We start from the raw sequence: 72089 nt of genomic DNA on the forward strand, positions 1-72089 counted from the left end.
GCCTGCACAGCAATGAGCACATCTCAGACTTAGTTAAAATGGTGAGAGCAAGCACTGAAAGCTGTCCTCTGGCTTGCACACACGCACCAGCATTCACACCTGCAAAATAGTGTGCACAGACACTCACACAGACTCACCCCCCTCACACACCACCTCTGCACAGACACACACACCACTCCTACCAGATGTCCTAGAGGGAGGCTGAATCTTTGCTCATATAGATCGTTCTCCCTGAATCGATGCTGCTAGCAGTGGGTGTGGCTGGAGAAGCAAAGGGAATGGGGTGTCCACACTTCTAGAGCCATTTCTACATGGACTGGACCCACTCATAGTCTCAGCCACAGGGCTCTCTGCCTCCCATACTGCAGCTCTGAGCATGACTATTTTCTGGAAGTCCTCCATAATCTGGCAGAGTGGGGGAGTCTTTACCTGTCCCCTCTGACTCATCCTCTGAGGTGCAACAGGTGCATAGCCAGCACCAAGGGATGTCCCCATCACCCTTGGGCAAGCGGGCCATGTAACCAAGGAGCCACCTCTCTCCTGGTGGCAGTGGGTGTGGAGGGGAAGAACCAGCTTATGGTGTCAAGCTCCAGCTCTGCTGATCTCCTCCAGTTTTTCTGAGAGGTTTTCTGAAGGATAACAAGATAGGATTTGGTTCTTAGATAACATGCTGATGTGAACTGCCTGGAAATTAACTCTAGAGCTGCTGGCTAAAAGATAACAGCAGCTAGATGCTGATGACTAAGACGTGTGTAGAAAGAAGACTATAGTCACCCAGGGTCCTGGGTGTCACCAGTAGTGGGTAGGGACTACTCTTGCTCTAGCTGCCCGTTTGTGGGAATGTACATGAATTTCTTGTATAAAAACATTAAATAGGGTCACCATGAAGTGCTAGGTCTTTAATGTTCAGATACCAGTGGGATGTGAACTTGGGGCACAACCATGAATGGATTTCTAGGGATGTCTTTTGCATCATCAGTATCCAGTGATATGTGAGAGAATAAGAAAGTGGGAGGAGAGGAGGCCACAGAGGCAGAGGATGAGGCATGGCTGCTAGGTAGAGCTTGTGGTAGAAACAATCCACCACCTGGGCCAGCATCACACTTCTGGGACCATGGGACTACCTGGAAGGCTCCCATGATAAGTCTCGGGAGGAAAGAGAGAACAGTAGGACCTGCCTGAGCTGAGGTCTTCATGGGAATGATTTGCTCAAGGACACAGAGCTGACTACAGCAGCACGTTAATGGTGGCAGGTGCCTTGAGCCAAACTATGCCCTGACCTCCAACCACAGTGTTCAGGACTGTGCAAGATAGAAAAGGCTAGATTTCTGTGTATGGAACAATGAGTCATCACAACATCCTGGCTCAAACATATCGTGTTTGGAGCAGCTCCTCCTGGAAGCACCCCTAACTTCTAGGTTTACACATTGATTTTTCTATTTCTGGAGCAGGATCACATGTAATCCCAGACTGGCCTTTAACTGTGTACAGTTGAGAGTGACCTTGAAATTGCTGCTTCTCATCCACCTCCCCAGAGCTGTGATGGCAGGTTTACGTGGTACTCTAGGATATAAATCCAGGGCCTCCTGCATACTAGACAGGCACTCCTCAGACTGAGCCACACCCCCAGCTTTTCACATTGACTTTGTAGATTTGGATTTGGAGTGGCAGATTCACTTCTCAGTCACAGAGGCACTGACAGTCTCTTAGGGTTCAGGGTCATTTCTATGTTGGGAAGAAGGCAAACAGAAATGAGACTTCTGGAGAATGAGACTCAACTTGGCTGAGGGAGTCAGAACTCAGAATTATTCCCTGAAGATGTTGGGTTGGGGGGTCAGTTCTGTGTGAACAAGGGAGGCCAGCTGAGCGGCAGCCAGCCAGCCCTGCTGTATGCCCAGTGGAAGAGTCATTTGAACTATAGACGTTTCTGCCCAACCAGAAGAATTATCTACTGAACTGGTTATTGGCATTCATTTCCAACTCTCTCTCTCTCTCTGCTGGTTCTAACAATAATACACACACTAGACAAATCTTTGAAATAGAAACCATGTTTATAACTCCAAAAATTGTGAAATGTACATATTTGGGCATCATTATCACATTAGAAACTGCCAAGCTGATAAGAAATAAAGAAGTATTTAAAAGGTTGAAACTTGGTTCGCCAGAGTCTGTAGTGTGAACTCATGTACTTACATCAACCATGCAGGTGCTCCCAAAAAATGGGAGGCCAACCAAGTCAGTAAGGAGGAATGACCCTGCTTTCACAGGAAGCCTCCTCTGGACATTTTGAAGTCTGAGGCACTAGCCTGGGAAGATACGAACTCTTCTGCGACTGGGCTGGGGCAGAGGTAGGGTGAGGTAGTGGCCCTCCTCAGATCCACACTCTGTGTAGTGTGAACTCCAGCATAGAACACCTTGCTGAGAAGTCCCAGGAGAAATGGGCATGGCTGATCTAAGGAACTGCATTCATCACTGGTCCCTGAACAGACACCTCGGGTGCCTGGAGGCTTTCCTGAAGTTGCAGAGTGCTCCTGAAGATGCAGAAGATGTTTTAGCAATTTGTGGCATGTGAAGTTGCACAGGAAGCAGCTAAGCTTTGCAAGCTTTGCATCACTTGTCACTTGCCCCTTTTTCGTCTTTGTGTTGGCATCTAGAGAGGAGAGGAAAAGGGTCACCTGAGAACCCAAACATCATTTACAGGAACAGAAAAGCTTGGCTAGGAGCTTGGATACTGAGAGGTAACAGTGGTGTTTCCTTGGAGATCCCCCCAACTTGGCCATCTCATCTTGAGATAAAACCAGTTGACTATGAAGATATTCTCCCTCCGATGTCTACTGCAAAAGAATGTTTAAAATGCAATATTCTTATCACTAGTGGAATCGATACCACCACTGTGGGAAAAGAAATGGAAACACAAGAAATGCAGGTAAACATGACTCCAAGATGAGCAATTCCTAAGTGACTTCAGTTTTGCTTTTCTTTTTTTTCTTTTTTTTTATTAATTTTTTTTTATTTTCCATTTTAAATTTAGATAAGAAACAAGGTTGCTTCACAAGTCAGTTCCAGGTCCCTCTCCCTTTCCCTCCCCTCCTCCCGTGCCCTCCCCCCATCCCCCCCCCCCGTTATCCCCTCATTCCCCCAGGGAGGGTGAGGCCCTCCATGGGGGTGTCCATAGTCTGTCATTTCATATAGGGCAGGGCCTAGACCCTTCCCCAAGAGTTCAGGGTGAGAGTGCACCTCACATTGTTCTATGGGAGTCCAGAGACCGTGTGTATACTTGGGATGGGTACTGATCTGCTGTCCAAGGCTCAATAGATTACCTAGGCCTCCTCACTGACACCCAGATTCAGGGGGTCTTGATCAGTCCCATGCTGGATATCCAGGCTGATGCCTGGGATTCAAGAGTTAACCTTTGTCTGGTCAGCTGTTTCTGGGGGTTCAACCAGCCCAGTCTTAATCCCTTTGATCATCAGTCCTCCCTCTCTGATACTGGCTTTCTTGAGTTCAGCTCAGTTTTGCTTTTCTTAACCCCTTTTCCCTTAAAACAAGTGTTTCTTAAGCATGAACCTTACACACACCTGGCTGTCTAGCAAAATAGACAGACATAGACTTGCAGGGAACAGTAGCAGTCACTAATATTCCTGAAGAATATAACTTGCATGTGTAATGGCTGTAAACTAGCATCTTACTGAGTATAAGAGTACCAAGACTTGATCTTGAAGCTATGTTACACATGACCCCGTTGACAAAATCTGATTTCCATTCCCCAATGTGGATATGGCATAAAGGTAGCAAGGTCTTCCTTCACTTCTCCTCTCTTCAGAACTCTGTCCTGTCCTCACTGGGGTTTTTCATAGTCCCCCACCACCTGATAGGTTATTTTCCTGCCCACTCTGAGATGGAAATGTCCCTGGGGCAATTTGTTGTTGTTTTTATGTTTGTTTGTTCTTTTGTTTTTGTCTGCCACACTGTCAGCTTCATATCTGGTACCTAGAACCATGTTTGACACACAATAGGCACTCAAACACGTCCTTAAGGAGTAAGAGAATCTAAGTTTGTTTCTAGTTTACTTTGCAAAAACTATCAATACTCTTTTGATTTTATATGCACAGTAGGAAGATAACTTTAATGTCTATGAAGAGCTCTGTCTGATTCATCGGTAATCTCACTTAATGCCTTCTGCCCTTTCCTTTTGATTAACAAAATAACACTTCTTAACAAAGTACAGTAAATCCTAGAAAGCTGACAGTTGAGTACATCTGCTACACAAAAACTTTATAGTCCAGCTTGGGGCTGTTGAGGACAAACGGACTTGTCAAACTTATTAAGGACAAAACCAGAAGATAAAGCAGAATATGTTTACTTTTTCCTTTCTTATTTTCTATTATTACAAATTTGTAGCTTCATTATAAAAACTACTTTAAAATAAATGGCTATTGTGTAGTTATTCCTCTGAACGGAAACATGTCTGTTGTATGATATCTTATATGTGTCCTAACCAATAAAGCTTGCCTGGAGATCAGAGGGCAGAGCTAGTCACTAGTTAACCATAGAGCCAGGCAGTAGTGGCACACATCTTTGATCCCAGCACTTGGGAGGCTCATACCTTTAATCCCAGTACCAGGGAGGTGGGGACAGGAATATAAATCTGTTAGAGACAGGATCTCCCACTCAGTTTGAGGATTCATAGAGGTAAGAACTCACTAGTGGCTGCTGTGCTGCTTCTCTGATCTTTCAGTTTTCAACCTCGATATCTGAGTCCAGGTTTCTATTATTCAGATGAATTAGAAGCTCCCTTCATATGTCTTTCTGGAAGAAAAGCTTATTAAGACTCAGAAGGCAAACAAAACTCACAAATCTCAGGAAGCTCCTAAAATTTAGAAGATTCACAAGGCAACGGGAAATGTTATAGAAGCTGTAGCAACTGCTGGGGTGAGGAGCCTGCATTTTTCCAGGCAGCTGTTTTGAGTGGTCACTCATGTTGGGTGGGCTGTTTCAGGATGTAGTTGCCTTTGGTTCCATAAGGACTTCCCCACTCACAGTTCTGTAAGCCCTAAAACTCACTGCTTTACAGGGTTATCCATAAGTGGTGTCATCTTTAGCTTGGTGGTGGAGTCCTGTCTAGAGTGAACAGATGTTCGCGCTCTCACATCTCCTCAGGGAAAGCCACACAACAATGGCTGTGCTGGGTTATTTTATTTGTTTGTTTTTCTGTCAGCTTTCCACAAGCTAGATGGGAAGAAGAAACCTCAATTGAGAAAATGCCTTCATCAGACTGGTCAGTAGGCAAGCCTGTGGGGAATTGTTTTTGATTAATGATTGATGTGGGAAAACCCAGCCCACTGAGACTTGTGCTGCTCTGGGAAAGTGGTCCTGGGTTATATAAGGAAGCAGACTGAGCAAGTCATGGAGTGAAAGCCAGTAAGCACTTGTAGTCTTTGCTTCAGTTCCAATCTTGAGTTCCTGCCCTGACTTCTTTTTATGATGACTGTAAGCTGTACGATGAGATAAACTTTCCTCAAGTTATTCTTGGTCATGCTGTTCATCACAGTAACAGAAAACGAGTGGCACAATGGCTATACACTATACAGAGAATGGTGTCAGAACCTCGAGGAAGCCAGAAGAAAAAGCTTGCATTCCAAAAAAGAAGGATGCTATATTAGTGCTGCTACAGACAGTCTGTATTGCCTCACTTTGGACACCTGTAAAACAGGGGCAGTATCTCTCTTTGAATGTTGTAAAGATTAACTAAAAAATGGTATGTAATTGCTATGGAAACTGTAGAGTCCTACTAAACATAGTTAGGAAACCTCTGGTCCAGTCTGATACCTCAAAGAGTACACAAATCTGAGGAGTGTGTAAATCTCAGTACATGAGAAGGTGTAAAAATGGGATCCTTCCCATTACTCAGACAAATCAGGTCTTCCAAGTGCCGAGGGGATGTCCTTCTGCTGTCTCCCCAGAGCTGCACTCTGCTGTCAGAAAAGGCTCTGTAACAGGCTGTGTTCACAATGCATTTTTAGGCTAGTGCTGGGGATGGAAGGTTTTGGAGAAAACATGATATAAGAAGTCTAATCAAGCTGGGCCATCTTTACAAACAGAGGAAGACAGTCAATCCCTAAGCTGCAAGAAGGGCTATCTTTTGTGCTGGGGGAGCGGACAGCATCTGAGATGCAGCTGTAGGCTGAGGAAGGGATGTTGAGTGGAATGGAGAGTCTGGAGTCAGAGGCACTAAGGTCACATTCTGCTGTTATTTATTAGCTATGTGACCCTGCCCCTTTCAGCTGTAAAATGGGAGAAATGATGGTGATTCCCAGGATGCACTGCAGCAAACTGCACAAAGGAGGTTGATGGAAAAGATCAGTTCCCCTGGACATTAGCCTTATACCTATGGAGAACTGCCTTGTGCGTTTAGGGCCAGAGTGTAAACCCCAACAGATGAATGAATGTCGTCATGGCACGCACCTATAATCCCGGCAACCAGAAAGGGGAGGCAGGAGAATGAGGAGTTCAAGGCTAGTCTTGGCTACATGGTCAGTTTGAGGACAGCCTGGGCTACATAAGACCCTGTCTCAAACAACAAAGACAAACAAGATGAAAGAGCTGGGGAAAATTTGATTTGGGATAAGACTGGACATAAAAGGAAAGAGTCTTGGTTAGCTATCAAGTTCCACTCCTTTAACAGTCTCTCGTTGATGTGTCGAACATCTCACGACTGCATGCACTCTGCCTAGGACTGTACAGTGCACAGCTCCTGCTGCTGAGAGATGGCTTCCACAGGGCAAAGCAGTGAGCATCACTGAGGCAAGACAGAACAGGGAACTTAGAGCAACCGGAACAAGAAAGGGAAAGAGCCATCACTCTCTGGATCCTGTTTGAGCCTCTCATGGGCTGCAAGTCAAGAATTTAACACGGCTAGCACAAACCCAACAAAAACACATGAAGACTACCTACATAGAGGCAACAGTCCCTTTTCGGAGGGATTTCTCGAACAAGAATTTTTTTTTTTTTGGTTTTTACGAGACAGGGTTTCTCTGTATTGTTTTGGAGGCTATCGGTCCAGCCTGGCCTCGAACTCACAGAGATCCGCCTGCCTCTGCCTCCCGAGTGCTGGGATTAAAGGCGTGCGCTACCACCGCCCGGCCTCGAACAAGAATGTTAAGGTGGCCAATACACCATGACAAAGGCCTTTGCTCTGATGGTATTTGTAAAGTGTTAAGTTCTTATAGGTGTTGTTTTAAAAAGAAAATCATGAACCATATTTACAGGCAAAAGAGGTGCCAGGGCTCCTCTGTGACCCACACATGGTAAGAGTTCTTTTGGCTTTTCTTGGAAGTTTTTATTTTCCCAGCACTAACTTCTCTGTAAACCTGTACAATGTACCCCATAAACTTACAGTTTATGAGTTTGATTCCCAGCACCCACACAGAAATCTGGGTGTGGTGACCAAAAATCTTAGAGTCTCCTTCCCCAAAGGAAAAACATTTCTAACTTAAGAATGAGCATAACAAAACATTTTACTAAATCTTTTGAAACATATACATCATTTGATCAATGCAACTCAAGACAACACACACACACACACACACACACACACACACACACACACACACACACACACACACTGCTGTGGTCCTTAAGTCTTTCATGCTGTCAACACCTACGCTTAAATATAAGCAAGCCTGTAGTTTGTAATTTGTTCTGCAACTCTTTTCATCAGTCCACGTTTCTACCCTGGCTACATCTGAGCAAAGGCTTCTGGAAACAACTCCCTGGGCTTCCAGACTGAGCTATTCCTCCTGCTGCAGCTAACATCATCTACCTAGCTCCTATGGCACCTGTTCTGCAACTCTAATTGCAATAGGGATTAAAGGAGTTATTACATGCCCATACTTAGGCCAGTGCCAAACGCAAAAGCTATCCAGCATCTGCTAAGACTGCTAGAGCTACTGTAAGTAGTTCTAGGAATGACCACAGGAGAGATGGAAGAGTAGGACAGTCTTGGGGCATCTAAAAAAGCGAGGAGCATTCTGCAAATAACCAACCACTGTCCTCAAATGGTTCAGTGCCAAAGGCCTTGAAAGATAAAAGAAACACTAAGGCAATCCTGCAAATTAGAAAATGCCAAGACAGGGAACCTCGCACAATACAAGAATCATGAAATAGATTCTGGAACAGAAAATATTAGAAAGGTAAAACTCCCATAAGGTTACAGATTAACAGACCAATATCCAATATCATTATAAACACCCTGGTTTTGATCCCTGCAGCATGACTTTGCAAAGGGTTATCATTGGGAAACACAGGCCAAGGGTGCACATGAACTCTCCTTACTATTTTTGCATTTTTCCTAAAAATCAAAAAACATTCCAAAAGAAAAAGGGCTGGCATGTATAACAGTGATAGAACACTTGCCTAGCATTCTCAAGGACCCAGGGTTAATTCCTACCACCGTGAAAAATAAGTTAGGACAAGCACAACATGATTACAAACTAAAAAGAAAGAGAAAAGAAACCAGCCCAGAAATGACAAAGGCAGTGGAGCTGGCAGAGAAGCATGTTTGAAGCATTGGGACTAAACATAAACACAACAGGGATGGGAAGACAGAACCAAAGGACGCCTAGAGATGACAATTACAGAATTTGAAAAATACCACTAGTGTCAATGAAATGCTACAAACCAGAGTACAACTGAAACCACAGAGGAGCTATCAAAATAGAAAAGGAATGACAAGAAACCGGAAACTCAGTGTCAAGGTGACAGTCAAGTGGCCTAGCACACATGGAGTCCCAAAGTCTGAAGGCATGTCGAGCAAAGAAGGAAACAGCAGAGGAATAAAAAAAAAAAAAAAAAAACAAAACAAAACAAAAAACAACCAAAAAAAAATGATTGCCCAGGGATCTCTAAACTTATGGACAATTATAAACCAAAATTCAAGGTGCTTAAGCAAGTAAGTCAACACCCAGAAGCCATGTGAACAGTCAGCTTGCTGCAACCACACGGAAACAAACTAACAGGAAGGAGAGCCGCCGGGTGTCCTCTCAGGCTGCCAAGACCTGTGGCAACGGTTCTGAAGGGATAAAAGGAACTGACAAACGACCTGGGCTAATGACGAAAGGAAAAATGATGCAAATGATCAATGTCAGACATGCAAAAGGGCAAATCAGAGCAGATGCACAAGAGGAAGGCGGCTTGAAAGGAGAGACATCCACAGGAATGGAGGGAAGCAAGAGAGGACGATGGGTAGACACAACCAAAACACATTATTTACATGCATGGAAACCTAGTAATGTTTATAATTAAAACACTCTAAAAAACTTGAAAAAATGGACAAGTTACTAAAACTGGCACAAGAAAAAGGAGAAAGCTGGAATAGTACTATGAAAATTAAAACAAAAGACTTTTCCAGAAATTCCTGGTCCAACAGTCACTGGTGAATTCTAATACAAAAGGAAGAAATAAACATCTCCCCAAATTCCTTCTGAAGACAAGTTATTCAAAGGTGTTTCTTGGGCTCTTCCAGAGAACTGGGGCTTGATTCCCAACACCCATAGGGTTAACTCGCAACCATCTGTAACTCCAGTTCCAGGGAATCAAGATGCCTTCTTCTGACCTCTACAGGTATCGCATACAATTGGTACACAGACATACATGCAGGCAACACTCATACACACACCAATAATACATGAATATTTAAAAAATTGTAAAGATGTTTTTCAGTTCCTTTTAAGGCCACATGTTGTGTAGCTGATTTTTGTTTGTTTTTCTATTTCTTGTTGTTTCAACTTGACACAAGCTACAGTCATCTGAGAAGAGGGAACTTGATTTGAGAAAATGCCTGTATCAGATTGACCTACAGGCAAGTCTATGGGCACTGTCTTGATTAATGATTGATGTGGAAGGGTTCAGCTTGCTGTGGGTGGTGCCATCCTTGGGCAGTGGTCCTGGGTTCTATAAAAAAGCAAATTGAGCAAGCCAGGAGGAACAAGCCAGTGAGCAGCACCGCTCCAGCCTCTGTTTTAAGTTCCTGCATCCAAATTCATGCCCTAGCATCCCTGGATGCCTGGAAATGTAGGCCAGGTAAAACCTTCCCTCCCTTAAGTTGCTCTTGGCCATGGTGTCTTTATTTATTACAGCGATAGAAGGCAAACTAAGACTGGTCAGTTTTATGCTGTTACCCAAATCAGACAAAAGCAGTATATGGAAGGAAAACTACTGGTTGGTATCCCTCATGAACAGTGCTATAAAAATCTGTAACAATACATTAGAAAGATCCAGTACTGTATTTGAAAATAAATACAATCAAATCAGCCTTATCCTAGGAATGCAAGAGGCTTTAACCTATTCAATCGTCATAACTCTGATATTGAGATATTTTTGTTAAAACAATTTTTATGATCCTCTCAATAGACACAAAAAGTTATTGGTAAAAGTTAGCATCTTAACACATGTTAAAAGCTTGAAGCACTAGCAATTGAAGAAAGCTGCTTCAGCCTAATGAAGGACTCTAAAGACCAATGCACATCATCAGGTACTGACTTAAGACTGACACGAGTATGCTTGGGAGTGTGTACACAAGCACTGCACAGACTGAATCATTTCCTAGATGTGGACACTGAACAGCAACATAGCATAAGAGTGAGTTCACCTGCTATCTAGACTGTGCTCTCTAATTCCTTTGGGGAAAGGCTGATTCAGATTATGCAGACAAAGTACAAGAACCTGTCCTTCCTATCCGACTGCAGGAAGAAGAAACAATGATAGCAGCATACTTAATAGATGGAAAGGCGAAGCCAGAAGCAGCCAGCAAGGTACCCACAGTGTAAGCATGAGGACCCAAGCTCAGATTCCCAGAGTCCATGAAAAAGCCACATGTGAATGCAAACATCTGTAATTCTAGCACTGGAGGTGGGAAGGGGGCATCAGGTAGGCCCTGGAGCTCAGTGTTCAGTCAGCCCTACTGTATCAGTGAATTCCAAGTTTAGCAGGAGTCCTTGTTTGAAAGGGTAAGGAAGGGATGGACAGAGGAGAGTATGTGATACCAACTTCTCTCTCTCTCTCTCTCTCTCTCTCTCTCTCTCTCTCTCTCTCTCTCTCTCTCTCTCTCTCTCTCTCACACACACACACACACACACACACGATATTAGAGCAAGCTTGATGGGTCTCCCACTGGCTCTTGTGGAACAAATGAGCATCAGAATTAACAGCATAACTCATTGGATAGAAAATTCATAGATGAACAAATGGGAAGGATAAAATTCTTTAAAGAGCCTAAAACTAGTATTTGTGACATTATATGTGAAGTAGATGTGTATTAAATTCCAGGGATATTCTTATTAATCATGATAGTTGACAATAATTTACAGTGGAAAGCTTTTGGATATCACCCCAAGTGACTGAAGAAAAAGAACAATTCTCTATGTGATGACAATTGATTAATAAATGTGAAAATATTCAACATCATTATTAATCAAGATACTGTTAGGGGGCTGGAGAGATGGCTCAGTGGTTAACAGCACTAGCGTCTCTTCCAGATGACCCAAGTTCAATTCCCAGTATCCACATGGCAGCTCACAACTCTCTGTAACTCCAAGATCAGATATCCTCACACAGACATACATGCAGGCACAGCACCAATGGAAAATAAATTAATAAATAAATAAACTCATAGAAAAGATGTTTAGTTAAAACCATTCCAAGAGCTGGAAAGATGGCTTAGTGAGTAAAGAACTTGAGTTTAAATCCAGAACTGATGTGGGGCCAGGAATAGTACCAAACACCTGTAACCCTGTGCTTTGTTGACCAGATGGGATAACAGAGACAGGAGGTCCCCAGAAGCTCACAAGCCAGCTAGCCTGATGCACCCAGAATGAACAACAAAGACCTTGTCTCAAATAGGGGAAAACTGAGGTTTCCTCTGACTGACATATGTGTGCTGTGGTACATTTGTGCTTGAACTCACATACACACACATCATATACACAAATCCAACCTCCCCGGCCCACACACACGTGCGCATACCCATCAACCCACACCCCCATACACAAAATTTAAAAACCATAGTAAGATGCCTTTTACTTACCCTAAGAAGCCATACACACTGCTTGTTAACCTTTTTGTGAAGTGTTTCCACAAACATATACATATATTTCCACAAAATACATATATTTTCACATACATATGAAAACTTATTTTAAACCAGTAAGCCTACATTTAAAAAACTATTTCCAAAAAGTAATAAAATATGTGTGTTGGGGGGAAGTCCTGTGCATTTATCAATAAAGCACTGCTGGCCAATAGGTGGGACTAGGAGTCCAGGAGAACTCTGGGAAGGAGAAACACAGGGAGTCGAGATGTAACGCCATGGAGTAGGAAGCCCGGAACTATTCTCTGGTAAGAGACATAGATTAACAATTATGGGATAAATACTTAAGTCAGAGCTAGCCAGTAAGAAACAAGCAAGGCCAACAGCTTCATAATTAATATAGCCTCCTATGTGTTTATTTGGGACTGATGAGGCTCTAGAACCAGGCTGGCGGGAAGGCTTCTCTCAAGAAAAAGCTTCCCTTTACATATGTGGAAAAATATTTACATCTACTATGACGCTTCAAATACCAAAGATTTAGAAAATAAGAGGGGTTATAAAGTATCTTTTAAAATTAAATTATAATTTCTCCTGTCCCTTTCCTCTCTCCAACCACTTCCATATATCCCTCCTGTTCTCTCTCAAATTCACAATCACCTTTTAATCTTCTTTAATATGTACACACAAACACATTCCTAAATATATAAATGCAATGAGCTCAAACTTTATGATGTTACTTGCATGCCTGTTTTCAGGGCTGACCACTTAGTATTTAATAATCAATTGGCATGCTCTTCCTTGGAGAAGATTATTTCTCCAGCTCTCAGCATTCCTTGGTTGGCTGTGCTTCCTTGTTTAGGGCTGAGTGCCCCTTTACTCCTTTCCCAGTATCACGGCTATTGGTGTTGCCCCGTGAGGAGCCTGTTTAGGCATCCATGCTGGTGGGACTTCACAGGTAAAGCTCCCCCGTCATTTCTAGGAGACACTGTCACAGCAGAATCCTGCTCTTCTGGCTCTTAAAATCTTTCTGCCCTTTTCCTGGGATGACCCCTAGCCTTAGGTGCAGGAGTTTTATAGGAAAATGGTTATTAAATGATTAAATATCCAAATAGTTGAAAATTACACTGTAATTTAAAATAAGCATCCACGGATTTATTTTTGGCAGTACTGGATCCTGAACCCAGGTCCTCGAGCATGAAAGGCAAGTGCCCCACATCCCCTACCACCCCTGAGCTCCACATCAGGGTTTAACAGCCTGTTTATGAATACCCAGGAGGCTGGGGTAATGTTCACAAAATGACAGTGTATAAAAAGCAACAAAATTACTATTAGAGTTCTTGAAAATATTTTTTATTCTAAGAAAAGTATAAGCTGTGTCTGATAACAGAAAGGTGAGAGACTGCAATTTTGTTTTATTTCTATACTTTTTTTTTTTTTACAAATAACATGAATTCATACAAACAAAAATACGGACAATTATAAGATTTACCAAAATGTACAGTTTTCTTGTCCAGCTCATTTCAGTTGAAGCCAGCACGAGGGAGCAGAGACTAGCTGGGCACCAATCAAACCTTCCTGAGCAAGGTTTGTTCACTTGATGACTTTTCATTATGGCAAACATTCCAGAGGCCCTAGTCGATAGCTCACACAATCACTTTCCCACAGATTGTCAGACACAAAGTCAAACCGCAGCGACTTACAGGCAGGATCTGAAAACCATGTCTCCTGTTTTTCAGCGGAGTGACTCAGGGTGGGGATGGCAGTGGCAAGAAGAGGGGAGACAGAACAAGCAAGAGGCAAACTTCTCTTTCTGCTTCATTAGATTTTATTCTCAACGTTTCAGATCTTTCCAGCTTTTTTATTTTTTGCACCAAAGAAAGCATCAATACTTTTCATTCCACTCTTGTCAACTTTAGCCAAAGCCTTCTGAGCTGCAGTCATTTTGCTATTCTTCTGTTAATAAAAATAAGAGATTTGCAATATTTGTAAATCACCATACATGTAAATCACACAAGCCCGAGTCTGGGTTCTCTGGGTTCACTGGGTTCAGTAGGGACATGAGTGGTGGAGTGAAAACAAGCCTGCTACCTCCTCAGGATCCAGACTTCTAAAGGAAACCTGCCCCACTCTAAGGAATTGGAGTGTTCCAAGGATGGTTCCTCCGGGATCATTTTGAGGGTGTATTAAATGTAATAGAAGCAATGGGGGCAACTGTTGGGGAATTACAGCCTGTGTTCTTCACCCAATGATGAATAATCCACAATCTGATTTTGTTTGTGCTCTACAGAAAACCAAGGGCAGTGCTGTCATATTCAAAAGATGGCCTGCAAGGAACCTAGCTGTCCCACTGTGGGGGCAAAAAGGAAATGCTTTCCAAGGAGCTGACCCCACATCACTCTGCCATGGAAATTTCTATCTGGTCCTACTCACTGATTCTCTTCAGTGCCATGGTGGTGTGTGACCACCAAGAAGTAGATGGCCTTTCCTTGGAGCACCAGGCAGAAAGATTTCCACCAGACAGATTCACAATGTCCCCATGTACACGGAACAGCAAGAGAATGAGCTATCTGGACAAAACTTGAAATTGGAACTTCTGTTACCAAAGCCCAAGAAATAAAATTGAAAAAACTTAAAGGATATAAGAGCTATACAGTGTTAAACTCTAAGTGGGAGACAACTTGTCTTGGGATCAGTGATTACAAAGAATAAAAAGGGAAAAAATATATGCTAGTTATATACCTAGCCTCAGGAAACATAACTGCTTAAATCAAGCAAAAAGGCTACAAATACCCTGGGAATTTTCTCATGCCTTTCATGTGTCATAAAAAGAGTTACCAGCCTTAATTCAGAGAAAATTCTCATAGATCAACAGAAAAGCATTACTGTCACAACACAGAAACAGACAAGGGTCACAACTGATAGTCTTTGCAAACACAAAGAACCTGGAAAACAGACCTTTCTAGTTAAGAAAATGTTTCCTCTGACAAGCAAAAATGTTAAAAGCAAAAGAAACACACGGTTCAGGCATGGACACAGGACACTTGCAGGCAGTGCCTAGGAGTTACAGCATTTCTGGAAAGCATTTTAGCTGTCTATTTGAATTGCCTGAAAAGGCTGGTGTTCTTTGAGCTGGGTCTTCTAAACTGTGGGCAATGAAGTAAGTGGTCAGAGCAGAGGACTAAATAATGTCTCCCTTTCATCAAAGCAAACCAGCCTATTGGTAACCTGAATGTGCAAACACAGGAACTGATAAAATCATGTGACTGTGGGTCAGGACCAGTGTAGCCACGGAGGTTTAATGGCAGACACTCTCATAACACTAAATAAAAGGGCAGAACCAAGATCTAAGTAATGAATGCAGCATGTTACTCATGATGCACGCTTAAGATAAAACTAAGCAAGAAATGTCCCTCGGTAGACATCTGCTGGGTGAATGCTAAATGGTGGAACCCATACTCTTGTTATTTACTATAATTTCTGGGACCCTTCTTGGCAATAGGAGTGAAAAACAATTCCTGGAGAAGTTGAAATTAAAGCCCTTTCTGCATGCCCAAAGCTTTTCTTAGATTTGCAAAATGTATTAATCTGACACACTCACTATCTGAACAACTGTGAATTAATTATGATGTTAGAAATGCAACCATCCTTGGAAATGTGAGGCTGCTGGGCCTGCAGAGCGCGCCAGTACTCCTGGGCACACATACCTTGCCAGTCTTCAAGTCTTTAGTGTTAAACTTAGTGTAATCTTCTTTTGCTTCTACAGGTTCATCTGATACCTTTAGTTTCTGCAATGTTAGAGCAGCAAAGCAGTGTCAGACAGCATCCTGTCACCTCCACTAAAAACAGACAGACCCTTGGGACCCACAGGACTCCAACAAGTTCACACTTCACAGACTCCTTTACATTTTGACAAGAACTTCAGGGATGAAGCCACTTGTCTCTTCCTAGGAGCAGCCTTGGTGACGACGGGACACACCTGAGTAGGTCCACGACTCGTCTCCCTCAGTCCTTCATGACGTGAACCCACTTTGTATGCTTCATGCACTGTGGGCTGCTAGGGGTTTCAGCCTGCAAGGGCAGTTGAGGGGCCACATGGAAGGCACAGAAGTTGGAGACAAAGATCCCTTAAGGACCCTGCTGCCAGGTGGGTCACTCTGTTCAGCGCCATCCCGAACTAGTGTCCACCACAAACACAGCCAGCATGACTCTGTCACCAGCAACTTTGCACAGAGGGAGCCTTGCCTTATCTGATCCATCCATACAAAATCCTTGCATAGCAAGCAGCCAGAGGACAGGAAACCTAAGCAAACACTCCAGGTGGTAGCAGAGGGTGAGGAGTTAGATCTCAAAATGAATGAATGAATGAATGAATGAATAAATAATAAAAACTAATTCAAATATGCTTATTTACTTGTGTGTGTGCTTGAGTAGGTGCATGCCATACCACATGTGTGGGAGAGAAAGGACAACTTGAGGAAACTGGCTGTTTGCTTTAACTACACAGATTCCAGAGATCAAACGCAGAAGCTCAGGACTGGCAGCAAGCATCTTTGTCCCCCAAGCCACCCTGCTGCCCTTGCCTCATATCTATTTTTTAATGATCTTTTTTTTTTTTTTTGGTTTTTCGAGATAGGGTTTCTCTGTATTGTTTTGGAGGCTGTCGGTCCAGCCCAGCCTCGAACTCACAGAGATCCGCCTGGCTCTACCTCCCGAGTGCTGGGATTAAAGGCGTGCGCCACCACCGCTCGGCTTAATGATCTTTTTTTAATGACCTTTATACGTGTGTGTACGTGTATGTGTGTGTTAATCTCGGTCTTCATACACATCCTGTGTTCATTAGGCCCAGTGCAGCTACGTCAAACCTTCACATATTTTCACCATTCACAAGATCCCTTCACGCCTATGTATACTATGCATGTGAAAATTCTGTGATCTGGGCTGTGTCTTAATGTCAGGTGACCATAGTGGAAAGGAAGTCACACCAATCTTCTCAGAGAAAGCAGAGCTGAGTGGATGGCCCTGTGCTGTGCGGAGGGCAGACTGCAGGGTGATCACACCTGGATTTGCACAGACGGTTTAAGCTCTTCGTGGAAATACCAGATACATACATGCTAGCAGCAGTGCCCTTGAGAAATGCAACCTTATCCCTACTTCCTTCAAACCCTGCATTTGCTGGCAGAGCTGTTGCTCACAGCCCCCAGGACACAAAGAAGACAGGGAACTTCTGAAATTCCTTGCCATAAGAAACAGAAGGAGGAAGGTGTTCTTGGCCACAGAGCAATCTCGAGCAAAGGAACTGTACAATAATGTGCCAGGTGTGGTGGTGCACTTAGGGGCAGAGGCAAGCGGACTGCCAGGAGTTCAAGGTCAACCTAGGCTACAGAGTGAGTTGCAGTCCAGCTTGAAATACTGAATGAGACTCTGTCTCAAAAGATAAAATGAAAAAAGAATACATCTTCCCATCCAGGAGGGTATGGAGAGGCCGATGAACTAGACAGGCCTTCAGCCAGGAGAGCAGAGAGGATAGCCGGTAATATGAAGATGAAGACATAAAGATGTTTGTGTCCCTTCTCTATGGCAGGTATTTCTCCACTGACTCGGGGTAGGGTGCCCAGGTGTTTGGAGACCCGGCAGAAGCAGCAGAAGCTGCAGAAGTTGGGAAGAGGCCAGAGATGACTCAAGATTAGTACTGTCCTTAGCCTTGACCAAAGAAGCTTCTCTTTGGAGTAGTCGGAGTCAAGGCAATGAGAACAAATGGCTTACTGAGTGCTCAGCCTTAAGTGGCCACCTACGTTCCTGGATGGCTCAGAGAACACCACTGAAAAGAGGGCAGGCAGTGTAAGCACTAGGCCACTGAGGAAGGCCATGAACCACTGTCTTACGAGCATGAGCTCACAATGGCTGCACTTGCCTGCAAAGGGGATGGGCGAGACACAGCCAGGAGACATTCAGTCGCAGATGGAGAGGGACTCCTGGGTCCTCTCCCTACTTTGAGGAGAAAGGAAGTTATTGTCTTTGGTTGATACAGCAACTGTTAAGTTACTCAGGGCCCAGCTGACAGCTCCACACCCATGCCCACATGGGTGGCCCTGGTTAAACCCAGGGGGCCACAAAGTAAAACCAAAACCAAAATAAAAAGACCTGAGAGTGGGGTGGGAATTGGTGGAAGGAAGGGGATTTGTAGCAGTGGGGGGAGGCCAGAAGGGTGGAGGATGTGCCAGCAGAATGTGTCATCTATATGCAGAAACTGCCAAAGAATAAATTAATTTTAAATGTATCACAGAGAGATAGCATTATAAAGCACATGGACCTGCCTCACTTCACTGAAAAGTCAAATGAAGAAATCCACTGTTCATAGCTGGTACATAGGCCAAGGGCATCCACCACAGTACAAAAGTTCACTATTCGGGAAGAGGGAAGGTGCTTTAAAAGCTCACACCCACATGAAAACCAGTTAAAGTGTTTATTAAAGGAGAACAGGCAAAGAAGAGGAAGAGGAAGGGATGGGAGGGAAGAAAAATGAAGGGAGGAGGGCAGTGGAGGGGGAAGGGAAGGGAGAGGATGGGATGGGAAGGATGAAAGTGGAGGGGGAGGAGAAGGGGCGGGTGAGGGGAAGGGAAGGGAGAGGATGGAAACTGGAGGGGGCAGTGAAGGAAGGGAAGCAGCGTCTTCCACATGTGACTAGTTTTTAGACTAATTCTGCTATATACACTAGGAAATATGGGGATGTGGTATTTCCTGTTATTTTGATATTTAAAAGTCTGAATCATTATGGACTGGGCAGTTGCTTCAGTAGGTCAGAAGGAGACACAAAAGAATGTGACTAAGCAGGTGTGTTCTAGGAAGTTAAGAAGCAGGGTAGCCTGGACCAACAGTCCCTGGCCTTCAGCACTCATCTCCAAGCTCAGTAACTGCATTCAGCTCTGTAAGTTAACAGCCACAAATCAAAACCTACCGGGGTGGGAAGCTGGGCCTCAGCAAAGGCAGGCACATGGCCATGGGGTGGGGTGGGAGACACCAAATACAGTAAAGATGTGATGTTCCATGCAACTCTTTATAACTACATGCACAGACTCCTGAAAGCAAGCACTCATGTCTTTAAAAAAAAAACAATCAACTCCTAGGCACAAATAAGAAAGGCAGACACAGCCTGTGCTGTTTAAATAATTTAAAATTTTTGTTTGTTTGTTTGTTTTTCAAGACAGGATTTCTCTGTGTAGCCCTTGATGTCCTGGAACTCTTATCTGGAGATCAGGCTGACCTTGAACTCAAAGATCTACCTGCCTCTGCTTCTGAGTTCTGGGATTAAAGATGTTAATTAAGAGTGGGATTAACACCTAGCTTCAGCCTGCCCTGTTTAAACTACATTATATCCTCCAGTACAGTGTCCTCTGAACCCCAGAATCCCTAGGACACACAGAGAAGGAGTGCAAGGCAACAGTCTAGGGCAGATACTCAGGCTGAGGAGCATGAGATGCTGAGATCTAAACATTTTGGCAAACTAAAGCTCACAGGCCAAATCCAGCCAATGCCAGGCTTTAGAAAGGTGTTCTCCTGAAGCACAGACTTAATGTGTGCTCTGGTGGCTGGCTTCTCTGTTCTCACTAAGTACTAGAGCTGAGCCGTTTCATCACTTCCTGTCTGCTCAGGAAACCCAGAGCGCTGCCTGCTTCAGGTTACAGATACTGTGTGCTTCAGTCTTGTCCTAAAGCAGTGGTTCTCAACCTGTGGGTCATAACCCCTTTGGGAGTCAAAAGACCTTTGCAAAAGAGTCACTTAAAATCATCAGAAAACATGTATTTCCATTACAATTTATAATACTAGTAAAACTACAATCATGAAGTAGCAATGAAAACAATTTCATGGTTGGGGGAATCACTACAATATGAGGGTCACAGTCTGCCCTTTACAGAAAAAATGCTGACCTTGGATCTAAATAAAAAAATGACAAAACCACAAATTATTTAAATTTTGGAAATCAAAAAAAAAAACCAAAAAAAACAAAAAACAACCCAGAAGGCTGGAATGGAGAAGGAGAAGGAGAAGGATGAACTAAAGAAATATATTACTAGGTATGATCAAGACACACTATGTAGGTATATGAAGTTCCTGAAGACTAAAAAATTATGTATACATATTAAATTAGGCACACGTATTAAATTATATATACATATACAAAAATAAAGGCTAGTGCTTTAACAGTTAGTGTACAGTGAGGTGAAGTAGCTGGCAGACAGATAAGGCAGGACATGGCTGTAATCCCTGTGCTTTGCAGGTGCAGGACTGTGAGGTCCTGGCCAGCCTGAGCTGTATATAGAGATGTTGCCTCAAAGATAAATAAGTGAAAAACCAAAATTAAAATACTTTAAAAATAAAGGAGGCAATATCAGGTGTGGTGGGAGGTAGAGTCAGGGCTATAATGAAATCCTGTCTGAAAACAACAACAATGGAAAGGAAGAAATACTTCATTCCAGAAGATATCAATGGTGAAAACCCAGCTGGAAAGATATTTAAGAGCACTGGTTGCTCTTGGAGAGGACTTCTGTACCCAGCACCCAAATGGCAGCTCATATTCATCTGTAACTCTGGACTCTGCAAGCACTGCATATGTGTTACACTTACACACATGAAGACTAAATACTCACATATAAAATTAAAAATTAAAAATCTTGTTTTAAAAATGAGAACTTTTGTAGATCTCTGTCTAGTAGTTTGTTTTTTTTTTTTAATGGGAGTGAAAAATGTCTCTGGGTGACACCCTAGACCAGCAGTTCTCAACCTGTAGGTCATGACCCCTTGGGGGGGGCATTGAATAACCTTTTCACAGGGGTCAAATATCAGATATCCTGCATATCAGACATTTACATTATGATTCATAACAGTAGCAAAATTACAGTTAGTAAGTAATAACCAAAATAATCATATGGTTGGGGGGTCACTACAACATGAGGAACCGGATTAAAGTGATGCAGCACTAGGAAGGTTGAGAACCAGTGCTTTAGACAACCAAAGTGTGTGCTGTTCTCATCTTGGAGTAGCACATAAGGATCTAAGATTTGGCTAGAACTGGGAGGCAGGCTACAGTTGTGACAAGGTGTAGACAACATCTGACTTCGCCATCTGGCCTTCACAGGCATGTGTGCATATGTGAATGTACACCCACAACCACATACATGAACATGCGTGCACATGAACAAAGGCATGTGCATTGCTCATTGAGGCCAAAGAGGATATGGAACCCCCTGGAGCCCTGGAGATTGTTATAGGTGGTTGCAAGCCACCTATCATGGGCACTGGGAACCAACTCTGGTTCTCTGCAGAAGGAGCAAGCACTCATGGTTGTTGAGTCAGCTCTCTAGCCCTGATCTCTATATGTTAACAGAAATGTATGCTAAATTCAACTTGGTTTACACCATCCAGGACAAAAAAGTCTACAAACTATAACAGTCACACAATCCAGAGTTCAAGTTATACCATGTCATGCAAGATAGATTTTTTTCCCTTTAAAATAGATTAGAAAAGGCTGAAGTCATGGTTCAAAGCACAATAGTTTTCTAAGTCCCTAAAGATATCTTGGTCATGGTTTCTTACCTTCGATGGAGGGTTTGGAATTGAAGATGGAGGGTCTGGAAGCCTAAGGAAGTTAAAAATAAGCATCATTGTCATGGTGTGCCTCAAGTCTCAAAGACACACAACAGAGGTCTAGTGAGTCTTATTTGGTGGAGGGACCCGACCTTCACATACTGTCCTGCTCACCTCAGTGAAGCAGGTGGTTCTACTGAATGAGTGAAATCCTGCCTCCTATGTCCTTACACTAGCAATGTCTAAGTTAAGACACAGTTGAACCCATTGCGTTGCAGCGAGTTACTCTGCTTCCACCTCCATGATTGCATTTTGGCAGAAGAGCAGCTTTTTTTCTTCATAAATGACAATGCTAGCATTTTCTTTAAAAGTGAAAAGTACTGTAACTGTTCGGGAAAGTCATACGAACGTCATTGTTTCTCTATCAAAGAGTAGTTTAGTTTGCACTATCTCCCAACCAAAATATTTAACCCAAAATTCAGTGTAAAGGAAAAAAAATCAGCACAAATAATGCAAAAGAAACAAAGGCCTCTATCAAGACAAGCAGCTTGGGAATCCAGAGAAACGTCAAGCAGAGGAACGGTTAGGAAAAGACGCTGTCCACAACAGTAACTAGTAAAACCAGCTTCCACTACAGTTTTAGGAAAAGACGCTTTCTGCAACTGTAACTAGTAAAACCAGCTTCCACTACCGTTTTTTTGAAGCAGGTGTGGTGGGTAGTTTTACTGTCAAACTGACACACCTGGAATCACCCAGGAAGAGGGAACCTCGACTGAAGAACTGCCTAGAACAGACTGGCTGGCCTGTGGTCTGTCTGTGAGGTAATGTCTTCATAGATGAGGGAGGGCCCTGCCCACTGTGGGCTGTATAAGAAATCTACATAAGCAAGCCAATAAGCTGGATCTCTTATTACCATGGTTTCTGCTCCAGGTTCCTGCCCAAGTTTCCCTTGAAGATGATCTGTAACTTGTGGGTCAAAAGAACCCCTTCCTTCCCCAGGTTGTTTTAGTTAGTGTTTTATCACAACAACAGAAAGAAAACTAGAACAGTAGGACCTATGGAATTTGCTGTAAGTAGCAACAATATTATCACCTATTACACGATAAAGAAGAAAAAGGATTTAATCAGGATCAGAAAGCTATAAAATCACCACACACATAAAACCTTAATATCAACTACTAATATCTTGAAATTTAACAAGAAAAATAAAGTCTTTAAAATATGTTAAAGATCTTCATAAAGGAAGTCTACAAATCACGTCATCCTGAAGACCGGCCACTCCCCTAAGGCCACCATTTTGCAGTGACCTGAGCACTGGGCACCATGAAGGTACTTGGTGAAGATCCTATAACCGTAATCTCTCTTAAAATGACCACAACGAACCAAATTAACTGCCATAAGGGATAAAATTTTAACACACATTATCCCCTAAAACTGCACAAAGCTGTAATTTTAACCCTGAACTTAAGTTGCTACAATCAGTTTCCACCAAATCAAATCATTCTGCTTAATGTCCATTAAAAATCACTTCCTGCAAGATAGGTGGGACTAGGAGAGGTAGAGGATTCTGGGAAACAGAGGCACAGTCAGTCACCATGTAGGACGGGAGAGGAGTAAGAGGTATGGACCCATTCTCCAGTAATTGAAGACCATGTGGAAATACTCAGATTAGCAGTTATGGGTTAATAATTAAGTCAGAGCTAGCCAATAAAAAAAAAATAGCAAACAGCCAACAGCTGTTAAAAAAAAATCACTTCCTGTTCACACAGTGTGACACAGCCCAAGGATAACATCTCATCACAACCTGACATGCCATGCCATCTAGGACCCACTGTCAGAAACGAGCACAAAGGAGCTTGTGAATCAGTGTGGAGATGAATGACACTTACTTCAAGGACTTAGATAAGTCATCACTTAATTCTTTAGGGATGTAATCAGAGATCAGACCATGGGCATAGTGAACATAATCCTCTGAAAGAAACAGAATAGGGAATGAAAACAAATTAGTAATATTGTAGTTGTGTGTTGTGGAACATTAGTTTAAAATGTTACATTCCTTTATGCTGTAGATCATTTGTTTAATGATACAAAGATGTGTTGCATTCTTTTTTGTTGCATTTGTTTAACTCTGTGAAGCTGTGTTACTTTGCCTGTCTTGACTGGTCTAATAAAGAGCTGAATGGCCAACAGCAAGGCAGGAGAAAGGATAGGTGGGGTTGGCAAGTATAGAGAATAAACAGGAGAAATCTGGGGATAAAAGGCGTGAGAAAAGAGAAAACAACAGGGTCAGCCACCCAACCACACAGCCAGCAACAGAGTAAAAAGGAAAGAAAGCTATATAGACTAAGAAAGGTCAAAAGTCCAGAGGCAAAGCATAGTTAAAGAGAACAGGATAATGTAAGTTAGAAAAGCTGGCTAGAAACAAGCCAAGCTAAGGCCCGGCATTCATAAGTAAGAATAAGTCTCCATGTATTTACTTGGGAGCTGGGTGGCAGTTCCTCACGTGTAAAACACAACCAGCTACAGCTACAAATTCTTGTTGTATGTGGCTTTGGAAACTCACCTAAACTCTACTTTCAGATTTTGCATTGGTAAAACAGGGATATTAAGACCTACCTGTCAGTAAAAGAGAAATACAATGGATGAAATGTAATATGGGATGCTGCCATAGGTGACACAACACAGTGGATGGCCCTAAATACCCCTTTCCAAACCAAAGACACAGGCCGGCTTTTTTAGTTCAAGTCCCAAATACACATAAAATTACAAACCAGTTGTAACAACAGCAAGAACTATCTGCATCTCTTTTTATGGCTACATTTTTGTAAGCCGGCTCCAATAAAGATGAAAGCTAATTACTGAGCAGGAATGAGTATGCTCTGTTCAAGGAAATAAAACAAAATATGTAAAATTACTTACATGACTTGTCTCTCTTGCTTTGTAAGAATGCATTTTATACACACACACACACACACACACACACACACACACACACACACACACACACACACGAAGAACAACCAATTCAGCAGAATGTGGGGTTGTTAATTTTAAACTTCTGGCGTTCAGCACCAACCACACTACAATGTGTTGAGGATGTCCTTATGTCCTTTAGTTGCAGAGTCTGCCTAACATGCTTAAGACTGTAGGTTCAGTTCTTAGAATGGATAGGAGGAAGAAGGGAAGAGAAGATGGAAATATAAACCAAAAAACTTTTTTTGCAAAGTAAATTAATTTCACTAGGAACACCGAGAGCTCTCTCAGGAGAGGTGAGATACTGAGACTGTAAAGACCGAGCTCCCCTGGGGCCCTGAGGCAGGATATGGTCAGGCCAACGGCAAAGGCCAAAGGTCATGTAGTCTCACTGAGAACCTCCGTGGGCATTCCTCTGGCTTCACTATTTGCTAGCTAGGAATTTGGCACAGCCTTGCCTCTTGTGACATGTCTGGTATACCTGTCATATTACAAACACTTGGTAACGGATAACAAGACTGTTCCGAATCACTATCACCATTAGTATAAAATACTATTCACTAAACAAACGATTCGAGCCACTGTTAGTAACTGGCACCACCTGAGGCTGAAAACTGAGATCAAAGGAACACCTGCCCGCATGGGCCAACAGGAAGCTTCTACTCTTTAAACCCTCGGAGAACAGACACAGGTTAATTCTGGGGCAACCCTTTGCTTACCTTCCTTGTCCTTGGAAACCTGATCACCAGAGAAATATGCAGATGACTGTACCCGAGCTCCGACATTGACATTATTGGCTTTCAATGCTGCCACAGTTTGGCTGACCTAGAAGGTAAACACAGGGATGTACTTTCAACTTAACTGTGTAATGCCACAGCTTTCCAGATGGCTTCTGGTTCACATGAAATCCTAGAACTATCTTTGTCAGTTGTGGTGTTTTGAATAAGAATGACCCTCATAGGCTCACATAGTCACCAAGGAGTGGAGCTCTTTGAAGGGATTAGGAGGCCCAGGCCAGGTTCGGTCTCTGCTTTTCTCTGCCTAAGATCAGCTGCTGTTCCAGCATCATACACCCTGCTATGAGGGTATTGGACTAAACCTCTGAAACTGTAAGAAGACCCCATTAAATAAATTCTTTTATAAGAGCTGCCTTGGCCATGTCTCTGGTGACTGAGACACCAGCAGTCAGAAAATGAGAGAGAGGGCTTCAGTACTGGAAGCTCTCAACACACGGCTTTCTGAGACCCATACAACATGGTGGGAGGTGCTGCGAGGATGGAGAGAAAGGACTCTACAATTAGCCTGCCCCTCCCTAGTTCAGTGAGCAACATCCAACCACAAGAGCTCCCAGCAGCCAGGGACAGGACCTGGGATCCCTACAGGTATTTTTCTGGATGTTCAGGATGGTCGCGGATCTGGTCTTATTGTCTAGTCTGCAAGGCCACACACCTTTTTCAGCAGCCACTTCAGGGTCTTCTCTGAGCTATACTTGTAGTACTTCTTGCTGTTTACTTCTGCATTGAATTAAGAGAAAAATAAGAACCTCAGTGTAACAAGCGAACAATAGTCATAAACCTATAATGCAAATCAGATACTTCAAGCCATTTCATAGTGGTTTGTACTATTCAAAACCTGAAGACAAAAACCTGAGAACACACATGAGATAGTAAATAAAAATAAAATCCCAAGCAGAGTTTGGGTACCTCAGACGTCAACCACCAAGTGAGTAGACTTATAAGAAATCTTCAACGCATACAAGCAATTTAGAAGAAAACACTCTTTAAAACACAGTCAACTTGCTAAGCAATCTTATTTTTTCTGAACTCACTCCAGTGTTTTCACTAAAACATGTCCTTTTTCAATAAAAACAGAAATCCCAAGGTTTGGGGTGGGAATCAAAGTAAAGCAGGCAGCTAGGAAATTCATTGTATATATTCAGGGGTAAGCATCTTAATATCTACTCAATGCTCCCCTGGTGGGATTAGTGAACCCCAAAAGCACAGATGTATCTGTCTCTTGAAGTAGTACCAATATACTCATTGCTAGTTCAGGAGGATTTAGATTCATGGTGACCTCAGCGTGGTTCCTGATAGGGATGAGAGTCCACTCTTGTAAATGATACCTCCTCGTTCCATGATGCACCTGGCTTTACACACCGGGTCATTAAACCAGGACCTCCAGTGTAACATTTTCTTTATGGAGCTCTCTTCTTCCTCCCCCAGACCCTTTCTATAGCCCTACAGCACTCATGTTTATGAACACTGGAAAGCCTATGACCAGTAGACTCCACGGGAATCACACATAATGACTCTTCCTCCTCTCCCTCTGGGCCTCGGGAAATGGAAACTGCTTTTCCAGGGTAGTTTATTAAAAGTCTATTAAATGATCCTGACCCTCAGTCTCTATGCATCTCCCACACTGTCATCTCTGGGGGTGTTACTGGAAGCACAAGCAGGACATTCTGTCTGTCACGTGTCTAAGAACTCTTGCCCTTCTAGGGCAGCACTGCCTAGGCACATGGCCCACTGTAGTGCAAAGCTGTAGACCGGACTGCAGTCCTCTGAAGACCATCTCTCACCCTGCACACAAGTCAGATCCTGTGAGCATTCAGCCACCCAGTGAAGGCACACTGTTTAGAAATTCACTCACCACCTAAGAGACTTCCGAAAAAACCTCAGTGCTCAAGTCTCTCCTGAAAGATTCACCTCTGCTGCTCACTTCTTTTGCCCTGATTTCCAAATGTCCTGGAAGAATCCCTTGAGGTAGGCTCTCCTACCCATCTTGGGTGGAGTTAGACTGAGCTGCCTGTCTGGGTTTACAAACACCCAGCTTCTGTCCTGTTGTCGCCTTGGGATGTGACATCAACATAAAGGAGGGGATAACTTAAGGGACTGTTGTGAGCACAAGGGGGGGGGTAACACACACAGATTACAATACTGTGTCTGCCACACAGAAAATCGGAAAAAAAAAGATCACAAAGGAGCTACCAAGTTCTTTACATATACTTCCTCCTTGATGGTTAGAATGAATCTCAGATGAAAATGATTTTAGGAATCTTTTTTTTTTCTGAGATAGGGTTTCTCTGTGTAGCTCTGACTATCTTAGAACTCTCTCTGTAGACCAGGCTGGCCTTGAATTCACAGAAATCCACCTGCCTCTGCCTCTGGAGTACTGGGATTAAAGGTGTGTGTCATCACACCCAGCTAAGAAGGGAATCTCAACAGTAAGAGATTGCCTAGCTCAGGTTATCTTGTGGGTGTGTCTTGAAGGATTCCCTCAACTGTACTGATTAGGGTGGGAAGGCCTGTCCATCGTGGATGGCACCACTCCTGAGTTGTGTAAGAGTAGACAAAGCCAGGTGAGGACCAGCATGTACCCAGGCATGAATTTGCTGCTCTGCTCTTGACTGTGGATGTAACGTGACCACGTGACCATCTCTCAAGCTCCTGCCACTCTGGCTGCTCTGCTATGATGGACTGTAACCCAAAACTGTCAACCAAAATAAACCCTTTCTCCTGCAAGGTACTTTCCCAGAGCATTTTATCACAACCACGGCAGACAAAACTAAAACATGCTCCCCCACACTAAAGTTCCCCAGTTCTCCTATCTTTCCCACCTCAGGTGGCCACTGAGCACCTGACAGATTCCTTTCTGCTTTATTCTAGGACAGTGGTTCCCAACATTCCTGACACTGTGACCCTAATATGTTGTGACCATAAAATTCTTCCGTTGCTACTTCATAACTGTAAATCTGCTACTGTTAATGAATCATACTATAAATATCTGATATGCAGGATGCCTGATAGGTGACCCCCAGAGGGTCTTGACCCATAATCTGAGAACTGCTGTTCTAGAGCGTCATAGAAATGGGTGATACAGAGTGTATTCAACAGTTTCTGAGAGACGTATGCCTGCTGCTGTTTGCAGAAGCTCCCGCTTTAGGACTGTGGTGCAGTCCTGTTTAGAGACTACATTTCTCACCCATCTAAGACAGCCATTGATTTACTCTACTTTTGGGCTATTTGGGGGGTATTTGCCATTTAAATCAAAAGAGAGGCTGCATCTGCACTCAAGTTTTTGCACTGACACACATTTTAATATGCCTAAATAAAAAGAATTAGGAGAACTCCTGAGTCACATAAAACTGTCAAGCTGTCATAACTGCATTTTCAACTCATGGTAAACTGAGAAAACTTAAAATGATTCGTAATTATTCTTTATTACTTTAGCATTCATAAATGGTTATGGGCAACTTCATCTATGTCATCCACAAAAAGATAGCTATCCATCCCAAACACCGCATCAGGAAGGACCTTTACTGAGATAACTCTTTTTTGGGGGGGAGGGGGATGGTGGTTTCGAGACAGGGTTTCTCTGCGGCTTTGGAGGCTGTCCTGGAACTAGCTCTTGTAGCCTAGGCTGGTCTCAAACACTCAGAGATCTGTCTGCCTCTGCCTCCCAAGTGCTGGGATTAAAGGAATGCGCCGCCACTGCACAATCTTGGTGCCGCATACCGTATCTCAGATCCAAAATGGATCCCCCCAAATGTGGCCAGATAGGAATTAGATCAGAATTAGCAGACCTCTTGAATGTAAGTTAGCTCCCCCATCCCCCTCTACTCCGGTATGCTTCCCCTACTGAAAGCTTATGCTTCTTGGAGTTACCATTTTCTTGGTTCCAGAAGAACTGTCACAGTTGCCAGACCATCAGTGACCCTAAACCACCATAAATTACCAGCATGTTTTGGTGCCCACACTTTCTTTTTCCTTAACTCTGAAATTATTTGGGTGGTTTTTGAGGTACTGATACCAAGTTTGCATAGTGTTTCTAACTTGACAAAACACATTCACAAACGAAAATATAAACATGATATACTAGAAACTGTGTGATCCAATAAAAGCTGGTAGAGGAATGGGTATAGCTAAAAATGTTTACATTACAAACAAACAAACACCACTCAGATCTCAAATAAATAACTTAATGACGTACCTCATGTTTTAAAAAGAACAAACCAAACTTTGAATCATTAGACAGAAAGAAAGAATAAAACCAGGGCAGAAATTAGTTAAATACAATGAAATGACTATAAAGGATCAAAGAAATAAAAATTGACCTGAAGAGGTAAGATTGACAAAGCCCAAACTAAAAGAAAAAGACCCAAAGTAACAAAATAGAGGTAAAAAGATACATGACAAGATATACCAGTGAAATTCAAAAGATCACCACTTTGAAAAATTATATTCCAGTAAATGGGAAAATCTTGAAGAAATGATTAAATTTTTAGATATATATGACTTACAAAAATTAAGCCAAGAGAATATAACAACTTAACAAATCTACAGATAAGAAACATCTATAAGCAAGAAATCGAAGCAGTAATGGCTCCCAGCTGAAACCCAGACCCAGAGGACTAGCTGCTGGATTCTCAGGCAGTGCTAAAGAAACAGCATCAGTGTTCTTCAAAATACTGCATAAGACCGAGAGCAGGAACACAACCACCCTTATTTCATGAAGTCAGTACCCCAATAGTCAAACTGAATAGGGATAAGACCAGTAATGAGCGCAGATCTAACAATTCTCAATAAAACACTTGGGAACTCAATTCAACAGCACATTAAAGAGGTCATTCATGACCAAGTGAGCTTCATTCCAGATGGGAGCTTTGTTAAAGATATGCAAATCAGTAAGTTTAATAACAACATCTAAATAGACTCAAGAACAGAAATCACATGACCCTCTCAATAGATGAAGAAAGGGCCTTTGACAAGTCCAACATCTTTCTATGAAGAAGTAAGACTCTAGAGAAGGAATATATCTCAGCACAGCAAAGGCCATGCATGACAGACACAGGCAACATAATACTAAATGAGGAAACTTCACAGTTTTCCCTCTAAAAGTGGGAATGAGGTAAGGGTGTCGGTGCTGCCATTCTTGTTCAACACACTGCATGAAGTCTCAAAGTTCACGATACACTTGAATGAAGCTGTCTGTATGAAGCCCGTCACTATATGCACCAACATGCACATCACTCATCTCCTCCTGTCAAAACACCTGTGACTCCCATCTACAAGTACGCTCTTCACTCCCCAGCCTGCTCCTCTGTGACTACATTCTCTCTCCTGGATGCCAGAGTGCATGCCTTCTAGGCTAGGTTGAGGCTCAAGCCCAGCGTCACTAGACTCCCTCCTTCAAGTGAGCACCACTGCATCACCAGATCCGGGTGGCTCTACCTCAAGACAGCTGCTTCCCTCTAGCTCCATCTCCCAAGCCCAGGCTCCTTGCGCTTCCATTTTGATGACTGTGACATCTCGGCCTCTTCAGAACATACGACACTTCTCAAATCTCCCTGGTGAAAACCTCGCAGATCCACATGACCACAGCCTGATTCTGAAGGCCTGTGTGCCATACCTTTCTCCTCTGTCACATGCCGAAGCGCCTTCTCAAGCTCGGGAAATTTCAGCAACAAGGCGCAATCTGGAAACATGTCGTCCACTACCACCTGATCCAAGGGCTGGTACTTTCCCTGAAAGGGATATCTGAGTCAGTCAGGTGGCAAACAGTCCACTCGGTGAGCTTTTCCACAAAAGAAGAGCAAACAATGGACCATTCCACAGTAAATCTTCACATGAGCATCTGAGCTCCCCCTTCCACTGAGGGGCTTCTAAACTGGGATAGCTCAAGGGCCGACCCTGAGCTCCTCTTGTAAGAAGGGCCTTCCAAACATCAAGCTAGCTCCCTCCAGGATACAGCTGCTGCGTGAAAAGAAGATCCCAGGAAAACAGACAGGACTGAAAAGATGGTCCAGCTATTCCATATGGAAAAGAGCCAGCTGAGGTCACAGAGCAGAAGTCCCCACTGTCACACACGCCTAGAACATGCCTAGACAGACCAGACCCAGAATGTATTATCTGCTTCCCTGTCTTCACTCCAGGGCTGAAGAAAAACAAACAAACAAAATCAAACAAACCAAAAAGGCCCCTACTCTAAAAAGAAAAATTCCCAAAGTGAACCCATTTCTTCAGAAGCTATCAGCTGAGGCTTCCAAATTAGACAGGAATAAAGAAAAAGGCAACTATGATGTAAGCACAGAGACACAGGCAGGCTAAGACACGCCCAGATAGACAAGCTGACATAGCTGTCAGGGGTGAGCCATGCAGATGGTCCCAGATGTAGTTTCTCTGAACTTTTCTAATGGCAGAGGGAAAGCGTATCTGATGAAGACATTCTCCTGATTTGGGAGCCAGGCTTAGGAACAGATGCAGGTCCCACCTCTGCTTCTCTGTTTCTGTGACCAAACTTCTAAATGCGGATGTGTGACTGATCGATTTTCTCTGGTTTTCAAGGTGAGTCCTCTTCTTTCACAGTACACGTGATAACTTGTTATATTTTTCCATTCAGCTAAAAGAGGCAAGGAATGCCTGGCTGAAATGGTCTTCCGCCTAACCCAGGCTCCCCAGTGTTACAGTCTTTAGATTTCTACTTTAAAGGCATGTCTTCCATGATCAACCAGTATTTTTATACTTGGTTGCTTTAAACAGTACTGACAGGAATGATACCACAGTCATCATAGAAGTTTTATCATTACTATTGTATTCTTACTTTCTTTGCTACGTGTACATAAACAAGTAAAACAAAAATCTGTTTTAAATATAGTCAATAAGAGTCGTGTTAAAAGTTGTGATTTAAAAAGAACAGGTCGAACTAAAAATGGGGACACTATTTTAATAACTAAATTAGATATGACCCCATTAAAAATGTAGGGAAGAAATACTAGATACCAATGTGTTTATACTTCCAGGACTTAACAAGAAAAGCACAGTGGCTCTGGTGAACATCACTCTGCATCTGTCACCTTGAATTTACTACACAGAAGGCCAGGCTGAGGAGTACTAAAGCTGGGTCTTACTTTTAGCAGGAGATGGGGAAACAGTGCCGTGTACTGAAGCGAGTGCCAAGTGCCTTTCTTCCTGTTAACTTACCCTAGAAAACGCCACACTTGTGACCCACCTGAAGTTTTCAAGTCCATCCCCGAATCCTCCTACAGCTTCCTGACAATAGCCAGAACCATCTCTATGACTTAGAGACATGAGGCTCAATAGCCTCACTGCTGTGTACCCAATATATTGGCTATTAGGGCAGCTTTCAGATAAGAGTGAAGTGAATCAGCTGTGGGGCAGGACTCCACTAAAATGAGAGAAGAAAGTGTGCCAGCAGAAAGCAGGAATAAACGCTCTGCGTGAGTTTTATGATTTTCAGTATTTACAACAGCTTAAAATCAATCAACCTACAAAATAAAGTTTCAAGAATTTGATTTAAAGACTAAACAAAATGAACCGTAATCATTTACTTTATATGCAAATATGAGAGTCCAAGAAATATAGATTGCCCTAAGCAGTTAAGGCAATGCTCATTAAAGTAGTGAGCTCAAAGGTTTTCAAGTTGATTGATGGACCATTGAGTGTTGCTAATTCCACTTTAAGAGGTCCCCAAGCTCTATATTCATAATAATTTTACGAGACTACCTGCACTTGTATTGAGTTGACATGATGCTGGTAACTGAAATAACATTGGGCAAAACTGGGCTCCTTAGCTGGAGTTACGGCATGACACCAAAGCCCCGGAGGACACACTGTGTTCTTGAAGTTTTTAAATCGCCAGTTTCACCTAAGATATTCTTGCTTAGTGGGGCTAGAGAGAAGGCTCAGAGATGAAGAACATCTGCTAATCTTGCAGAGGACCCAGGTTCAGGCCCTAGCACCTCCATGGTAGCTAACAGTTGCCTATAGCTCCAGTTCTCAGAGCTAGGAGGCTCTCTTCTGGCCTCCGTGAGTACCAGAAGCACACACTGTACATACGTGCAGTCACTCACACATGCACAAAAACAAACAACAACAATAACAAAAGCAAAAAAGCAACGAAACAAACAAAAGACAATATTCTTGCTCAAGTATCAAAGCAATTAATTTTACTTAAACTCCATCGTGAATGCAGTTATCTCTACTGTGTGTGAGGAAGTGTGCTTATCCAGTTACTGCTGTTATACCTCAAGGCACAGGCATCATCAGGGAAGGCCCCAAGAGATGAAGTGCTGAGAGAAATTAATGCTTTTGATCTGGACGCTCAAGTTCCAACCCCGTTAGCTCTTACTAGGCACATTCCAGCTCACCTACTTCTCATACATTCACCTAAGAGGGCAAATCTCCTGGCCAAATTCTTAGCATTCCCATCTAAGCACTCAGTGGTAAAACGTTTTCACTGCTGGTCATGGCTACCATGGAGTACAGATTGGCACTGAGTTCACAGCGACCTAGTAGCAAAGCTGATTACCATTAAGGTGCTGCTTCTTGGGGGAGGCCAGAGTGCTCTGACCCATGCTGGTACACATGGGGTACATATGCTAATAACTGAAGCACACTGTGAGAAGTGGTGTCTTCTGCCCCTCCCTGCAATCACCCCAGTGGGAAGCTCACCTCTTTGCCAGCCTTTATGAGGTAGTGAAGGAGCAGAAACAGAGGATCCATGGGTGTTGCAAAGTGGAGAAGCCCCCCTGCAGACGAAAAAGAACAAAAGAGGTGTATGCCTTTCCAAGGGCCACCTGGTCATGTCATCTCTCAGGGTGAGCTGTGTGTGAAACGCCACACCCATTCTTGCACGTGGCTGTGACATCTGCCCAGTTGGCAGCACCTACAACAGCTTGTGCTTTCCATCAGGCGATCTCAGGAGTTGAGAAATACCTTGGTTTAAATGCTCCCATTTCCTGGCGTTACATTCCTCATGTCTGACTGCCCTCAGATTGCCTTTCCAGTCTAGACTCAAGAGGCACCCACACCATGAGCTTTCACTCCAAACAGCTTCAAATCCCCGATGAAGAGAGCTAAATGATGGAAACCACCTCTGACTTTTCATTTCAACTATGGAATCATTTTCTATATGCCTCATTGGAGAGCGCAGAGGTGTGGGGAAACATGGAGAACTGTGAGCTGGAGAGCTCAGGAAGTCGTGTCAGCCAGTCTGCAAAACTACAGATCCCACTACCTCCTGTGCATGAGGGTGGAATCCTGGGAAAGCCCAGCATGCTCTGGAGCAGAGCTTCTTTTGGGACATGAGGTTACTAACTGCAAATGATGAGGAAGGCTCCCGGTGCAGTCCAGCACCCCAGATGATGCGCCTGAGGGGACAGAGTGAGCGGCAGTCCGAGACCAGCCAAGTGAAAACTGCCCTCCGAACAGAGTTCTGCCTCCTTCCTCTCTCAGTCCCAAAGCCCTCCTCTCCGCACTCTTGCAACAGGAAACCTGCGATCACTAAGGAAACTGTAAGCAGTTCTCTTGCCTCTATCCAACTTTTTCCTTTTGGTTTCAGGAAAGACGTGTGCTTGCTTTTAATATCTAACAGAGCAACCTATCTACAGATGTTAAGAAACTTTAGCCTAAATTGTGTCAGTGTTTGTAGTAAGCAAATAATTAAGGAGACAACTTTATGGCACTGTCTGACTACTCTGAAAAGTACAAGTTCAGCAATCAACCTATCAGAAGCTCTCAGCTCATTTTACACGATGCATCCATTATCTGTAGGAATGAGGACCAAATTCCTGGGCTGAATAACAATCTCCTAGTAGTCATGACTACTCTTTCTTTTAAGGAATACATTTAGAACAAAATTGTTCTTTAAAAGTCTATGAGAAAGAGTGGTCTATGAGCCAGACTCACTCATTGCTTCCCTACATTTTCCAGTCTCCATCTGACTGATGCGCTGCAGGTATCAACCAATACCAGCTGTAAGTGTGCCACACCGGAAGCTGGAGCGCTCATGCACTGCCTAAGGACCAGGCACGGCTACGACAATGCAAGGGGACAGTGTCCTCCACCTTCCAACCTACACAAACTATGCTTCATTTCAAAAAAAAATCTTTATTTGTGTGGGTACTTGGATGCAGGTACCCACAGAGACCAAAAGGGCATCAGATCCCCTGGAGGGGTGGGAACATGGGTCTTTCTTGCTCTCTCCCTCTTTGGTTCTTTGCCAAGAAGTGAATAATTTGGTCACATGGTGCCACCATGACGTGTTACCTCAAAACCAACCAGTCCAAGGGGCTGTGGACTAAAACCTCCAAACGGTGAACCACAGCACATCTTGTCTTCTAATGGGTTGACAGTCTAGGGTATGTGTTTATTATATGACAGTGACAGGTAAGCTGGCTAATAGGGGCACAGTAAGTTACATGAGAAACCACTTCTTTAAAAAGTTGTTACATTCTAGTATGCTTTAGAAACTGTATCAGTTTGCTCAAGGAAATCATATGTTAAAAATTCCTCCAAAGGAAATGTTTCCAATCAATTCAACCTGCCTTCTCCAGCACACAGGCCATCTAGACCTGCCAGAGGATGTGCTGGTGTCTTAGGAGATAAATCAGAATTGTCTGTTTAATATGCAACAACATGACTTAGCTTCACTTTATCCAAACTCTTTCAGATACACAGGCAAGCTCCTCACTTACACACTCCAAACCAGGAGGATGAACCCACACACCCACAGGAGATGTGGAGTATGTTTAGTTAATGGTAGGAAAAAAATTACACACACACACACACACGTACATATACATATCTGTCACTTACCTGATTGAACTGATTGATTTATAAACCATGAATGATATTTTTCCTCGAAAACTTTTACTTCAAACAGCTGCTGCAGACACATATCAAATAAGTAAAAGGCTCCTTCCCCTGCAACACAGATGTGTTCAACATTCATCACTTTTCTCACATACATATGTACATCAAAAGTCTGTCTGGAGTTCCGAGGAATGCTTCCAGCAGAAACCTCAACATATGGAGTCATGATCTACACTCTCAGACTCCAAGGAACACGGTATTAGGCACAGACATCCAGTTCCCAGCTCCATAATCCTCACTGAACTTAAACCACAAAAATGAAAGGCACAAGTCATTTACCTTGATTGTTACACAGCCTCCTAACCACCAAATTCTAATAGTTCCAACAGATGTGTGAGCTAGGGCCTGGGTCTGTCCTATGCCAGCATGTAGCTCCCTATACACAGGAACAAAGACAAGAACCAAGCTCAGATGCCACTGGCCACTCCTACTGAGGAAGGGAAGGACACTCTTCAAGCCTTGGTCAAATGGGTGGAATTTTCCATTTTATTCTTTTAAAGGGGGGTAAAGAGGGCTAGAGGCTCAGCTCAGTCAGGGGCAAAGCACTTGCCCAGCACGTGCCAGGTCTGGGGTTCAATCCTCAGCAAATCAGATGTGTGGGGCCAGGAGGGGGTGAAGCCTGTGCACATCTGAGGTTTTACCCTACCTGGGTCCAGGGTTAGTCCTCAGTAACCTGGCTCTATGTGATGAGAAGAAATGAGAGAGAAGGGATGCATATCCGACATTTTATCCTCAACTCATCAAATCTTTTTCTAATCACAGAGCAACCTCTGAAATCTTTAGAATAACATGCCCAGTGTGACACTGGAGACGTTACCTAACCCTCATTACAGCTCAGCTTGCTCATCTGGATACAGGGCAATACTGATCCATCTCAGAGGGGTTTTATGAGGACTGCACAAAAGAAAACACCCGTACATTTCCTAGAGCACTACCCAGGACACACGAAGTACTTGGCTTAGTCCGTTTCCCTCCGCCAACAGTGAAGATAAAACACCCATGTCTTATCTGTACACATCTAGATGAAACTGGAGTTGGGAGGAAGCCACTTTCTCTTGCTAAGTGTGTTAGAACGGGACTGCACCTAAAGCCTCTGAGTTCTTCATCTAAACTCTGCCTGTTCCAGTGTGGCTCAACAACCCTGCCTGTTCTAGCGTTGCTCAACAGGCATATTGAATTTCACTTGGAGGAAAGACACTAAAGAGGGTGGGGTGTTTGTTTTTGTTCTGTTTTACTCTCATCTTCCCAACAAAACACTACCGATGGGCTTTCCCTCATTCACTATGCAGTGACACAGTCACCAGGTGTGCCCTGATATACATGCACCAGATGCTTGCTCAGGTCCTTGCAAGTCAACAGAAGGGAAATCCAGCGTCACCTCATAGCTGAGTGTATTCTAATACTTTGACCCAAAATTAGAAAACAAAACAAAATGTGATGAATATAAAATCACACTAAACTTATCTTTCAATAAAATATAAAGCTCTCCAATATACGATGATTTTAATAAAAGAAAAGCCATCATGTAACAGGGGTTAGAGTGAAAGAACAGCTAAAAAACAAAATCAACCAAAATCATGGCATGCGCAAGATGGTCGTCTGTGTTTGCACTCAGGTTGTTTATTTTACTGTACAACACAAAATGAATATAAATGCAGGCTAGTGTTGGGTAAGCACACTAAGAAAAGTTGGCATAAGAAAACCAAGGAAATCAATCCATTTCCAGAGAGAATTCAAACACGCTACTTTTCTATGTAGCCAACATTTCTAAAGATTCAACATTCTGTGGAGGAGAACTATAAAAAAAAAAAAAAAAAAAAAAAAACCTTCTTTGCGGTGTCCATTGTGATTTATCTTGGAAAATTAATCAGATTGATTTTCCACCACAGGGTGCTGTGAACTTTTAAGTTAATTCAAAATGACACACAGGCAAGCAAGCCCTCCAAACACTGAGCACAGTGCTGGACACAGTCAAGCGTGAGAGGACCCGAGGAAGCAACACCCACCTGAGCGCGGGCTGGCCAGTTTTACAAACAGGAGACCACTCTTCGTCTTCTTTGAGACATCTTTTAAATGCTCTGAAAAGAAACAGAGAACCTGAGAAACTAAATTCAGTTTCACTTTGAGGAAGGACAAGACTGTGCCTTCGCTTCCCCCGTCCTCCTTTTCTCTACTTAAGCGATTTCTGTCTTCTCAAATGTTTGATTTATCATTATGAGCTGTTGATCCTCGGTAAACGGCTCTTTTCCAGGGGAGCTACGGAGGATTTGAGGCAGGTGGAGTTTAGCTCTAGGGGAAGCGATGAGGGCATGCTCTAGAGTCAGATGCAAGCTTCCTCACCTTGGCCAAGAGTCTTCTCTCCAATCTCAATCTTTTAGAAGACGGTGATGACAGTACATACATTTTAAAAACGTTTCAAACTAAGTAGCCCAAGGCACTTAGCATAATCAAACAGATACATAAAATAAATCATAGTCATTATTATGAAGGACATTTTAAATAAACATTTACTAGACCCTATTTTTCATTTCTGACATCATTAATTAATCATATCCCTTGCCCATCTTCTCAGTGGGGTTTTTCCTTTTTTAAATTATTTTATGAGTAGCCTTTATACAATAAAAACAGTAACTGTATTTTAGCTCTATTTGCTTCTAATTATCTTTTTGCCATAAAAAGATATAAACCTGTGTAATCTTATTTTTCATTATGCTTGTATTTTTTGTGTCATACTTTAGACAACCTTCCTCAAAAGTATGTGTATTTCCTATATTTTCTGTGGATATTTAATATTTAGCCAATTTGGAATTGAGTATTAGATATGGGAAATAAATCCAACTTTAAATTTTCTAATGGGTTGGCCATCTGTATCAAACCCCAGGGAATGAGCCCGCCACGAAAATCTTTATACTAAACATTTAAATTCATTGTGGTCTGTCTGTAAACATTCTACTTTGATCCACTAATCTGTCTGTCTTAGTGTCAGCACTTCAAGACTTAATCATAATGGATTTCCTTTAATCTGCAGAAAGCAAGTGTCTGTAATGTTTCTCTACAGTATCTGACTGTCAAAGTTTTAATTACATGGATTAAAACATGCAGACCAAGATGACACCTTCAATAGACTGAGCAGCACAGCCAAACTCACACAGACACCAAAGGAACAAGGGGCTCTAGGCAGTCAAGGGGCACAGTCCATCTATACAAAAGCTCCCAGAGAAGCCCTGGTGAGGAACTGAGCTTATTCTACTTGCTCTGCCCACACGGCCTCAGTCCCATATGTACAGATACTGCCAGCAGGTTGAGAAATTGGCTTTCCATAAACAGAACAGAATCCATAAGCAAGAAAATCTCATCTTAAGATTTCTACTTTCAATTAAGATACAGTCATGTGAATTCAATAGCAACAAATCACCATGCAAAGCACAAGGCCGCTGTTGTAAAGATACTGACCACCAGCCATGCAGAAAAGTGGGCCCATGGCCCTTGAGAGGGTTTCCAGGGCCTGGTGCAGAGAAGCAAGGCAAAGCCTGGCTGACCTGGGGCTGGAGTGATGGAGTGGAGGAGACCACGGTGAAGAAGGCTGGTAAGAATCAATCCCAGGTGTGTGCAGCGAGGCCTCTCCGCACTCACTGGGAAACTGCTCTTCCCTTTACATGTAATGACAGACCCCAAGAGACTCAGAGAGCACAACTCACACTCACTTCCCCATTTTTCATGAGCCCGGGGCACTAGGGAGAACACTCAACAGGTACTGCCTCGGGAAGAAGCAGCAATTGCTCCTGACTGACACTGCCAAGATCTTGTTGCACTAATTAAAAAGCAACAGCGAAAGGATCAGACTCTTCTTGCCAAGTAACATATTTTTCAAGTCCTAAAATACTTAAGAATACAAAGATATTCATCACCCCCAAAAGGTAAATTGAGGAGAGATGGGGAAAAGGTCAGTCGTTGCAAGAGAGATCGGTACTGTAGATGGCACACTAAAACTAAAGGAAAAGGCACAGAAGTCAAACTCGTGCACAAAATATTAAAGAACAGAAGGTTTTTTAATGATCTAAACTGGAATACTAGGGAAAAAAAACTTCAGAGAACTAATGGCAAAAGATAAATGAACCTGAATATTCATTTGGTAATAAAACACTCTAAAAGCAGAAAATTTTTAAAAAGAAATCTGATCTATGGGATAGCTTCAAACCTCAGAGAGAGTGAGAGAGAGACAGAGAGAGAGAGAGAGACAGAGAGACAGAGAGAGATGGTGGAAGCTTTCAAAAGAGGAGGAATGAGAAGATAAACTCATCTGAAAAAGCACATATGAAATGCTTCCAATCTGAGAAAAGCCACAAACTCACACCTTCAGGAAGCTCAGTGATCCCAAAGTACACAAAGAAGAAAAAAAAATCAATAGTTCAAGACCAATAATAAACAGACAAATCTTAAAAAGCAACCACGGCATTGTACAGAGAAGCAAGGCAAAGGAAGACAGCTAAGATGTGAAAACAACGCAAGCAGAAGACAATCCAGAAACATCCATACAGCAAGACAGCACAACCATAGGGAAACTACCACCTCTGGGAAAGGAGGAGGGTGGAAAAGCCCAGGCATACAAGAGCTGAAAGAAATAATTAGTAACACACGCACCACAAGGAAGCCTGGGAGAGCCTGCGGCCAGAAGGATCACACAGCCAGATGCAGGAATCTGAACAGGAGAACGTGCAGCTAAGAGGGGGAGTAGCTTGTATTACTGTAATCTCTTTAAGGATTATTAGCTGCTTGTTAAAATAATTCAGAGTAGTGTTCACATCATATGTACACAGAAAATGTATGACAGCAGTTTAAGTCCAGAAGAGAAGAAACTTAAGGATACTATCTAGTGAGTTTCTGTGCCATATGTGAAGTGATGAACAGCACTTAGAGGTAGACTCGGCCAATTAAATACATCACAATTAAATACATGTACAATTAAATACATGTACTACGGCAGTCACTAAAATTATGAAACCAAAAAAACTGTCATAAGCCAATAAAGTAGATGGAACTGGATTATGAACGATACTCACTTAACACAAAAGAAGAGGGCAAAACAGACTCAAAGAACACATGTGGTAAACAGGAAACAGCCGGACAGCAGATTCAACCCGGCTACTCTGATGATCACATCCACATGTCAAGGGTCTGAACATCCCAATGATAAGCAGCAACTCAAACCGAATTAAAAAGCAAGAGGGAAATACATACTGCCCGCAAGAACCACACAGACATAAAGACACAGCAGAATGGAAGTAAAGAGAAGCAGATGCTAACAGACTTGACCAAGGCACTTGAAAAGGATACTGTGTAACCGTAAGAAGGCATGACACCACTAAATGCTTCCTCACCAAACACAAGCTGCAGAACAGGCAAAGCACACATACACAGGACCTTCTGGACACCTCACCCTGTCAGCTACTAAACTGTCCTCCAGCTCTATGAATCTGTTTTAAGGTTAAATAAACAGAATGGTGCAGGTTCAACCGTCAGAATCCCATTAAGACTCCCTCTGGAATGACACATCTAGACTTAGGTGTAAAATAGAAAGCTCGATCCTGTTAGAAGTTTAGAAAATACCAAAGGAAGTTGTCCCCCACCCCTAGCTAGCACTACTCATCTCCCCAAGTCTCAAGGCACAGGATGGCTGACAGCGTCCCTACACAGCTTCCTCATACCTCACAATGACAGACCTTTCAATGTGGACTTGAGGAATTATTTTGACCACTTTCTTTTATCATGAGAAAACGGCATTGAGTATTTGTCTTCCAGCTTCTCCATTCTTCTAGAGTCCCAAATAATTAAAAATTTGAAATGCCAAGTCAAAAAGACGTTTCTAGAAACTCTCCAAAAGAAGCAGTGTGAGCAGCCAGTGAGAAGGTTGTCAACAGTCTAAAACTATGCTATAAGGATGTCTGCAGCTACACAGAACAACCAAGTAAATAATCAGTGTGCCATGCTGAAAATGTCAACATTCCCCCAAAACACACAAAGGCAGACAAATGAAGATGTCCTGTTAGTGTGGAAAATCATATTTCCTCACAAAACCACTTGCTGCTGGATTGAATCATCAAGAAACCAACTCAAAATGGATTATAATGTCAAATAGGAAACGGCTAGAAGAAAATACCCGTGTTTTGGTCTGATCAAAGACTTTTCTGGGATCGAATTCCAAAAGTATAGACAGCAAGGCCAAGATAGCAGGCGGAATTACATCACCACAATAGCTTCTCCACAGCAATCAGAAAGCAAAGGACAAGTGATCTGTAGAGATGTTAACTGCTGTGCACCCCAGGAGAATTCAGACAGATGCTAATATAAAACGAAGGGCTTTGTATTCAGCAGGTTTCAAAGATAAATATATTTCCTCTAAATATGAAAAAAATAGGCAACCTTTTTTTTTTCTATCAGGAACTCTAACAACAACAAATTCACAATGACAAATGCCACCAGGATCTAGCCAGCTTGGCTCTCTTTAGCATCCTGAAATATTGCAATGGGACAGAATCAAGCACCGAGCTGGCCTTCCCTAAATGTCTTTTCATTGACAGATTCCATGCAGGCACAGCAGGATGAAAAGCTGCCTTCACCCTTTGCCGTTCTTGCTCTTTTTTTTTTTTTTTTTTTTTTTGGCTGCTATTTCATGCTGGGAAAATCATACAAAAAACCTCCTACTCCCACAGAAGCCTTATTCCAATATACCCCTATCCCGTTCCATTTTTCTACCGGGTCCATCCATCCCTCTGGTCCCTCACCTCTTTATCATCTAGTCCCACAGGGCTAAGTGAAGGACCCACCTGCTGCATCTTGGCAGTCCTGGTACAGAACTGCAACATCCAAAGGCAATAAGGAATATTTACATAAATTCCAGTCCCATATGCAACTTAAATTTTCCTAGGAGCCACCTTAAGGATAGGTAAAATAAATTTTAATGATATACATTATCTACCCCAATTTATTCCAAATACTTTCATACCACCACACCAGACAAAAATGTCACATGAAATATGTTGCCACAATGTTGTCTGTGGGCTTTTTAACAACTGGGAACAGTTCCGTTTTTAAATTGCTGAAGACGGTGATACAAAAGGGTGTTAGACTTTCTCAAACGCTCTTCCTGTGGCTGAATCTGTGTATCTGGCTTTTACTCTATCAGCAGGGCATATTCCAGTTTCACTCAAGACTTTTGTTTCAGAATAAATCCCACTTGCTCATACATAATTTTCTTTATTGGTTTTGTTTGTTTACTTCTCCTGAATTTATTTGCTAGTTGTTTAGGATTTTTGCATTTATGCATAAACTGTAAGCTGACTTCTGCTTTTCAGGGTAACACTAACCCCAGACTGAGCAGTGCACTATGCCTTTTTTTCCGTTTTTTTTTTTTTAAGGTCTTTGCAGAAGCAATCTTAATGTCTACTTGAATTCTCCAGTAAAGCAGTTGCACGTTGGGCTTTTCTGTGAAAACAGACTACTGATTTAACCTCTTTACGGTGACTACTAAGATCTTTTCTGAGCTGATTTTGTAATTTTTCTATCCAGGAATGTTTCCTTCTCATCCACAATACCTACTCCATTCTCTTTCCACTCTTTAAGGTCGGCAGCAATGTTGCCTCTTTCACTCCTGACTTTAGGAATTTAGTCTCCTTTTCCCCTTGGTCAGTTTGGCTAAAGATGTACTGATGGTTTTTCAAAAGGAGGCAACCTTGGCTTTGCTGATCCTTCTGGTGTGTGACTAGTGCTTCCCTCTTTTCTGTGCTCTCGCTCACTCCTTGCTCTGCTCTGCCATGGGGCGAGCCACTAGGTGATGGCGGGAGGTGAGGTTACAGGTCCCAAGGCCTTTCTAGTTTATTAATGTCTTAACGCGCAACTCCATAGCTCCAAATCGTACTGTCTTAGCACTGTCACAGACAGTTCATAAGTCTCCATGGTTTATTTTCTTGCCTCTCAGAAGTATTTTCTAGTTCCACTTATTTTTCAATCTGTGACCCATTGGTTATTAGGACTGTACTGTTTAATTTTCACATATGTGTGAGTCACCCAAATTTCCTTCTGTAATTGTCACCTCCATATTCACAGTGTCACTGCTTTTCTACAATGTATTTGGTATATTTTGGTCATTTTAAATGTTTGTTTAAAACCTGTGTGTTAGGTCGGGTAGATTTACAGTCTGATTAGGCATTGGCTGGGGGAAGCTGGGAGATCCTCTTGATTGTTTGGTCCCTTATAAAACTGATGTCTGTGTGCTCTTTAAAATTCTGTTCTACTCGGTGAGGTTTCACACTTACGCAGCCAGTCTGTTTCAGTTCTCAGAATAAATTCCTAAGCTCTGACTAAAGCCTCTGTAGAATAAACTCAACACCTCAACCTCCTCTAGGGCAGTCTCACCAGCTACTTTCCTCACATTCCAGCCATGCTTTTCTGTGAGTACACATCTTGTATTTTTAAATAACTGGACATTATAGGTTAGATAAAATATAATAAATGTGGCAATTCTGGAAATTGCTTACTCTCCCCTGACTCGTAGGAATTGCTGCTGGTTTTCAGTCACTTCAGTGACTTTCCTGGGCTAACTCTGAGTCTATAGTCTCTGTAGCCAGCTACCATGCATCTGCTCAGTCACCTTAGTGATTAGTACTCGGATCCAGTAAGTCTTTGCTAAGGGGCTAATGCGAATGTTGGGGCAAGTCTTCAACACTCAGACATTCCAATTACTGCCTTCACTTTTATTAATTGCTTTCCTAAGGCATTAGATGACACATTGGGGGCACTCCCAGGCTTTTCCTGGGCCTGCCTATAGTCTTCAATATGTGTGTAGCCTTCTCATTCCCTAGAACAAATCAGAATCCCCCAAAGCTGCCCCCTCCCAATATGGACACCTGGTTCTCTATACGTTCCATTTAAGGTTTGGGCCAGGTTACTGTTCATCAGACTGGTACAACCCTCTCAGACAAATACCCTAAGGAACAGGACTTCTCCCAGAGAACAAGCTCTGGACACCAAGTCATATCAGATAACAGTGCCTTGAATGGGGGATTTTTCCAGGAAGTTACAAGATAGGTCAACTAGGGACATTGCTCTCGGAGTGGGATTGCTTTTTTCTTTTTTGGCTTCAAACAAGGTCTGAAGTCTGGTCTATCCCTTTGTCAAGGCTGCTGACTGGGGGACGGGAACAGTTCCAGCTTTCTACGAAGACAGCTGGAAGCACCTGAAAAGCTGCTGTCTTCTCTGGTGTCTTCATGGCTCCTAGGAGGCTGGCTCTTGCTGCATCTGGAACCCAGGCATAAAAAAGAACTTACTGCTGTCATGACCTTATGGCTCTTAGTCTCACGTAGTATTCCACAGAGATAATTACTCTGCCTGTAGACTGCAGGCTCTACCACACTTAAAGAGTTTGTTTAAACCTGGAAAAGCCTGGATCATCCCGTGGGCTGGTCTCTGCCTATCTGACTTGGAAGCTCCTGTTTTCCCTTAAACTTCTCTTTTACTTGTATCCAGAAGAGGTGAAAAACATATGAATGAATTAAGAGAGAATAAAAACTAACATTTACCCGAAAGGACCCACTCTTAGTGCAGTAGGATATGAGAAAAGGAACTCTCATCATCTCCAGTGATGCCAGCTAGCTCCAGGGGACCTGGACTGGTCAAGGTCCACTGCCAATCTCAGGCAAGTAGTGTGACCATGGGCAAGATAGTGAACCTGCCTGTGCCTTAGTTGTCCAACTACAGAATGGGCATAACAATTCATTTAGAGGTGATTTTCAGTCTGGCATGCACGTGAAAGACCCCAGAACACAAAACAATTACTCAGTGTAGAGTTAGTCTGATTCTATCAACTCAGTCACAGATGCAAAGGGAATAAAAAAATGAAAATATAATTAAGGCTCACAACTTCCAGAGAGTTAAAAGTCTATCTGAGAGCCTTTCTAAAAAAGGCTAAGTTAGAACCGGTTGTCCTATTGATCTGTGTAAAAAGGAAGGTAATGTAAAGTACTTGAGAGAGCTTTTTGCACACAAAGCATTCTCGGTAAATCCAGTGTGCATTGTTTAGTTTTAGAAAAACTTCAATATGAAACAGCAAAAGCAAGTTTAGATACTTCAAAAGTCTAACTTCACTTTTATAGAAAATCTCTTCATATGAAACACCTCCCAACAAGCTCAGGCAGAACAGATGTAGATGCTGGCTTCACCAGTCACTTCAGATGCAGGAAGAGTTCAGCAACACTCCTGATGTCCCAGTCTGCCACTCTGCTCCTTATTTCTGAGTCCCCAGCACTTTGCTCTGGTACTTGAACTTTAAAGAACACACACCACGGACAGGAAAACAACTGTACCCAATGAGTGTAAATAAAAAAAAATAATGGAAGTACGTGTTGGTCATCTCTTGTCCTACCAGGCACCAAGTGATCCTCTGCCTAAGTTACATAACGTCACCCCTACAGCATTTCTGTGAAGCAGGTATTATACTTCTGGCATGAGAGTCACAGTGTTAAGTCAAACATGGGTCACAATGTAATTCAGGAAAGTGCTGCTGCAGAGCAACATTTTAAAACTACAATTTAAATCCCTCCATAATCAAAAAATTATAAACACACAAACTGTAGCTTGATTCTCCTATGATGTAAGTGTCAAGTTGTCCGTCTCCATCTTGTCTTGTCACCCCACACACTTGCTGAAGGGACATCTAATAAGCTTGCCAAGCCAAGCAGTAGACTAACACCAGGAAGCTGCAGGAGGAGACAGAGGGATCCAGGAAAACCAGAAAGAAATGAGACAAGATCAATAAAACTAGAAAGATGACAGAAGATTATTATGTGATGTAAGAAACATCTAAAAACATATAAAGTCAACTTTAATTGATGGTATGAAAATTGATGTATTAGGAATTATATTCTCATTTATAAAAACTCTAAGTTATCTGAGATGCCTGAGGGGCTCATGGCAGGTATCACGGCAGATGTCAGAACTCTGTAATATAGGGCATGCAAGACAAACCAGCATGGTATTCAAGTTCCTTGCAGCTTTCAAGATGCTAACTTCAAAAATAACTATATGCCTTCCCTTCCCAAGATGTCAGCACCACCATCATCAAGATCTAGTTTATGCTCCTGGCTTTGAAGCTCTGTTTCTTCACAGGCTAATCAAAGGGGGGGGAAAAGGTACACACCAGGAAAATGCTCCCCATGATGGCTTTCTCTGAATATAACTTTCCTGTGAAGCTTTGGAGACAAAAATAAAAGTAACCTCCACCAAGATCGTGGCAAACAAAGGCTGTGGTTTTTCAAGACCTTCCTTCCCTCCCAGCAACCATGCTTCTAGGCATGGCCTGTCAAGGGAGAGGAAGTTGAAAAAAAAAAAAGCAAGTCCATAGTTGGCTTGGAATCATAAAGACCTGCAACATACACAGTAGGGGCTTGAGCTATCTGGGAAACGGGACAGTTCTGGAAGGGCACATGGGGCAGATCTGACTAAAGCACCTGATACCAGTGGGGCTGGTTCTAGAAGAGATATGCTCTGGTCATCAAACAGAGCAGAGGGAATCCTGGTCCTCTGGCTTCTCTTGTGAGGCTGCATTGCCACCATGCAGGCAGAAGGATGGCCTTAGGGCAAAGCAGGGCCTGGAGAAGAGCTTGAGGGAGGTGGCAGTCTGTGCCACCAGAACCCTTCTATTTGTTGGAGAGATGGTCTGACTTTTGAGTCTTGGTTTCCCAATATGTAAGGCAGCTATGAAAAGGCCTTATTTCATCTGCTGCCCAAGGTCACCATAAAGATCAAATACAGAAACATATGAAAGGTATAAGGGCTAGAAGATCCAAAGACAGGAGGTTTTCTAAGAAGACGAAGGTGAATAAAATTAGCTCTTCAGGTCCACACACTCTTCACAGATTAAACAATATTCAGGTAGAAAAACATGCAGCTGTATTGAGTATGTGGGTTTGGTTCCTTGTCACTAACTATTACTTAGACTGTACAATATAATAAAATGAAGTTACATACCCTTTATACTTCATTGTGTATTACAAATAATCAAGAGATGATTTAAGGTATATGGGTCGACTGTGTAGGTTATGCATGGAGTTTGGCATCAACAGAGCTTCTGGAACCAACACTCTCCCACCCATCCTGAGGGACAACTTACTGCCACGATCCTAGTTTCCATGCAAATAACCTATGGCATCCTTGCACAAATCAAGGAGACTACCCCTAATGATCACTACAAAGCTGGACTTGGGCAGGCCAGGCCCAAGGGTGTTAGGGTGGCAATGCTTCTGGAGTCACTGGTAAGTGACAGTGGCTGCTTCTGGTGCTATCTGTACAGACCCTTGCTGCTAGGAGAGCCCTTGCACCCTTAAGTCTACCTCTCCCACTGTGTATCCCAGTGCACCATCTCCTAGCTGCTGCTATGGGTGGTGGGAGGCTGGGGCACAGGGACCCTTTGGGGGTGGTCAGAAGACTGTCTTACAAAGTGACAAGATGGCATTCCCTTGCCACTCCATTTTAGTAAGGGGTCTGACTGGGGGTGGAGTTGGTTTAAGAGGACACTATTGATGTTCAGGGAGGTGGAGACCCAAAGCATCTGTTGCTACAACACCCTAGGCCCGCTTGTCCTCATGCGCTCCACTCAGCTGCCCTGCCACAACACACAGCTGGCCCCACCTAGGAAAACAAGGAGCTGCCCAGGAGTCCCCAGAGAAGTTCACGTCAAGCTCTGCAACTCACAACCCCAGGGGCTTTGCAGCCACGGTGGAAAGCAGAAGTTTCCACACAAGGCAGGCTTGGACCACTCAGACCCTGTTCATGCCAAGTGCACAGAGGGAAGTGTGTGTGGGGGGGGGGAGGGGCTGACCTAAAAATTTCAACATGCTGCGATGGCTCTCAGAACACCCCAGCTTGCTCATCATGCCCATCGCAGTTCTGTGAACTTTCACCTTTCTTGCAGAAATTTGTTTTTCAATCTATCCAGTTACACATAATCCACCCCAAATATGCACTGTCTTCTGTGTGAAACACCTCTGATTTGCTGTAACACAAATGCCTCCTTATCACCAGAGTGCATGCTGTGCGCGTCCTTGCCAACCTCGTTCACCTCACCGTACTATCAGAATGAAGAGACAACGCCCCCGCCAGCTCCCAGCTCCCTGATAGAGCAGCAGGTCTGCCATTCTCTGCTCTGTGCACAGTGAGCACCACAGGGCCTCTCCCACAATCCCGGGGGCTCTGAGTTTCACTGCTACCGTGAACAAAGAGAAAGTGTAAAAACACAAAATAAAGACAAATGGGAAAAGGAGAAAACGGTGAAATTCATCTTGTCATACACACAAGAAAGGATTGGAAAGCCATCTTCAAAGTCATTTCTGGATGAAAGACTCACGGACAATGGATTTTCGTCTTATTTTGCTTTGTAATACTAAAATGTCCATACCGGGTCTATATTATTATTCTTATTTTTATGTTATTTTTTAAAACGGTATAAAAAGCTGAGATTAACAAGCAAACATCAACAAACTCAAGTTTGAAAACAATGAAGTAGCTAAGCAAGGTGGAACACTAGAGAAAGACAGAATTGCCATGAGCTCCAGGCCAGTCTGGGGTACAGGGTGAGACCTTGTGTCCACAACTTCCCCATCAAAAAATAAAATAAATCCCACAGAAGCTTAGCAGACGTAGGCCTTCATGAGAGTCTGCTCTAGTAGGAGAGCCCTCAAGCACCGCCAACTGCTTCAGGGAAGGGAAAGGGCCGGGCACCACTGTGACTTCCTCATAGGCCCTTTCCCTTTCAACTTCAGTACAAGGTAAGCAGTGGAGTCACAAAGAAAGCTTAAAGTGACACGCTTCTCAGAGGTACCCTCTGAAGCTGAGCCAACATCACTGCTGACAAGCTAATGGCTACTGAGGGAGAACACACCTAGATTTCCCTCAGCTCCTAACCTGTGTAGGAATTCAACACATACTTATTATACAAAAACAATAATCACGTGTCACTGGTAGAAGAGGTCCCGCTAATAGGAAGTGCCCAGTGAGAAGGCTCCCATGCAGAGGTGGCCTTGAAGCTGGGTTTCAAGGCTTTTCCAAGCAGAGAAAGTGGAGACAGGATTGCAGGCAGATAGCAAGCCACTGACATTCAAAGAAAGAAGAGTTGGGCTGGAGCAAATATCTCGGCTTTGTGGGAAATGAAGTTGAGCCTTGAAGCCAGAACAGAACCTGGCATGAGAGCAAAGGCAGTGTTAGGGAGGACACAGCAGGAAGAAATGAAACTGAGATGTGGGGGTGATTATCAAAACCCCACTCTGTCCTCGGCCCTGCTGTGGACAAGTGTGGACGTTAGCACCAGCCCATCACTAACTAGCCCACAAGATGGGCTCTGCTCTCGCACTGTAGAAATGAGGAACAGAGATCTGCAAGGGGCAGCAATTGGTCCAAGGACACAGAATTGACAAAGCACACGAACCAGCTTCCAGGTGTTTTTCATTACAGACAGGGTTCGGCACTGACTGAGCTGTTTCCTAACATCCCAGGTAAAGCTCTATGGTGTGACAAACCTTTGCCGTTCCTACCATGCTATTCAAATTTTAAAATTTACTTTCTTTTATGACTTTTTATTCTGCCCTGGGGGATAAAGCTGTAGGAGCCCTACATTGTTACTTGTTCCACATCTTTTGGAATGATCACTGAGAGGACAAGATTACACCAACAGATTACCAACTGGCAACTGATCGATTCCATCCATCACTTCAGAACGTGCTCAACAGCCTGGAGCAGAGCCAGCCACCATCTGAGAAAGGTCAGTGAGGCCCCACCAAGAAATGCTGTATAAAGACAAAGCCAGATTTGTGTGGAAAATGTTAAGCACACTCCATGCTGGACAACCCAGAAACTGCCTACAGGGACTGGTGAACCATCATCCAAGAAGCCACGCTGAATTGTTCAGAGGCTGTCTCAAGGCCACACTTGGATTGGCCAGGCTCTCTACCACCTGCCAAGGAAAGGGCAGCTTTCAACCCACAAGGGTTGTTTCTAAACACAAGCATGTATGCACACAAAGGGGGAAAAGCCCCCTTCCACTTTTCTCCTGAGGTTAACTATGTGCCAACCCTTAGGTAAGAGGAAAAAGTCATGTTTCCTCACTGACAAAGTCTAAAGCAGCTCTTCTTTTACCTTATATTTCATACTTTTCTGTCTTCCTTGCCCCCAAACTCAAATAAAGATGTGTTTCTTTGGTTTTACAAGGTCATTAATCAGAAATAATGTTAATATAAAGTCCTTCCATCATTAAACAGGAAAATTAGCTCTCCCTTCTACATCTGACTTTTTAATCTTTTAATGAGAACATAGTTCTAAAACATGATTTCTTACAATAAGTTCAATTCTTGTTTTGTATTTAGAGATCATCTGTGGTCATCACCCCAGCTAAAAATCTACTGTATATAAATATTCAGGACGGCAGGCCTGGATTTCCCTAAAGGCCACCTATTTTTTAGCCTCCAGAAGAACTGGCCATCACCTATGCTGAGTGAGGAAAAGATATACAAAGATGTTTCCTTTGGAAGCTATGTAGTACTCTTAATAAGAACTTTTGTAAAAACAAAAAGGCATAGCATTGATGATAAATGAGTCCAAAATTGAAGATTTGTGCTGAAGCCCAGTTGGATCTGGGGACTTCCTCACTCAGGGGGCTGATTAAGGACAGTTTTACTCTCTGTGGACCCACATACATGAGTACTCTCCTTTTATTGTCACAGAACACTACAGTTTCCCAGTGTGTGGACACTTCCAGGGAGGTCTTCCCTTACAGCCGCAGGCAGTCTCCGGCCCACTCCACAGTCATGATGTGTTCTTGAGTGATTCTCACACCTGACCCAGCTCAGTAGAACTGACAAGAACACAAAAGCTTGACTAAAGAGATCAAGTATTAGCAAATATGACTCACCATTTGCCTTCTTGGGAGGGGGCAGGAGAAAAAGGGATGGAAACTTGTAACACATTCCTAAAGTAAAGATGTCAACCGAACAGCTATCTATCTGTGTGGTATCCCCAGGCTCCATGAGAAGCATCACACTCATCCCAGACCAAGGTGGTTTTACCCTGTAGCAACACCCCATCTGCCTACGAATAAATCCACCCTCTGCAGTCCAACTTTCATTTATCTAGGATTCTCGACTTAGCAAAACAGAATTGTGAGCTAGAGGAAAAATGACCTGCAACCAACTTTTAAATATAATCTTCATGACTATTTCAGGCAACTCCAATGTAAATTGAATGTTGGGGGAGTATCATCACAAGATTAGGTAGCTATGCCCTGAATGTACACAACCCCTGCTCACTTTAGGAACAGTGAATTCTCAAACAGTACAGACCAATTCTGCCAAATACCCCTGTCAACTTTTATATGATTTTTTTTCTTTATAAAGGGTCCAGCTTCACCATAGCACTTGGTCTAGGATATATAATCTCTTGCTCTTGAATCCATAGGAACGTGGGATGATCACTTACTGCAAGAAACAACAGAGTGTGAAATTGGCCCTCATCCTGGATTCTGCCATGCATTTCGTGACCATGGAAAATCTAGCCCATCACTAGTAAACCTCAGGCATGGGTACCCACACCCTAGCTCTCCGGGCCCAGTACTCACTGCAGTAGTTCCAGGGAGTGTCCCCAGACCAGCCAGACCAGCAGCAGTTCTGCCTGGGAATTTACTAGACAAGTACATTCTTGGGTCTTAGCCCAGGACCTACTGAATCAGAACATTCACAGTTGGCCATCTCACTCCCAGGAGGCAAATGCCCTCACATGAGGGCAGTCACCACAGCAGCTACCAGTGTTTGCACACTTAGAGCCGGCAGGTGGCACTAAAGGCCATTTGGAAGAACAGAAGGCAGGAAGCTCAAGCTTTAAGTTTCAGAACCCCCAACCCCTGCCAGTGACTGCACCAATACTGAGTGAAAAGGTGAGAGGAGCCTCAGCTTTCAACAGAAGCCAGGCTGCAATGCTCCTCACCGCCAGCCCCGCCCCCATCGTGTTGAGGGATACATTCAATACTTGCCTCTTTTCATTGTTGTGTTTGATGATTATGGCACATTTTAAGAAGGAAGTCAATGCCAGTTAAACAGCCAACAAAACAGAAAACTCAAGTTATGACCAGCTACTGTGCGTATTGACATAGTAGCAACATACTTGATTGCAAAAGAAGGAGGCCCCCTACTCTGAAAATTGAATTATACAGATGTTAACAGAAGTGTGAACGGAGATATCCAGCTAGACCACCAAAACCATGAATTCTCACTAGCTGTTTTACCATTCAAACACTTGGAGTAAGGGTATGGCTTAACTGGAACTCTCCATGGGCGGCTGGAGCCAGTATGAATCAGTAACAACCACTTCAGAAAACCATTTTGCAATACTAAACCTGAACCCACAAGCACCTAAGAATAGCTACCACTCCAGGGTAGAGACACTCTAAAGATGTGAATGCCAATGTCCATCACGAGCCTCAAAAGAATATTCTCAGAAGAGTTAACTCCTCATAGTTGTAAACCAGAAACACCTAATGTCATTCACCCTCAGTAGGGTAGCATTATGCATACAATGAACTAGAAGCAGCAATTACAAACAAACAAAAAAAAACAACCAAACAAAACCCATGGTATATACAACAAGGATGAATCTGCAGAAATGATATTGAGGGAAGGAAGACAGATACAAAAGGCGTAGGGGTCCAAACAGGCACAACTAATTTGATGACAGAGCACATGGGGTTCACGACAGGTTGTTAGCTGTAGTTGATCTGCACCATACTGCATTCAGGTGGGTGAGCTGCACGCTCAAAATCCATACACTTGACTGTTTAACCCTATACAAAGGAGAGGGGCTATGTATGCAAAAGATGTAAGCGTCTGGTTGCTAAGCAACAACTGTAAAAAAAACCTACATCTCAGGGTACCTGTACCCTGGTAAAACATACTTGCTGCAAAAAAAAAAAAAATTGTCTGTGTTTGCTGAGCTAAAACCTGAAATTAAAGTGGGAGTTTTCCTCTTCTCCCATGTTGTAACATCAAATGTATCGCCTGTAAAATGGCAGACTGTTTCTAGCTTGCATTCCCTAGCTCAAATTTATTTCATTTGCCATTCAATAGGTCCCTTGTCCAGGCCCCAACATGTCCTGATAGCTGATCATCATCTACAGGAATACCGAAGGGCCTGGTTCTGGCGTTTCGACTGTCACAGCGTCCTGGAATTGCTTTAAACCACGCTCGGCTTAACCCCACGCAGCTTCCCTAAATCCTGGCAACCCAGGCCTGTCCAGAGCAGCAAAGCCGCCAAGCAAAGGACTGCCAGATCTCTGGTTTGGATCCAGTAAGATTCTAGACACTGAGCAGTAGACACCTAGTAACTCCCGCGGCAGCGGAGTCCCCGAGCCACTGCCCCCTCTGCAGCCCGGTAGCTAGACCCGCAACAACACACCAGGGAACCCGCGCTCTCTCACTACGCTTCCGTGTTTGGAGTTCCCGCCTGGTGTGACACGTGACCAGGATGTGCAGCAAAGTGTGGGGCACCGAATCCCGGCCCGCGCTCGCCAGGACCACGCGGGCCGGTGCTGAGCCAGGCAAAAGCCTCGCGCAGCCGCCACCCTGAACGCTCCCGGTCCACGCACCGCCTGTGTTTACCTGGAAGTAGGAACACGAGCTGCCGAGGAGCCAAGTCCCCGCCGTCTCGGCCCGCGGCCATGTCTCGCGCCGCCGGAAGTGGCACCGAGGGGCCCTCCAGCCCGGGCCACCAGCGTGCCTCCGTTTCCGGGCCCGCCCGCTCGGCTTCCTCTTTCTCTGTGACTTCTGCGCTGGCGCTGGAGTCACTGGAGACTTGGAGTCCCCGCTCACCCTCAGCTTGCGGGGACTGCTTGTATATGTATTTCACACACTGAGATTCCTAATGCATGGGAACACTCTTCAAATTGGGTTTGGGCCAATTTGATGATTATGATAACTTTTTAAAGATAAAATCCAAAATATGTGTATAACATGGAGTTCAACATATGAACTCTTTGTTTAGGATAATTTTTATATTAGAAACAAGACTTAGTGTCGGTTTGGTTTGGATTTGACACTTGGTCTCACCATATGGCCTAGACTGCCCTTGAAACTATGTAGCCTTGGCTAGCATTGAGCTCTGGATCAAGGAATCTCTCATGGAATGACATGGGTCTGTGGTTTACTTCCAAACCATAATTCATCATCAGGAGTAAAAATGGTTGTCTTGTTTTTATTTTATTGCCCACCTATTGATAATAGAAAAAGCTCTTCAATCGTGATTCAGGAGATGGAATGAGGATTCATTTCTAAAACGAGCCCACTAGCTCGTCCTGAACAATTCTTTCTGGGCAGAATGTGCCCCTTATGTTCTTTCTCATCCAATCTAATAGTGCTTTGTATTTTTATTTTTTGTAGAGGGAGCATTGTGACACAGGGCAACATAAACATGGAGGTCTAGGTTACAGCATAAATATGGCTGAAGCTTTGGAGAAGGGACATACAACAGTCTGTGGGTGACACCAGAAATTGCTCTGAATCTCAAGACAAATGCTGAGATCCTCCCATCAGACATGAACCTCTTAAAAATACCCACCTCCAACCAGACTATTCTAAGACCATGAGAAAAATAAGACCAAGTAGGAACATTGCATGATTTTGTCAGACAGAAACAAAGTCGGTGCCATGCCAAAACTCTAGCAGTTGGCCACAGGAGAATTTACAGCTGCACTCTTGTGCTAGTCTCCCCTAGCTGTGGGTAACAGTCACAGAGATAGGGCAGGATACAAAGACAGAAGACGACACTGGAGGGAAAGAGGGTCCCCCTGGGACCTGCTTTACATTCCATGCTGCCTGAGAATAAAGAATGTCGACAAAATTGTACCATAAGGGGGCTGAACAGGCAAATGTGTTATAGAATTAATATGCCTTTCCAGGGAGAAATCACTTCACACTGAGAGATTAAGAACAGAAAATCTCTTTAGTCATATTGCATGTCTGGCTCTGGCTAATGCTCAAAGAGGAGCTGGCCTCTAGCAGAAGATGTTGCTAACTTATATACACCTTAGGCTTATGTATTTCACATAGGCTGTCATCCATAAATCTCTTTCAGGTCCTGGCCCCAGGTTACACTGAACAGTTTCAGCAGAAACAAGGAGACTGCAAGTCTGGTCACTTAGGCAGATGGGAGATTTACACAGCAACGATACTGCCAGAATTAGTTAAGTACAGCAGGGTTGTTCTTGCCCACCTGGCAGAACAATGCTTTTCCTGATGACAGCACAGAGAACCTCATGGCAGACCAGGACTTAATGATGGTTGTGACCCTGTGCTACTCCCTGGAGCATGTTCAGAGGCCTGTTCTTTGATACAGGATAGGCCTAATGGCTGGTTTGTAAGCTTAGGTTGTCTGCTTTTGTTATGGGAATGGAGTCTAATTGGAAATGAACTTGATGAGCAAGCATTAACAGAAACTTCCTCAGCAATCCTGAACTTCAATTGTGCTACAGGATTTTCTTTCCTACAGTTTCTAACAATTCTTATTAGTGCACTACTATAGCATGAACAATAAAAACTCAGAGACATATTAGGGTTCAAGCTGAAAATCAGAAACAAAGCAGCCAAGCCACCAGAGAGCCCTTACCTCTACCAAGACTGGGGAGATCCTGTCCTCATTGTGGCTAGAGGCTAACTGCCAATGACTGGCAACTCTACCAAGGCTGGGGAGATATTATCCTCAACGTAGATGGAGACTAATTGCCCCAATCTGAGACCCTGCTCCTATCTTATATACCGCTCCATTGCTGGGATTAAAGGCATGAGCTCTGTTTCTCTTTTAGAATGATTCACTCTCATGTAGCCCAAGGTGGCTTTGAACTCACAGAGATCCATCTGCCTCTGTCTCCTGAGTCCTGTTAGGAGGACATAGTCTATGGCTATGACTAGCTTTGCATTCTGATCTTCAGTGACTTTATTAGATCATGAGCAATATGTCACCACATACTACCTATCTCCCAGTAATAGCGCTCCTTTAACTAAATTCTACTTTATGTAATTGAGTATTTCCTAGGTGAGTTTATTAGTTAATACTTTATAGCATCAATTTTATTACTTCAAGTTTCTTCTGAGTTCAACAACAGAAGCCAAATGATAGAACAGGAGTGACTGACTCCTAAAAGTTGTCCTCTGACCATTATGCTAAAGATGAACAAATTTTCCAATAATGTGAGTGTCTTAGCCAGTGTTTTGCTCAGTAGCAAAACTAAAAAAATGTTATTTAAAGTGAAAATGTTGACACTTCTGCAGGACAAGAAAGAGTCAGCCTTTTGTTGAGAGTTCCGTTATTTATACCGACAGCGAAAGACCCACATCTCTGAAAACTTAATCTTCTTCACTGGTTCATCAGATACCTCTAACATAATTCAATTAGTAAAAGGATTTTTTACATGTGTCTGTGGTATGCATGCACATAGTGTGTTTACATGTAAAGACCCACTGTTGGCATTAGGTATGCTCCTCAGTTGCTCTGAACTTTATTTACTTGGTAAAGGTCTTACTCAACCCAAGACTTGCGACTCCAGCTAGTCTAGCACGCCAGCTTGTTCTGAGGGCCCCCTCACTTTACCTTTGAAGTTCTGGCTGTACAAGTGGCTGCTACAAATGCCCAGTTTTCTACTTGTGTTCTGGGGATCAGAACTATGGTCCTTGTGTTTGTATGATAAGCAACTATCCGCTGTGCCATTTCCCAGTGTAAGGATTATTCTAAAAAAAAAAAAGATGTATGTGTTTCATGTATGAGTGCTCTATCTGCATGTACACCATTATGACAGAAGAGGGCATCAGATCCCATCATTGATGGCTGTGAGCCACCATGTGGTTGCTGGGAATTGAACTCAGGACCTCTGGAAGAGCAGCCAGTGCTCTTAATTGCTGAGCCATTTCTTCAGCTCCATGGCATTATTCTTTAAATGCTTGTAATTTCTCTGCTTTAAATATAAACATGAAGCATGATTTTTAAAATGCCCTCATCAAATTTCCAGCCAAAGCAAATAAGCCTTGTTTATTCTTATAATGATCAGATCAGAGGTGAATAATTTGTTACAAATGAAACATTGCTTTGGAGTTAGGAAGATTTTTTTAAAGAATACAATATTCAAATTGTGAAAGGATTGCCTCTGTATTTATGACCACAATATTAATCACTAAACTTTGGCAGCAATTGACTAAGTTGTCTTAAAAATAACCAAGAGGGATGAAGAGATGAATCAGGTGGTAAAGTACTTGCCATGCAAGCTTGGGGATCTGAATTAAGCCCCCAGCATAAATGGAAAAGCAGAGTGCAGTTCTGGAGCCTGTAATCACAGTGCTGTGGGTGATGTCAAAACAGGAGGATCTTTGGAGCTTGCTCTCAGATAATCAGGCCAAACTGGTGAGTCCCAGGTTCATTGAGAGACTCTGTCTTTAAAACTCTGATAGAAAATGAGTGAGAAAGACCTCTGACATTGACCTTTGGACTCTACATGTGGACATGTACCCTTGCAATACACCCATGCTCATCCATGATACACACACACACACCCCAAAAATATGGAACTTGTGAACAGGAACTCTGTTTCTGTTTTAAACTTAATGAGGTTTTTTCTGAAGCATGAGCAAGCTTGAGAGTTGAATATTATACTAAACCTTACTGTTGAATATATGTTCAAAATGCTCAGTCTGTTAAGTATGGGCTTGTAGAGAGGAAGAGCGGAATAACCTTGGAAATAAAAGAAAAAAACATTAGTATCAGGTTTCATATTATTCTAACAGTTTGCAAAATAAAGGACAGGCTAAGGCAAAGCTACACGAGGGAGTAGATGTCTAGCTAGTCCTTACTGAATTCTTGTAAAAGCTTTGTTTGTTCATGTGCTGTTTATATGACATCACTCTAGGTGAAGTTATTTCCTTATGAAATTATTTTTGACATCAAATGCATGTTCTGTGACCCAACATACAGATGATGTTCATATAGTAATTGTAACAGGCTCCAGTCTTTAGTCTCAGTAGGCCCCAAGATTTTAGCACAACTGCCTCCATGATGGAAGTACTATTTAGGCTGTAAAACTCAGCCTGTAGGTAGACAGCACCACTTGCCAAAATGAAATCAAAGATCTAATCTGTCCAAGTCTATATAGTTCCTGGAAAGTCCCCATATGTACTAACCTTGCTTTTTGGCTTCTGTTGTTCTATTTCTTACCAGATGTCTTTAATAAAGAGGTGTGTCAAGCTAGGATATGGTTCTGCTCTTAAAGCTCACCCTGAGAAAGGCTCAGTGCTAAGGATCCCAAACACCCAGAGTAGTCGTTAGTTGGCTAACAAAGAGTTTCCATTGGTTTAAGTGTCAGAGTGGTCTTCTCTGGTGGATATTCCACAATAGTTACAATGCACAAAAGGAATACAATTTCTATCATTTCTCTAGAAATAATTTCTCTACTAATAATCTTATTCAAGACCAGCAGCTACTTCATATATGCCCTGTATAGCATATATGCCCTGTATAGCAATTGATATGAATTTAAGGTTATTTTTGTTATACTGTACTATGTTTCTATTTCTTGTTTAAGATATTGCAGCTCATTTAAAATGTAATGTAAAGTTTTAGTCCTTGAAAGCTATTTAAGAAAACAAAGAAATGCAGGTTAATAGGTAGTCATCTACAACAATCAAACTTATAGTCATATTAGGTGTGTTTTCAAGGCCATATAGATATACATTATAGATAGTTAATCTTCAAACTCTTCAAAGACCAACAGAATATAGCATTTAAAATGTTATAATAACATAGGCTTTTCATGACAGTGAGACACATCTGCTACTGAAATCACCAATCTACTTAATAAAAGTATGATGGACATCAAAGAACCTCCATATGGAGTTTGCATTTTTGTAGCAAAAGCTAGTCGTTTGGGCAAGAAACTTTCCTTGCTTTAACTGCTGACAATATGCTGTCCAAACTGGAAAACAGGACACACACAAAAATAGATGATTGCTGAACTTTGCCAAGATAAGGTAGTATAGTCCTTCAAGATTCCTACTTTACAGAAATATCTGTCAGATATTATAGATGGATACCCCCAACATTGCAGAGGAATTTGGGGCAATTGTCCAGGCAGCCAGATATCTTAGTCATATCTATAGTTTGGAAGTTTTGCTTTCTCTGCACCTCCTGTTTACTCAAGTAATAATTTATCATTCTTGAGTCTCTGGTGGGGATTGAAGGCTAGAGAGTTATCGTTCTACAGTTTTCCTTGTTACCAAATTAAAAGAAAACTTATATAGAGGTGTAAAGCCTATCAGGTTGAGAAACAAAAGCTTAAGTTTTTTTATCTAAGAAGATGTTTTAAGCTCTAAAAATACAATTTATCACAAAGTTTAGGTATAAAATTTGGGGCTAAGAAATGGAGTATTTTCTCTAAATTTGCCAAATGCCAATGGACTGGACATGGTAAATGTAATTCTTACCTGATAATTGTTCTTATTGTATATAATTTTACTTTGTTACAGTTAAACCTTTCTTTTTTGTTTAGACAAAAGGGGGAAGTATTGTGGAATAGTCCTTTATACTGTGTAAAGATATGCCACGGTAGTTGATTTAATAAGAAGTTAAATGGCCAATAGCTAGGCAGGAGGTATGGCTGGGACTTCTGAACAGAGAGAGTTGTGGGAAGAGGAAAGGGAGAATCTCCAGACAGAGAGGAAGCAGGATGATTGGTACAGAGTAAAGATAACCAAGCCACATAAAAGAACATGGCTTTAAAAACATGAGTTAACTCAAGTTCTAAGAACTATTTAGGAACAAACCTGAATTTGTTCAGCACAAGACTGAATTTTCATAATTATAGTAAGTCTCCATGTCATTTTTGTGAGCTGGCAGCCCCCCAAAAAAGTTTGATTACAGACTGCTGTTGAGTTAACTGCAGTTCTCACTCAACTTTGTAGAGCCAGAGAAAGAACAGGTCCTAGAAAAGGCATGTGCAGTGTGAGCTAGCTGCTCTACTGAAGCCATTTTAAATTATATACATAATTATGTATAAATTATATACATAAATATGTATAAATTATATACATAATTTAAAAATGTTAAACATAAATCTGTCTTTCTTAAAGAATATGACAGTGGGGCTGGAGAGATGTTGCAGCAGTTGAGAGCACTTGCTGCTCTTGCAGAATACTGGAGTTTTGTTCCCAGAACTCACATTGTGCTAGTTACAACTGCCTGTAAAGATAGCCCTGGGGATCCAATACCCACTTCTAGCCTCTGAAGGCACCCACACCTACCCATAGACAGACAGACAGACAGACAGACACACACACACACACAGAGAGAGAGAGAGAGAGAGAGGGGGGGAGAGAGAGGGGGAGAGAGAGAGAGAGAGAGAGAGAGAGAGAGAGAGAGAGAGAGAGGGAGGGAGAAAGAGAGAGAGGAGGCGGGGGAGGGAGAGGGAGCAGTACCTAAATGCCTTGAGTTCAATTTAGTCTTTTTATATTTTGATATTATTTCAATCCTTCAGGTTTCTCTTCTTTATTCTACACTAGGAAAACAGACTGATTTGATACACAACTTAGTAATGAGTTGAGACTTTGGTTTCCAAGTAGTGACATAGGCTGCAGGATCATTTCATATTATTCCCCAGGTAACACAGAAGCATCACTGTCAACCTACTGCATACTTAGGCTGAAAACCATTTTGTCACTAATGATTTTAAACAGGAAACCCCATTAGGATGCTGACCAAAGTCCAATGTATATACAAGATACTCCACTGTCATGACAGCTGTCATGTGTAAAACTATTGTGGGGCTGGGTGGCCAGTGAGAATGTGAAACACATGAAATTGGGGTACATTATTTCTGACAGGCAGCAGAGATTTCACTCTAACTTAATAGGTTTGATGTTTCCATAAATACATTCCCAAATGGTAAATTTGCTAATAGATTTTTTCATTACTCTCACATCAGTCTTTATGTATATTTGTTTAAAAGAGTACAAATTTGGAACTGAATTTCTAAGTTTTGAGAGATTTTTACAAATGATTTGCATGAGTTAATATACATCTGAACACGGTTAAACTGGCCTTTAAAAACTCCACACTTTCTAGTAGATTATAGTTTTGAGTATATCTTCTTTTTTTTCTACTGAAAAAGGTCTTTAGGTGAATTCACTTGTCAGAACACACCAGAGCCTCCCTCTTACTTTCCATACAACAGTGACCATCGTCTTCCAGGCCACCCACTGTTGTGGCTGAAGCGCTGTGTCTCTTGCGGTTACTTGAAATATTCATGATGTGAATGGGACACCAAATTGTGATTTCAGGTTATTATTTTTTGTTTTGTTTTGTTTTGTTTTTGTTTTCCGAGACAGGGTTTCTCTGTGGCTTTGGAGGCTGTCCTGGAACTTGCTCTGTAGACAAGGCTGGCCTCGAACTCACAGAGATCCGCCTGCCTCTGCTTCCCGAGTACTGGGATTAAAGGCGTGTGCCACCAACGCCCGGCTCAGGTTATTTTTAATTAGCTCCAAATTAAATGTCCAAGTGGGTCTGGGAAGTGCCCTATTGGACAGCACAGCTAAGTGAGGTGGAGCAAGGCACGCCTTTGCTTTGACCACGCCCGTGACCACGCCCGTGACTTCCAGCAGTCTATCGAGCACAGTGTAACCTAACCCCTCAGCAAGGCATCCTCAGACATCCTCAGTTGGCTGGGGCCTGCAGCTACTTGGCCTCCCACCAACAGGCCTTTGTTCCATCCCCCAGGGCTTGACACAAGCTGCTCCCTCCACTGGGAACCTTCCCTGCTCCCATTCCACACTTCTCTTATGTCCCCCTCTCTCTTGACCAGGGCCTACTCCCTCTTAGATCTTCTCTTGGCCATCTGCACTTTCACTCAGTAAATCTTTGTTTAGTTCTAGTTATGAGCCATTTCCCAGGTGCTGGAAAATGATGGCCAGACAAAGGACAAAGGACACAAATGCCTTGCCCTGTGCAGCTGATAGGCTAGTGGGGAGATTTTGAAGTGACTAACACCTCCTTTAATGATACATAAGTATAAAAATATCAGAACAAATCCCATTATTTTGTAGCTAAATAAAAATAACCCTAAAATTTAAAACTTGAGAGAGCATCTTGAAATGAAGGGCTCTGTTGGACCAGAGGATGGTGATAGGTGGGGAGGGGATTTTCAGAGGATCTGAAACATGAACATAAAGCAAAGCTGAAAAGGCAAACAATAGAAGATAAGGTTGGTGAATTTGATGCCTTTAGCATCTTTGGAAAATGCTGGGATGGGACATTTAAAAGGCAACCACAGACTAGAAGAAGATGTTTTTGAAGTGGATATCTTAGAGGAAGGGGAGGAGGAGCACTTGGGAACATCAAGGCAGGATCTAGTCTTTCTAGTCTGTATTGCAGTGCTTGGCACATAATCAAAGCTAAGTAAAGGTTTTTGTTTGTTTGTTTGTTTTAAATGGATGTATGCCTAAATTTCTGAATATCTAGAACAATGATTACTGTAAAATACAAAGAGAAAAACTATTACTGATTATAAATTATGTATGCTGGCTTATAAAGATAAAGTATGCTGAACCCTTAAAATCCAACCTTTGATGTACAAATAATGTTAAACTACCAAAAATTTGGTCAAGAGAGGCCTGGTGGTACAGGCCCATAACAACAACTCTGTGGAAGAAGGAAGCAGGAGGTTCATGACTTCACGCCCTGTTTTTCCTACAGGGTGAGTTCTCCCACAGGTACATGCTTGACCTGATATTTAGGCAAAGGATATGAACACTCAAAAATGGTATGTATTGTAATATATGGAGCATGCTGCTTAGTTTTTTGTCAACTGGACACAAGCTGTAGTTATCTAGGAAGAGGGAGGGAACCAATGAAAGAATCGTCTCCATTAGATTGGCCTGTGGGCAAGTCTGTGAGTCATTTTCTTGATTAATGACTGATATGGGAGGGCTCAGCCCATTGTGTGTGGTGCCATCCCTGGACAGGTAGTCCTGGGTTCTATAGAAAGCAGGCTGAGGAAATCATGAGGATAAAACAGTAAACAATGGTCCCCTTTTGGCCTTAGCTTCAGTTCCTGCAGGATCCTGCCTTGAGTTCCTGTCCTGACTTCTGTCAGTGATGGAGTGTGATCTTGGAGGTATAAGTTAAATAAACCCTTTCCTTTCTCAGCTGGTTTTGGTCAGCATTTTATCACATCAGTAGAAAGAAAATTAAGACATGGGACATATATTTGGTAATAAATATACACATATATTTATAGATAAATATGTAACATATATATACCCACATACATACATACATACACACATATATGTATATATATGTATATGTATATATTTCCTAATTGACCAGCATGACCTAGCTCCCAAACAGAGTCATTATTCTTCAAGAGTGGGACAGGCTATGTTACAAATGCAATGTCATCTATATTTATAGTATCTTAATTAAAATATAATGATGAAAACACAGCACAGAATTTCTTAGTAGTTTTTGTCTGTTTGGAGATTTAAAGGGCTGCCTTCCTCATAGTCAGCACTACAGAAGACCATGCATTTTAAAATCAAGGCCAGTTTTAAAACACAGCAAGTCATATCCTTAACATGTAAAAACCAACAGGCTGCTAAATACATTTTTAACAACAGTTTTATGGTGTGGAAACAGCTTTCTGCAGAGAACGCCCTGGTTCTGGTTTTCATGGAAAAACAAGATAAAGGGAACAAACTTGAGCTGCAGCCAGGGACATTTCTATTAGACATCAGGAATGGCTTCATTTATCTGCAAGACACCAGACTGCCTGGGGGTTTTGAGCACAGGAGTGAATGGAAGTAGCTTTGGTCTTATCTGTCTTGGAAGTGGAAAGGATCATCCATGTCCTATATCATTTGATTCTGCCTTTGTGCTCTCTAGCTATGAAGAACTTAGCTGTTCTCCTCAGAACCCACAGTAAGGCAGAGAAGACAGTGTAGATGAGAACAAGGAAGCTTAGTGCTCCTTTGTCTAGAGCCTGTCCTACCCTAGCAGGACCGGCAGAAAGGCTCAGGATGTAGGGATTGCCTATATTCCTGTGCCTTCTCTCCATCAGTTGATAAGCATCTGTAGGTAAACTTTCAAGACACGTAGTGTTCAAAGTACTATGCAGATCAAATATTAAAAAGACATCATTGTTTATTCTATGTGAGAAGATGTATACAAATAAAGTACAACAGAGCACCTTCATGAACCCCCTGCTGAAGTACAGGAATAGGGTTGGGTCTCAACAGAGGAGGGATTTATAGGCGACTATAGAGTTGGGGATTCGAACAGTTACTGGAGGGCCACTGATGTTGGCTCTATGTAGTGAAACCCAAGTGGGGAGGCTTAGGAACAGCAGAGAATGTGTCACACAGAGATGCTGACTTCATTGCAGACGTGTGAGTGAGCAGGGAGGGGATAAAGGAATAACTTGGTCGTGGGTGGTCTCGGAATTCTTTGAAACTCAGCCAGTGATGTCTGGATTTGAGGATGAAGGGAAAGGGAACCATGTATGCTTTGGGGTATACTAAAAACCCTCTTATAGATTTGCTTGGCAGCAGTCCCCATAAGGAAGTTCAGGTATTTCATAATGACTTGGTATATAATAAAAGATCAGCCCGTCTTTCCAGCTTTTATTTATCAGAATGTGATGGTTAATCTAGTGTTCTTAAATCGCTGCCCAGGTATTTTAGAGAACACTTAAGAAAAGATGGCTAGGTGTAATATAACAGGATGGCCTCCTCCTCATCAGACAGTGGTGCGGACCTTCATCTTCACTCTTAAACCCTCTCCTAGGCTTTGATCTTCTTTAGTGTTTTTACTGCAGGAGTAACAGCTTCAGTGAGAAATGCCAGTACCCCAGGCTTCTTAACTGTGGAATTGCTCATGGCTTTGCTTCAAGCACCTAACATACTGCTTGTAACAGGCCCGTGAGCCATTGGGAGTGGGGTGGAGCACAGGGTGCTGTTTCCATGCACCTGGGCAGCAGGCCCAGCAGAACTCAGAGCTCTGACCTATCTCTGTCTCTAGACTGCAAACAACATGTTACAGTGTCCTTAGGTTTCATTTTAAAAGAGGGGGGTTAAACGGAATAAACTGGCATCTAGGGTAATTTAGATCCCCCGCGGCAGCGGAATAGGAAAAATTTAGTTGCCTGAAGATTAAGTGACAAAACCAGTTCTACCAGGTGAGCTCACTTGGGAGCAATCACGTGTTCCAGCTCTGGAGAAGTGGGGCTGCACACACAGTACCCCATGTAGTCCTTAGACTTGCTGTGCCTGGTGCCTGTGGAGTACCGGTGGATTTGAAGAATTCAGCCCCTGGAGTACAAATTGCTCATCAGACCACTTAACTCACTAGTTTCAACTCCAAAGTAAGTCATGAGCACACAGACTCCCACAAGTAGATTCGAGGGTGGAACAGGCCCATCCTAAAGGGAGTTCTCCTCATGCTCCCAGTATGACTGCAGTGGCAGAAGGATGCTGTACCTCTTAGTGGACATAGAAGCATGAAATACAAATCTTCCCTTATGGTCTGTCAGTGACATCTCAAATTACATGCCCTCCCTTGGTTAATCTCAGTGGATGAGACTACCTTTGCCTTGAGAGAGACAGATTTTGTTCCAGGGAAGCCAGTGGAGTCAACTGTTTCCAAATTATGGGAAATAGAAGCAGAGGTCTGAAATGTTTCCTTCTTTGGAGGTATTGACGATTTTCAGGTGGCAGGCATTGCTTATGGCATGGATCTCACATCTGGGCTGGGGAGAGAAGAAGATGAATCAAGTATGCTTCCTCAGGAAAATGTGGGCATTGGTGACCATAGCAAAGGGACAGACCATGACCTCTCTGCCTGGGATTAGAGATGAATGAAAGTTCAAGAAATAGATTCTGAGTTCAGTTCCCAGGACCCACACGGCACCTCAAAACATTCATACCTCCAATTCCAGGGGATCCAACACCCTCTCTTGGTTTCCAAGGGTACATGCCTGGCATGTATGCAGTACACATACATACATATATGTACACAGAAACACACACAAAATAGAATAAGGTTTTTGTTTTGTTTTGTTTTTTTGAGACAGGGTTTCTTTGTGTAGCTCTACAGCCTATCCTGGCACTTGCTCTGTAGACCAGGCTGGCATCAAACTCACAGAGATCCACCTGTCTCTGCCTCTTGAGTGCTGGGATTAAAGGCATGCACCACCACTGCCCGGCTTTTTTTTTTTTAAATGTAGTTGGATAGACCTATGGTCAACATTTTACAAAGTATTTTCCCTTGGTTTTTTGGTATTCTAATATGCCCATTTAAATGCAAATGGAACCAATTTCTCAAAACAGTGAGTTTGAACCATAGAAACTCTCACTCATTTTTCCCTGCCAGGTCACTTTTTTCGTGTTAATGCCAGCTCATTCCTGGCTTTTTTCTTAGTAATACTTGTGCCTTCTGTGGAAAGCCTTTCTCTCTCAAAGCATTCACTTTGCATGTAAACAGGGAGCTTAGCTGCACCACCCATCCCATTTATACGCACATAATAGTAGTTTCACGATAAAAAACATGACATGAAAACTCGTCTTCAGGGTTATTAGGCGTCTCTTGTGCATTTTGACCTCTTTGTCTTTTAACTGTGATTCTGACTCACATGAAACACCCTATTTCTACTCCAAAAGGGATTAGGATGTTAAGTGTAAATTACGTGTCTGTAAGGCATTTTAAAGTTAACAGTCTGTTGCTTGGACTTAATGGAAGCCCTCCAAAGCAGGCTGCTCACTTTCCCTGTCAAATTCAGTTTACAGAACACCACAGACGTGATGAGTGAACACCAGTCTGAGAAGGATCTGGAACATAGGGAAAATCAGAAGATGCCCACCTGGCAGTGTTTAAAGACACTAGTCTCATTTCAGGTCTCTGCAGCCTGTGAGCATCGGTTTTGTTTTTGTTTGTTTGGTTTTTTGTTTGTTTGTTTGTTTGTTGGTGCACTCTGGAGTTTTCTTTCATTAACTGCTTTCCTAACATGGCGGATTTCTCGGTATCAATCACACACTAAAGCTTAAGAGCCAGCACTAGCAAGCCAGAGACCCGGGGAGAGTTGGAATTCAAGGGGTCTGGTGGGATCTGCAATGGGAAGTGATTCCACCAGTGGGTGTTGGATCAAATTCACCCCGACGACTCAAGTTTCCGTTCTCTGTTTGAACACTTCTTGCTGCCACCCTTTTCCAGAGAGATCAGTGACCCCAGGGCCCTCAGTGTTCCGGTTGAAGCTTCGAGCTCCCCCCTGAAGGGTCTGGGAAGCCCCATTACTGTCTGTCTTTCCAAGCCCCGCCCATTCAGAGAGTCTCCAAACAAAGGAAAGACAGCAAAAGCCCAGTTCAGAATTCTTGGCAACTGTTGCAGCTTCCTCCACTGTTGCCACCAGCTGCTCTAGTCCCAGCCTAAGTGCTCAGCTTTTGATCATACTTGGGCACAAACCTAGCTAGTGGCGGACATGTAATCAATCACCCCTTGCCTATAATCTATAAAACTTTCCTGCTCCAACCTGGTGGGAGACTTCTCTGGCTGGGTTCGATCTCTGGAACCAGAAACCTGCCCTGGAGTTGCTTAGCTAAATATTTGGGGAGGGTGACAGGGGCAGAAATCCTATAATTAAGGTCGCCTCCTTAGCATAATTAAGATTTTCATAGGTTCTTCATCCACTCTCCTGTTATCATAAATCATACCTTTCTCAGATACACCATTTCATTTCCTCTCTCTCTCTCTGTTACACACACACACACACACACACTCCTAGTGATACTGCTAGTGATACTGTCTCACTATGTAGCCAAGATTGGCCTTACATTTCAAGCCTGTCTTGATGGAGTGTGCAGTATGTGCCACCTCGAACAGCTCACTTCCCAGAGTTCATAAGCCTGCTCCATTCATTACTTGGTTTCTGTTCTCTGCTTAGTGAGTGGTTCAAAGCTGCAACTCTTGTGAATTCTGGTTCCTCTTACTCCCCTTTTCTTCTATGTCCCTCCTGCCTTCTGTCATTTCCTGTATATGCTTTTGCTTTCTTTTCTTATTCATTTATTGTATAATGTGAACATTTTCTCTGATATTGTCAACTGTCTCAGGGACACCAATTAGAGAAGAATTGCATTGACAAGGCAGACCTTGTATGGACACTTGTCCCTGAAATTGTAGGTTGTGTAAACACTGTGGAAAGTACAAATCGAACCTTCAAAAACACAGCAGCTCTTTTTCCAGGCATATGCCCAAAGGCAGTGAATATGTCGTTCTACAAGGACATCTGCACTCCTATGTCCATAGCTGCATTGCTTCTAGTGGCTCAGGTATAGAAACAGCATACTTTTACAACGCCACTGATAAATAGATGTCATTGAACTCTCTTAAATCCTGCTCCAAGTGAGGACACTGTGAACATGAACTACCACACTCAGCCCTTACAAAAGTCTAAACTTAAAAAAACATACTTTTCAGACTATGAATTTTCTTCAGTTCTATGGTTTTAGCCTTAATAAAACTTAATGGATTGAATGAGATGATGGGACACTGTAGAATTAAGAAACATGCTTATACCCTCACATAAATCTATATAGACTTTTGACCTAGGGACAGAGGACTTACCTGGCATATAAGAGGCTCTGGTTTCATTTCTAACTCTATCCCAATTAAGACGTATTCTAGCTGTCTTCTTGTCCCTTCCTTCCTTCCTTCCTTCCTTCTTTCCTTCCTTCCTTCCTTTTTTCTTCCTTCCTCTTTCCTTCTTTTCTTTCTTTTAAAATTGAAAATATATTATTCTCTCATACAATACATCTGGACTACATTTTCCCCTCCCTCCAACTCTTCCCAGCTCCCCCAGTCCATTCCCTTTCTGGCTCCCTTTAGAAAAGAGCAGTCCTCCAAGAGATGACAACCAAACATGACAAAACAAAATACAATAAGACAAGGCAAAACCCCTCACACCTAGGCTGGACAAGGCAACCCAAAAGGAGGAAAAGACTCCTAAGAGCAGGCAAAAGAGTCAAAGACACACCTGCTACCACTGTTAGGAGTCACATAACACCAAGCTAACAGCCATAACATGTACACAGAGAACGTGGTGCCGACCCCCACACTTTATTTCATTTATTTTGTAATGTGAGGCCATATGTGCACTGCTTAGTTGATTCAATAGGCTGCGTATTCCTGGTTTTGTCCATCCCCTCTGACTCCTACAGTCTTTCTGCCTGCTCTTCTGAGGGATTCCCCCAGCTCTGAGGGGAGGGACCTGATTGGTATAGGGATCCAACTTCTAAAGGTGAGACCTAGAAGACAAGGAACTGCCTCAGAGAGCAGTGTCTAGTGTCCAGTGACCCTGGGTGCTGTTACTATGTTAGAACATGGTACTTGTGTAACCTGCATTTGTGTTCTTGGACATGGATGCTCACATTTAGCCTCATGTTATGCTGTTTCATATGCCCTGTGAGGTGAGAGCTGTGTTTATGTATTGACTCATAAAACACTGTAAAATGAAATAATCTTTCAAAATCCAAGATTAATTTTTTAAATCTTGTGTTCCACTCATGTGAGCATGAACATTTTAACAATTTTCAGAATCCTTGTCTATCATTTCCTGGCAACCTTTGTTGTCAAGTACCATAACAAATGTATTCTGAAACAGCAATAAAAAGTCTTCAAGGAAAAAAAGCCCAAGGCCAGATAAATTCACAGCAGAATGCTATCAGACGTTCAAAGGAGATCTCCAGCCAACCCTTAAATTATTCAAAGAGAAATGAAAACAGGAGCACTACCAACTCTTTCCATGAAGCCAGTATCTTTCTAATACCCAAACCAAGTAAAGACAACAACAAAAACTATGGCCCAATATCCTTGATAAACATAGTCTCAAAATTATTCAACAAAATATTTGCAAACAGAACACAGGTAGACATACAGCAAAAAGATGATCCACCATGACCAAGTTTGCCTTACCACTGAAATGCAGGGATAATTCAACAAACAGTCAATAGATGTATATGTCACATAAATGGACTGAAAGACAAAAAAACACATAATAATCTCAACAGATGCAGAAAAGGCCTTTGATAAAATCTAACATGTTTTCCTGATAAAAGTTCTAGAGAATGTAGGGCTAGAGGGAACATACCTCAACACAATAAAAGCTATATGTGAGAAACCTACAGCCAACATCATCTGAACTGGAGTAAAGCTTGAAGCATTACCACTGAAGTCAAGAACAACACATGGATGTCCACTCTCCCTACTCCTTTTCAACACCTTGTTCAAAGTACTAGCTGGAGCAATAAGGCAAGAGTTGGAAATTAAAGGCATAAAAATAGGGAACTGAGAAGTCAAACTATCCCTATTTTGTAGATGGTAGATAGTATACATTAGAGATACCAAAAATTCTACCTGAAAACTTACAGAAGTGATAGACAAATTCAGCAACATGGCAGGATACAGAATCAACCTGCACGAATCAATAGCTTTTTATACACCAACAACAAACGTAGAGAGCAGGAGATCATAGACACACTCCCATTTATAGCAGTCTTAAAAAAATAAAATATCTAAGAGTATACCAACAAAGTGAAGGACTGCTACAATGAAAGGTTTAACTCTGATGACAGAGACAGAGAAAGAACTAGAAAATGAAGACACCTCATGCTCGTGGG

At 42.7% G+C, this 72089-nt stretch overlaps 1 protein-coding gene across 3 annotated transcripts; it reads right to left on the bottom strand.

The window, feature by feature from the left end:
• Nucleotides 1–2032: 2032 nt before the first annotated feature.
• Rnaseh2b (ribonuclease H2 subunit B) lies at nucleotides 2033–55098 on the bottom strand. Of its 3 annotated transcripts, XM_005075283.4 has the most exons (11): nucleotides 54999–55098; nucleotides 38319–38390; nucleotides 36256–36363; nucleotides 34111–34187; nucleotides 31049–31163; nucleotides 26090–26154; nucleotides 25360–25465; nucleotides 23557–23638; nucleotides 21677–21719; nucleotides 15790–15870; nucleotides 13893–14038 (listed from the first exon to the last, which is right to left on the bottom strand). In XM_005075283.4, the coding sequence occupies exons 1-11, from the start codon at nucleotides 55057–55059 to the stop codon at nucleotides 13925–13927; spliced, it is 924 nt and encodes a 307-aa protein (XP_005075340.1). In that variant the 5' UTR covers nucleotides 55060–55098; the 3' UTR covers nucleotides 13893–13924. The 3 variants fall into 3 exon arrangements, with proteins under 3 accessions (XP_021085890.1, XP_005075340.1, XP_012972658.1); XM_021230231.2 differs by lacking the exons at nucleotides 13893–14038; nucleotides 15790–15870 and adding an exon at nucleotides 2033–2650; XM_013117204.3 differs by lacking the exon at nucleotides 15790–15870.
• Nucleotides 55099–72089: the final 16991 nt, after the last annotated feature.

This window comes from Mesocricetus auratus, unplaced genomic scaffold, assembly GCF_017639785.1.
Source record: "Mesocricetus auratus isolate SY011 unplaced genomic scaffold, BCM_Maur_2.0 Super-Scaffold_100707, whole genome shotgun sequence".
NCBI lineage: Eukaryota > Metazoa > Chordata > Mammalia > Rodentia > Cricetidae > Mesocricetus > Mesocricetus auratus.

Coding starts and splice junctions, on each gene's coding strand:
- Rnaseh2b (XM_005075283.4), bottom strand. CDS start 55,059: ATGGCCGCGGGCCGAGACGGCGGGGACTTGGCTCCTCGGCAGCTCGTG. Junction 25,466..26,089: donor TGAAGTGGCTGCTGAAAAAG/GTGTGTGGCCTT, acceptor TTTACCTTCTAG/GTCAGCCAAACTGTGGCAGC. Junction 21,720..23,556: donor GACTTATCTAAGTCCTTGAA/GTAAGTGTCATT, acceptor TAACTTCCTTAG/GCTTCCAGACCCTCCATCTT.